We start from the raw sequence: 72,089 nt of genomic DNA, 5'->3' as shown, positions 1-72,089 counted from the left end.
TTATTTATAAAAACCTAAAAATATATATATATTATAAATATAAAAATTAATATATTTTCTTAGAATTATAATATATATATTTGAATTCTTAAATTTCTAATAATAGAGACAATTTATAATTAATGGGTACCAATTTTGGACGTTATAGGGGTGCTAATCCTTCCTTAAACGTAACCAACCACGAATCCCTTTTATTACTAAAAAAAATGAATTTTTGGTTATACGCAAACATGCTTATCTTTTAAATTATGTTTTCCTAAAAACTCTTTTAAAAGATTATTTTTAGATATTCAACATACCTAACCCAAAAAGGTCGATGGCGACTCCCAAAACATTTTTAAAATAAAAATAATTTATTTATTCACTTTACTTTTCCCGCCAAGTAAAATTTCGTACCCGGGCGAAAACTGGTTAGTACAGCTTGGTGACTCCGCTGGCGATTCTAGTCAAACCTAAATCAATTATAATTGTCTCTATCAATTATAAATTGAGAATGCATATATATTTAATTTATAATTATTTTCTTTCAAATTATTTATTCTTTATTATTTTTAAATTATTTTTATATATCCTGATATGCTAACATTATTGTTTTAATTTTCAGATATTAAACTTCATTTTTTATTTGTTTGTCAAAGGTTTGAAAATTTCTCCTCGCATGCAACACGTTCATTGCATAAACATAAGCTCTATACTTGAGCTCTTTTCTCTTTTAAGTGGGAGTGAAAGTGACGTCTCCGTGAGAATTTATTCTCCGTGTCAGGCATAGAGAAATGTGTCCCCTCGAATTGAACTCGATTCGCTTAAGTCTGTAATGGACTAGGATTGAAGGTTTGGCAGCCTAAGAGGGCACCAACAAGGACAATTCAAGTACCTTTACTCATAGAACTGAAACTCCGCATATAATAAAACATAGAAAACCTCCCGATCTGAAACCATGCCGAAATGTTTTCCAAAATAGGTGTACACAAAGGAGAAATAAACACTAACTTTTGCCTTTTAATTAATTAATTAATTAATTTCTCTTCTGAATAAATGCATGTGAATTAGAAATTATGTGAATTAGGGATTATAGTATTATTTAAAGTATGTTATATATAAATCATGTTTAAATAGAAATGTTTGGGTAGACATTATTATTAAATTAAAATTTTCCTTCCTTATTATTTCAACTAATTCATTTCATTTTATGTTTTTTCTTTTATTTTCGATATTTGCATGGCATCATACAGGATTGAAGGTATTGAATTTCGAGTTAATCGTCTCATTGGAAAACATTCATCAATGGATAAAAAGTATTTGAATCAAAACGTTCCAAACTCATAAGTAAGACAATGTTCTGAAGAATTGTAAAGACAGGTGGGAGACAGTTTGCAAGATGATTATATACCATATTTAGCAGGTTATGCTCCAATTTTTCTCAAAAGGAATGATATTCAAGACCTGCGAGGCATTTGGGAGAGTTGGGATTCAAATAAAAAGCTGCAGTTTTACCAGTATTACAGGGACATTCTGTATTTGCTTTATGTTGAAGTGGATGATGAATTGATCTGAGCCTTGATTCAATTCTAGAATCCATGATATAATTTCTTCACTTTCAATAAAGAGGACATGGTTCCTACTATTGCAGAATATACCACCTTGCTACATATAAAGGGGGCTCAGGAGAATCGAATTTATTCGAGGTCAATCAAAACTCAACCTTTAAGAGTTAAATTGGCAAAGATTGCAAGAGTACGTGAAGAATTGGTGGTGTCTCGTACAAAACAAAAAGGCGAGGGTGAAGACATTTCTTGGAACAATATCAAAGAAATCATTCAAAGTCATCCAGATGATAAAGTACGATTTAATCTATTTGCTTTGGGTATATATGGGCTAGTCATCTTCCCGAAAGCTTTGGGATATATCGAAGCTGCAGTAGTAGATTTATTCGAGTAGCTACAAAAAAGGGTCAATCCTGCTTCTGCAATTCTAGCAGAGACTTTTCGATCATTAAGCACTTGTAGAAGGCTCAGAGGTGGACGATTTTTCAGATGCGCAGAATTGTTATATGTCTGGATTTGTACCCATTTTTGAAGGATAAACAAGGTCTCATACCATCGTTTTAGTACGAACTACTTTCCTTTGAAAGAATTTCTTGAGCAAGAATGGTTGAAAGAAGTCACGAAAGATATGTGGATGAATGCCCTTCGAAATCTGCAAAGAAATGACATTGTTTGGCGTGCCCCTTGGCAAATACAAAGGGAGTTCCTTTATAAATGTGCTGACTACAACTGGGTGATACTGCTAGGCTTATGGGGAGGAATTTGATATGCACCACTTCTAGCTATAAGGTAGTACAAGGGTCGTCAATTTATTCTGGTTACTGCTGGGTTATAGTCGTTTGAGTTTGCATTTCATGGAAAAAATTACAAAAGAAACATCCTGGATGCAGTTAAAGCATGGAAAACAAGTTTCTGTATTCGAGCCAAAGCAACAAAAGTCATGTTAACGCCTGATTACGAGGAATGGAGGTCTATTAGAAAAATGAAAATATTCCTCTACCAGACCCACATGAGGATATCTCTATGGAATATCAAATTCTGGTAGTTCTATCAGAGATAGAAATCTTAAGAGCTGAGTTTTAAGCAGAAAGAGAGGGTTGGTCGAAAGAATTAGAGCAAATGTGACGAGATAAAGCTATGTGGGGTGTCGACGTTGACTTTCATGTTGCATAGTGTGCAATGCTGAGGGAAAACAAAGAAAAAGTAGATGGTGAGTTAAAAACGTTAAAGAAGAATTACTATGAGCTGCAAAAATCCCAGAGAGCATCAAGGTCAAGCAGAGCAACAACACAGATGACTAAAGAGTTGAACATTGAGAAATGTCGAGTCGAAGATTTGAAAGCAAAGAATGGTCGTTTACTCAAGAGTATAGAGAAAGGGAAGCAGAAAATGGAAGATTTTGAGGTCGACAAAAGGGAGAGAATTATAAAGTATAAAGCTGAAAGTCATGAGATTATGAATGAAATGAAGAAAGAAAGTGATCGAGTCAACGAATGAGAAGAAATGAAGAATGACATTCTCGAAGGATTTGAGGATGATAAGAACATCATGTTCAAATGATTTGAAACCGAAATGAACAATATGATTGCCGAACTTGAAGTTAGGGGACAAAGAATTGAAGAGTTCGATGTTGAAAAGAAAAAATGGGATTTGGAGAGAAAAAACTTCAATACCAGACTCGAAGCAGGACAAGAGATAACCAATAATTGGGTGTAACGATGTAGAAACAAGAATGTGCAAATCCAGAAGCTTAATCAAAGGACACAAGAGACACGCACAAAACTTGATGAAGATTTGGATCAGTTTTGAAACAAAAACATAGAATTTAATGCTTACATCTTGTAAATTGAAGAAACATTATTCCAATAGAAGGTTCGTCTAGGACCTAGTGATCTTAAGGAGAGTTATGAGGAGAATGCTTCACTACGAAGGCGAATCCGAGATCTAGAAAGTACTCTGCACAGTTGTCAAGTACGAATTACTAAGTTAGAGCAAACTCTCCAAGGAACTAATGAACAATGGCAAAATTTGACTGATTTCTATGAAGGGGGAAGTGAAGACAGAAGCAGCATGGTAGTCGAGGCCATGATACAAATGAGCGAAGTTGCCAGGTATATTGGGGAGCTAGCTGTTGAAGCAAAGGTTATCAAGCATCACGTCGATCCAGTTTCTAAATTTGGAAAGAAGATGTCATGGTTGATCAATGAAATCATACAGCTTAATAGGAAAGCTATGCCGTATCTATAGTTATGAACTATTATATAGAAAACTTTTGTATGCCGATAGAAGTTGTTCTATGACAATTAACTTTTTGGGACCAATACCTTTTGCATACATTCATTTTGCATACATTCATTACTCATTGCATTTATTTTATTTATTTATGATTTTAATATTTCACATTAAAATAAGTATTCATTAAGTAAAATTAAAAAAATATATATGAAAAAGATTTTCAATCGCAGCTATCCTGGCCAAATTAGAAATTCAACACCATTACGGTACTAGGAAAGCGACTAAGAGAATTGAAGATAAAATAGACCGTCTCAAGGAATAACATAATAAAGAATAAGTAGAAATGAGAATGAAATTAGAGAAGATTGAGGCCAGTATTGCAAATTCACAAGAAAATATGATATAGAAAATAGAGGATATGCTCAAGAAGCAAGCTACTATTCGAAAAAGTCATGAAAAGGCGAGGGTGAAGACATTTCTTGGAACAATATCAAAGAAATCATTCAAAGTCATCCAGATGATAAAGTACGATTTAATCTATTTGCTTTGGGTATAGATGGGCTAGTCATCTTCCCGAAAGCTTTGGGATATATCGAAGCTACAATAGTAGATTTATTCGAGCAACTACAAAAAAGGGTCAATCCTGCTTCTACAATTCTTGCAGAGACTTTTCGATCATTAAGCGCTTGTATAAGGCTCGGAGGTGGACTATTTTTCAGATGCGCACAATTGTTATATGTCTGGATCCGTAGCCATTTTTGAAAGATAAATAAGGTCTCATACCATCGCTTTAGTACGAACTACTTGCCTTTGAAAGAATTTCTTGAGCAAGAATTGTCGAAAGAAGTCACGAAAGATATGTGGATGAATGCCCTTCGAAATCTATAATGAAACGACATCGTTTGGTGCGCCCCTTGGAAAATACAAAGGGAGTTCCTTTATAAATGTGGTGACTATAACTGGGTGATGCTGCTAGGCTTATGGGGAGGAATTGGATATGCACCACTTCTAGCTATAAGGTAGTACAAGGGTCGTCAATTTATTCTGGTTACTGCTGGGTTACAGTCGTCTGAGTTTGCATTTCATGACAAAAATTACAAAAGAAACATCCTAGATGTAGTTAAAGCATGGAAAAAAAGTTTCTATATTCGAGCCAAAGCAGCAAAAGTAATGTTAACCCCTGATTACGAGGAATGGAGGTCTATTAGAAAAAAATGAAAATATTCTTCTACCAGACCCACATGAGGATATCTCTATGGAAGATCGAATTCGGGTAGTTCTATCAGAGATAGAAATCTTAAGAGCTGAGTTTGAAGCATAAAGAGAGGGTTGGTCGAAAGAATTAGAGCAAATAAGACGAGATAAAGCTATGTGGGGTGTCGACGTTGACTTTCATGCCGCACAGTGTGCAATGTTGAGAGAAAACAAAGAAAAAGTAGATGGTGAGTTAAAAAACTTTAAAGAAGAATTACTATGAGCTGCAAAAATCCCGGAGAGCATCAAAGTCAAGCAGGGCAACAACACAAATGACTAAAGAGTTGAACATTGAGAAATGTAGAGTCGAAGATTTGAAAGCAAAGAATGGTCGTTTACTCAAGAGTATAGAGAAAGGGAAGCAGAAAATGGAAGATTTTGAGGTCGACAAAAGGGAGAGAATTATAAAGCATAAAGCTGAAAGTCACGAGATTATGAATGAAATGAAGAAAGAAAATGATCGAGTCAAAGAATGAGAAGAAATGAAGAATGACATTCTCGAAGGATTTGAGGATGATAAAAACATCATGTTCAAAGGATTTGAAACCGAAATGACCAATATGATTGCCGAACTTGAAGTTAGGGGACAAAGAATTGAAGAGTTCGATGTTGAAAAGAAAAAATGGGATTTGGAGGGAAAAAACTTCAATACCAGACTCGAAGCAGGACAAGAGATAACAAACAATTGGGTGCAACGATGTAGAAACAAGAATGTATAAATCCAGAAGCTTAATCAAAGGACACAAGAATCACAAACAAAACTTGAAGAAGATTTGGATCAGTGTTGAAACAAAAACATAGAATTTAATGCTTACATCTTGCAACTTGAAGAATCATTATTCCAATAGAAGGTTCGTCTAGGACCTAGTGATCTTAAGGAGAGTTATGAGGAGAATGCTTCACTACGAAGGCGAATCCGAGATCTGGAAAGTACTCTGCATAGTTGTCAAGTACGAATTACTGAGTTAGAGCAAACTCTCCAAGGAACTGATGAACAATGGCAAAATTTGACAGATTTCTTTGAAGGGAGAAGTAAAGACAGAAGCAGCATGGTAGTCGAGGCCATGATACAAATGAGCGAAATTGCCAGGTATATTGGGGAGTTAGTTGTTGAAGCAAAGGTTATCAAGCATCACGTCGATCCAGTTTCTAAATTTGGAAAGAAGATGTCATGGCTGATCAATGAAATCATACAGCTTAATAGGAAAGATATGTCGTATCTATAGTTATGAACTATTATATGGAAAACTTTTGTATGCCGATGGAAGTTGTTCTATGACAATTAACTTTTTGGGATCAATACCTTTTGCATACATTCATTTTGCATACATTCATTACTCATTGCATTTATTTTATTTATGTATGATTTTAATATTTCACATTAAAATAAATATTCATTAAGTAAAATTCAAAAAAAATATATGAAAAAGATTTTCAATCACAACTATCCTAGCCAAATAAGAAATTCAACACCATTACGGTACTAGGAAAGCGACTAAGAGAATGGAAGATAAAATAGACCATTTCAAGGAACAATATAATAAAGAACAAGCAGAAATGAGAATGAAATTAGAGAAGATTGAGGCCAGTATTGCAAATTCACAAGAAAATACGATGTAGAAAATAGAGGATATGCTCAAGAAGCAAGCTACTATTCGAAAAGGTCATGAAAATCATGTATCTTCTGACCAGGAACCTATATATCCTCTAGGTTTCACACCAGAATCAGTTTATCATCCTGGTTTCACACCTGTGCACATCCATGCTCGCACTTCAGCACTTCAAGAAGACAAACCTAATAAAAATCAACAAATGGATCCTATGTCTTCAAACAAAAATCCGCTTATGTCAGATGTGAAGATAAGAGAATTTAATGTTGAGCATCTAACTCCAGATTTGAATAAGTTAGCTGAGAAAGAAAAAGCCAATGAAGAATCGACTCGACAGATCAAGAGCTTGGAAGAAAGAATAAAATCCGTAGAGGTAAATGAATCATTCTATGGGTTTTACGCATCGAGTTGAGTTTAGTCCCGGACTTAATCTTCCATATTAAGTTCAAAATTCCTGAATTTAAATGAAATGATGGTACTACATGTCCTTCGTCCCATATTACCATGTTTTGTCGCGGAATAGTTACTCATATGAAAGACAAGAAATTATTGATTCACTGTTTTCAAGACAGTTTGACAAGACCAACCCTCAAGTGGTATACTCAATTGACTAAAGCTCATATTAGTTTGTCTCCATGTTACTGATATGGTTCCTGATAGATGGACTCTCCAAAATATGGAGAAAAAGAATAATGAGACATTCAGTCAGTACGCCCAAAGATGGTGTGATACAGCGGCACAAGTTCAGCCACCACTGTCAAAAAAGGAAGCCACTGTGATGTTTGAACACACCTTAAAGGCCCCATACTTAGGCCATTTAATAGGAAATGCAACCAGAATTTTTGCTGATTTGGTCATTTCTAGAGAACTCATTGAGAATGTCATAAAAAGTGGTAAGATCGAAGCAGGTGAGGGGTCTAGTTCCAAAAAGCCCATTTATCGAAAGAAGGAGAGCGAAGTAAACAATGCAAATACTTACAACAAGAATACTGCGAAAAGAGTCACAATAACCCAGCCAAGGGTTAAGAAAGAGGAGATAAACACTAATCGAAATGAATCCAGAGGACCTCGCAAGGAAAATGAGAGGCTTTCCTTTACACCATTACCAGTACCTTATGCTGAGATCTATGATTCATTGTTAAAGGCAGATGTAATACGACCTTATCATTTGATTCCTATGCAACCACCATTCCCTCCCTGGTATGAAGTAAAAGCACATTGTGATTACCATGATGGAATTACAGGTCATTCGATTGAAAATTGTTTAGCATTTAAAAGGGTAGTGCAAAATTTGATTAATACTAGGAAATTATAATTTAATTCACCAGTTACGTCAAATCATCCACTGCCAAATCATGAAGATAAAAGGGTGAATGCAATCCATGAACTTCGGTTGGGTATTTTAACAACTCCCCAAATCTGGTATGATTCAGCAAGAATTTAAGCCAAAGCCTAACGAGTGTGGAGATTATTACGAACATCATCAAGAAAAGATACATGGAACTCAACTATGCCTTGAATTTAGGGGATTAGTACAAAATCTTATGGACAATAAAGAGATAGAATTCTTTGAAGAAGAACCAGGAAAAAGAGAAGATGATGTATTCACATCAGAAGATTCCAAACCCAGGCATAGAACAAGTGAGCCTGTGGTTATCACCGTGAAACCATCTACAATGAATCCTGCACCAGCAAAACCAAAAGTGGTTATCACAACCCCTTTACCATTTCTATATAAGGATACCTGCAAGGTACCTTGGAATTATACTACCAATATTTCAATGGTAGGAGGATATGTTTCTTTGGAAAAAGCAGAAGAAAAAGAGAAATCACAGGGAATGGATTTGACATCTGAAACAGTGAGTGAAGTAGGTTTTTTCACAAGAAGTGAGAGGTGTTACTCTCCCAAGACATCAAATGCAACAGACAAAGTAAAAGCAAAGGGAAAAGCTACAGCGGTACCACATAAGGTATTTAATGATAAGCCCCCACCAACAATTAATGAGCCAGTAACGGAAGCACAAGAACAAGAGTTTTTGAAATTCTTGAAACATAGCGAGTATAGTGTAGTTGAGCATCTACATAAGCAACAAGCATGAATTTCAATTCTAGATTTGTTGATGAATTCAGAAATATACCGAAATGCATTGATGAAAGTTCTTAATCAGACATTTATCCCTGAGGATATATGTCTAAACAAGCTTGACAGGATTGTGGGGCATATAGCTGCTGATAACTACATAACATTCACTGATGAAGAAACACCTGAAGGTGGAATGAGATCAGTGAAAGCTTTGAATATTACTACGTATTATCATGGCCATGTTTTGCCAGGGATATTGATTGATAATGGATATGCTATCAACTTGATGCCATTAGTCACACTTCAAAGGATTCCTATGGATAAATCACATATGAAAAATTATTAGAACGTAGTGAGAGCATTTGATGGCACTCAAAAGGAGGTACTGGGAAAAATGAAAATACCACTGTTGATAGGACCAGTAGTGTACAATATTGACTTTGTGGTAATAGATATCCACCCTACATATAATTGTTTATTGGGGAGGTCGTGGATTCATTCAGTAGGAGCTGTTCATTCTTTGTTACATCAAAAACTGAAGTTTGATGTTGACATTCAATTAATATGTGTGGGAGCCGAGGAAAAAATCATTTCTTTTGTGACAAGTGATGCTCTGTATATTGAAACAAATGATGATGCTCTCGAGTAATCTTTTCAATCTTTGGAGTTTATCAATGCAACCTTTATTGTTGAAGGAAACAAAATTCCGCACCCTAGATTATCTGATTGCACTAAAATGATTGTACGATAGACTTTAGGCATAGGAGATAAAATTAGAAGAGGTTTGGGTAAGAATCTTCAGGGAAGTTCAGTTCCTGTAGCGGTAAAGATGAAAAAAAAATTGTTTTGGGCTTGGATTTAAGCCTAATTTTTAGCAAATGAGTAAAGAGATAAAAAGAAGAGGTAAAGATAAAAGAGCAAGACTAAAAGGAGAAGAAATTCCATGGGGACGTATGTCTTTCCCTTATTTGGACTTTCAAATCTAGAGGAACAATTAATGTGGAACAACAACTGGTTGATGCTCTTAAAGAAGAAAAGTTGATGAGAGATCAAATCATGGTTGAGGAAGCTATGGAAGGATTGTTCATCAATATGATCATAAAACTGGCAAATACTTGGCTGGAATTCGCCCTTGTTTTCCTAGGAAACACTCAACAATTGGACTACTGAGGATCTCCCTATAGTTTTTAGTATTAACTCAGAGTAATATACAGAACCAACTTTTATGCTTTGGCCCAAGAATATGAAAAGTTTTTGTTATCTTGTAAGGGCAGTTATATTAAGTTTACTTAATATCAAATATAAGAAGTTTTCTTAAAATTCTCAAATGACAATCATTCTTTACACTTTACATTTTTTACATTCATTATTTCTCATTCTTTATATTTATTTCATAAATTTACTATATCCTTTCGGAAATATGTCCAACTTAAATTTGCAGGTGTCAGAATGTTAATAGTATGATTATTCCTGAATTTAATCCTGAGATAAATTTAGAGCTGCCCATGTGTTTGGAAGAAATCAATAAGTGTGAGGATGAAATAGAATGTAATGTCCCTACTGAACTGTTACGATTGGTAGAAAAATAAGATAAACAAATCTTACCTCACAAAGAAGAGATTGAGACTATAAATCTGGGAACCAATGAAGAAATGAAAGAGGTAAAAATTGGTACTACTTTGTCAGACCAGATAAAACAAGAATTGATAAGTCTCCTTCAAGAGTTGAAAGATATCTTCCGCTGGTCTTACAAGGATATGCCTGGTTTGAGTACAGATATAATGGTGCACAAACTTCCAATCAGTCCAGAACATAAACCTGTTCAACAAAAGCTCAGACGAATGAGGCCAGAAATGTTGTTGAAGATTAAAGAGGAAGTGATGAAACATATTAATGCAGGTTTCCTACAGGCAGCCAAATATCCAGAATGGGTAGCCAACATAGTTCCAGTACCAAATAAGAATGGGAAAGTTTGAATGTGTGTAGATTACAGAGATCTAAACAGAGCTAGCCCAAAAGATAGCTTTTCGTTACTTCATATAGACATATTAATGGGCAATACTGCAGGACATGCATGATTTTTCTTCATGAATGGCTTTTCAGGGTATAATCAGATAAAAATGAACCCTGAGGATATGGAAAAAACAACATTTGTAACCATATGAGGCACTTTCTAATACAAAGTAATGTCATTTAGATTGAAAAATGCAAGGGCAACGTATCAGAGAGCAATGGTAACTCTGTTCCATGACATGATGCATAAAGAGATTGAAATATATGTGGATGACATGATTGCCAAATCCTAAACTAAAGAAGAATATATTCAAAATTTAATAAAGCTTCTAGAGATTGAGAAGGTGTCAATTAAAGCTCAACCCCGCTAAATGCACTTTTAGGGTAACATCAGGGAAGCTTTTGGGATTTGTAGTTAGTCAAAAAGGAATCGAGATTGATCCAGATAAAGTAAAAGCAATTCAAGATCTTCCACAATCTAATACAAAGAAAGAGGTTCGAGGCTTTCTAGGAAGATTAAATTACATATCTCGATTCATTTCACAATTAACTGACTAATGTGATCCAGTGTTCAAGTTACTTCGAAAGAACAATCCTGAAGTCTGGAATGATGAATGTCAAGAAACTTTAGATATTATTAAGAAATATTTATCAAATGCCCCCATTTTAGTATCACCAGTGTCTGATAGACCGTTAATTCTTTACTTAACAATCTTTTAAAATTCAATGGGATGTGTACTGGGACAACATGATGAGTCTGGAAGGAAAGAAAAAGCCATTTATTATCTGTGTAAGAAGTTTACTGATTGTGAAATTCGATACCCACCAATACAAAAATTATGTTGTGCCTTGGTGTGGGCTATTCGAAGACTCATGCAATACATGTTATATCATACCACTTGGTTGATATCCAGACTTGATCCCTTAAAATTCTTAATGGAATCACCAGTTTTGACAGGCAAAATAGTTAGATGGTAAATGTTATTATCTGAGTTTGTTATTGTATATGTCAATTTTTTGGCTAGTCATGTATCAAATTATTATCAATCCCTGAGTTTTAATTTTCCAGATGAGGATTTGTTGTGCATATCCATGAATGAAGAAGTTAAAATAAATGATGAATCCTGGAAGCTTTATTTTGATGGAGCATCCAACACCTTGGGACGAGGAATTGGGGCAGTGATAATTTCTCCAGAAAATATATATTATCCTTTTACAAGCATATTGGAGTTCTTTTACACCAATAATATGGCAGAATATGAAGCTTGTGTCATGGGATTGAAGGCATCCATAGAAAGAAAAATTAAATTTCTCAAGATATACGGAGATTCATCGTTACTGGTGTATCAACTACGAGGAGAGTGGGAAACGAAAGATCCCAAATTGCTGGAATACCGAGATTTTATCCTCGAATTAGTGAAAGAATTTGAAAGAGTCACCTTTAATTATCTCCCTCGAGAGGAAAATCAAATGACAGATGCTTTGGCTACATTAGCTGTTATGTTTCAAGCAAATAAGAAAGTTGATATGATGCCAATTAAAATGCAAGTATATGAAATTCATGTACATTGCTACAGGGTGGAAGAAGAGGCAGATGGCAAGCCATGGTATTATGATATCTTGCAATATATCAAGTATTAAAGTTATCCACAAAATGCATCTGAGATTGATAAAAGAACATTAAGAATAATGGTTGATGGAAACTTTCTTGATGGTGAGACTTTGTATTGAAAAGGCAAAGATCAAATGCTATTGAGATGTGTAAATACTAGAGAACCAAGAAGCATCGTTGAGGAGGCACATAATGGGATATGTGGAACACATGCAAACAGTCTTTCTATGGCTAGAAAAATAATGAGATATGGGTATTATTAGGCTATCATGCACACATATTACATTGATTATGCAAGAAGATGTCATAAATGCCAATAAGCAGATAAGATTCATGCACCTCCATCGCCCTTACATGTAATGACTGAACCTTGGCCATTTTCTGTGTGGGGAATAGAAGTCATTGGGGAAATTGCACCAAAAGCATCAAATGGACATTGTTTTATCCTAGTGGTAATCAACTATTTCACTAAGTGGGTTGAAGCTACTTCATATGCCAATATTAAGAGGTCTAAAGTTTGTAAATTTATAAAGAAAGAAATAGTCTGTCGGTATAGGCTACCAGAGAGAATCATTACAAATAATGCTCTGAATTTGAACAACAAAATGATGACTGAACTTTGTGAACAGTTCAAGATCAAGCACACAAACTCAGTGACATATTGCCCAAAGATGAATGGGGCAGTTGAAGACGCAATTAAGAACATCAAGATGATCATTAAAAAGACTACTGCAACTTACAAGGATTGGCACAAAAAGTTATCTTTTGCCTTATATGCATACTGAACTACTTTACGAACATCTACTGGAGCAACGTCTTTTTCTTTAGTCTATGGGATGGAAGCAGTCTTACCAATTGAAGTTGAGATCCCATCACTTCGAATCTTGAGAGAGGTAAAATTCGATGAGGCTGAATGTGTACAAGCTCAGTTTGATCAATTGAATCTCACTGAGGAGAAGAGATTGAAAGCTATTTCCCATGGACAGATGTATCAGAAACGGATGAGGAAAGCTCATGATAGGAAAGTACATCTGAGAGAATTCCAAGAGGGTGATCTAGTGCTTAAGAAGATCTTGCCTATACATAAATATTTCTGTGGGAAATGGATGCCTAATTGGGAAGGGCCCTATGTTGTAAAAAATGCATTTTTCGAAGGAGCATTGATTTTGGCAGAAATAGATGGAAAAGTTCTGAGAAACCCAATAAACTCAGATTCTGTCAAGAAATATTATGCTTAAAGAAGAAAACAAAAGAGAAAAAAAAAAGAGAAAAAAGGAGAATAAAAAGAAAAAAGAAAAAATAGAAAAAGGGGAGGGTTAAGATAAAAACTTGAAAAGGGCGTCTTGCAACCAAAGGAAGGATTTGAGTTGAAAATCTGAAAGGGTGGCTCAAATGCATATTAATGTTAGGCATATGGCAATTAAACCCTCTCAAGAGTTTGATATTTTGGAAGGAACTTTACATCTACAAACATTCTGGCAACATTTGAGATCTTCCAGACATAAGCTTACCATAGTGCTCTAAATTATATCAAGTTGATTAGTTTAGAAATATTTATGCTAATGATTTTTTGAGTCATTTGAATATGTTATTTCTATATTTTTATCATTCCTATGGTTGCCATAATTTTGAACAAATTTCCATATATTCATTAATAAATTCCAAGTTTATCTTTTCAAAATTTAATTTATTCTTTTATAAACATATTATAAGTGAATTAACATAATTTTGAAATAAGCAAAAGATTTCTGACTATCACTTTATGTTAATACTTTTGAGTGCACGAAATCCAAAGTAAGTCTTGTCAACATTCGTAATCGTTGTTGAAAAGTAAACAAGTTTTTACCATCATATAGTCATTTGGAAGTAAGTAAAGCAGAAAAAGAAAAAAATGGACAGGGTGCTTTGAGTAAATATTTCTAATAAAACAGAAAGGTATGAAGAATGAAAATGGTGAAACAGTGACAATGAAGCTTTAATGCTAACAGTTAAAGCATCTCACTTATATTCCCACTGAGCTTTATTCTTTAATGTCCCTATAACATCATATAAAAGCTCTGAACACTATGCAAAGACTTCATTGATTGAGAAATCTGGGCAGAAGCTACAGTAAATTATGAATGTATTGTCAAATTTTTACGAACATCCGTGTAGAAACCATAGGAAAGGATGAATGTGTTGTTAAATGTTTTAAGAACATCCGTGTAAAAACCACAAGAAAGGATGAATGTGTTGTCAAATGTGTTACGAACCAGTTATTATGGTGCTAAACCAATGTTGCGATCATATGGTGTTTCTATTTGTAAACCCAAGATTAAGTCATTTATCTTTTTCAACACCAATGTTAGAAGTAACAAATGATGAAGATTTATTTCCATAAGAAGGGGAACTGAAATTTCAACAACAAGAAACTAGTGGAGCCAATTATGGTTGATCGATAAGTTGTTGTTAAACATCTCGACATGATATGGTTTGAATGGCTTTGTTCAAGATTCAATTAGATGTGGAGACATGAAAGGAATTAGGATAAAACCTCCTAATGATGTGTTTCAAGAGTCAAATCAGAACAGACGGTGTTATCCTAATTAATCTCTGCTGAGTTTGGCATATCTACATCTACATTCTCCAAAGATGATAGATTATCTTTTCAAAGATGAAGGCTTTATTGGATTTTTACACAAGTCCAAGCAAAGAAAACTGGTGTTATCCACGATAAAATGTGGAAACAAGGTCATAATTCTGACTACAGCAAGAACTCCGTGAATGAAACATTTTCTCTGAGACTTTAATGCAAATGAAGCAAAGAGGATATAAAATTTTCTCTTCCAAAAAAGAGAATGCCATCTTGAAATGATTTTGACTAAGTGAAGGAAGACTGAGTTTGCCATGTTGAAGTTAAATAAAGATGAACTTAACATTCATGCATAATATTTAGACATTTACAAAAATAGGGGTATTTTCATTTATTTTATCAATGTTGAATATTTGACTGGAATTTCAAAGATTAACAAATATTCAAATCAATCACTCGATGGATCAACATTTCCAGGAAGAGTTCATAATGAGAAAAACTCATCTGAAGAGGAATAAGAAGTTCATAATGAGAAAAACTTGTTCAACCTTTTGATTGATTCTATCAAAAAAGGAGATAGATCAGCATCAACATTTCCAGAAATAGTTCATAATGAGAAAAACTCATCTGAAGAGGAAGAAGAAGTTCATAATGAGAAGAACTTGTTCAAACCTTTTGCTTGACTCTATCACAGAAGGAGATAGATCAACATCAATATTTCCAGATAGAGTTCATAATGAGAAGAACTTATCTGAAGAGGAAGAAGAAGTTCATAATGAGAAGAACTTGTTCGACCTTAGATTGATTCAGCATCTATGGAAATGAATAAAAGAAGAACCTCACTTGAGGATCAACATTTTCAGAGGAATTTCATAATGAGAAGAACTTATCTGAAGAGAAAGAAGAAGTTCATAATGAGAAGAACTTGTTCAACCTTGCCTTAATTCATTACATATGAAGCTGAACCAACGACATGTCTTTTGAGGATCAACATTTCCAGAAAAAGTTCATAATGAGAAGAACTCATCTGAATAAGAAGAAGAAGTTCATAATGAGAAGAACTTGTTCAACTTTTTGCTAGATTTCATCATAGAAGGAGATTGATTGTCATTCCCAGTGAAGAAGTTCACAATGAGAAGAATTAATCCCAAAGAAGAAGAAGAAGTTAATAATGAGAAGAATTTGTTCAACATTTCCATCATGCTGAAAACATTTTGATATTTCGATATAACAAATTAAGTTTAAATGAATTTTAAGATTTTACAAATGATTTTCTAAGTATATTCAATTCAATTAATCGAATATCAAATTATTAATCCAAGTCTTTTAAGATCAATTTCAAACCTTACTAAATGTGTAAAATTTGTGTTTTATACTTAAACTATTTTTAACAAATTTTCACAAAGTATTTTCAACTGAAATCAAGTCTAAAATCAATTTTTCAAAGTGATGCACCGATGCACCAATCCATGCATCGATGCACCAATTAATTTTTCAAACATCAAATGCATTTTATGGAACGATGCGCATACCATGCATCGATGCACTCAATGCATTTGATGCATCGATGCACAGGACCATGCATCGATGCACTCAGGCTTTTTAAAAACATCGAATGCATTTCATGCATCGGTGCACTCTTAGTGCACCGATGCACTGAGAGTCCAACGGTCAAAATATTTGAATTTTACACTGATACACCGATGCATCTAGGGTATGCATAGATGCACTGACGCTCCCAACTGCTTTAATTAATTATTTTCACACTTAAACAGTTTTATTGACTCCATTAATCATCCCCAACGTTCAGAATCATTTGAAGGTGTATTTAAACAAGCTTAGAAGCCATTGATCAAGAACAAGAAACAACAAGCAACTAGAATCAAGAGAGAATCAAGAGAAAAAGCATCAAACCTCAAGTTTGAGCATTTCAAGCCTATTTTCATTCAATATTCATTTTGCTTTCAAGAACACTACTTGTACTCAATTGTATTCATTTTTTAGTATTCTTTTCTTTGTTCTAGAATTGTGCAAACAATCTACCTTGTGAGGATTTCCTTTTAAGTTTGCAAATTTGTAATCTTCTCTTTGAGAAAGAGTGTTCTCAAGAATTGGGGTATATTCTTGAGGGTGTTGTAAGGTTATCTCTTTGGCCTCAAAAGAAAGAACAAATTAGTTAATTTGTTGGAAAATCCTTAGTGTGGATAGCTAAGGTAGTGGACGTAGACTTTGGTTGAGAAAGTCGAACCACTCTAAATCGCTGTGCAAATTTATTCAATTTTCTGGAAAAGCTTCCACAAGATTTTTTTAATTGCCAATTCACCCCCCTCTTGGCCAATTTCATCGATCGATTAACTCAACAATTGGTATCAGAGCCTAACTCATTTAAAGGTTTAATCACCTCTTGAGTCGATTCGGGAAGAGTTACATCGATAATCAAAGTCATCAATGGCCTCCACTTTAAACGACGACTCCGGTCTCGATTCAATGCCCGTCAACAAGCCTCCTTTCTTTAATGGGGCTAACTATGCCTATTGGAAAAATAGGATGATGTATTTCATTCAAGCTAGTGACATGGGAGCATGGAATGTTGTAGAAGACGGATATATCAAGCCTCTCACTCATCCAAGATTGTGGAGTGAAGGAGAGACAAGAATGTTCCAGCTCAACTCCAAAGCCATCCATATCATATTTTGTGCTCTTGGACCAGATGAATATGGAAGAGTTTCATCTTGTACAACCGAAAAAGAAATACGGGATAAACTACAAGTCACTCATGAAGGCACCGACGAGGTAAAATAATCTAAAATTAGTCTTCTAACACATAGCTATGAAAATTTCAGGATGAAACCAAATGAAGATATCAAAGCTATGACGGATAGATTCTCAACGATTGTCAATGGTCTCAAATCATATGGAGAGATCATACCAAATGAAAAGCTTGTGAGGAAGTTAGTTTACTCACTTCCAAAATCATGGCAATCCAAGAAGACTGCAATCATCGAGGCTAAGAACCTAAAATCCTTAACTCTTGAAGAGCTAATCGGTTCCCTCCTCACTCATGAAATGATGCTTGAAGATGAGGTGGACCTCGATAAGATCGACGAGACACCAAAGGAGAAGGAGAAGAAAAAAAACATTGGAGTTGTTCTCAAATCCACAAAAGATGAGAGTGATTCGGATGAAAATGGCGATGATGAGGAAATGACATTGTTTGCCAAACGGTTCAGAAAAATGATGAGACCTTACCGAGGAAGAAAATTCAAACGAAATGAAGGCCTCAAAAATGAACCAAAAGAGAATGACCCTATCATTTGCTATGAATGCAAAAAGCTTGGGCATGTCAAATATGATTGCCCACAATTGAAAAGAAATGGTCAATCAAAAGTTAAGCACAAGGCTCATGTGGCTACATGGAGCGATGAAGAGGGTTCGATGAGGATTAACAAGAAGTAGCAAACTTGTGCTTGATGGCATTCGGGGAAGATTCCAAGGTAACCTCTAACTCATCTGAATTTGATGATTTATCTTATGATGAGCTATTAGAGGAATATAATGGGTTGGCTTCGGATTATGAGAAATTGTTTTTAAAATATAAAAATGATGTTTCAAAATTGAAAAATGAAAATAAACTCATATCCAAAACCAACAACGATCTTGAAAGTAAAATCAAATATTTGCAAATCAGACTGAAAGAGTTTGAAAAGAAAATTTTGGATTTTCAAAATTTACTTTCAAAGGTCAATGATGATCATCAAAAGAAAATTGATGATCTTAAAAGTTCTTTTGATAAAGTTGGAACAAAACGTTTTGAAAATGGAGAAAATTCAAAATCCAACTTTGTTAGAACAAGTTTTAAAAACTACAATCATAGAGGTCCCCGAAAAACCTCTAATGAAAAAATCATTAGAAGTATATGGGTTCCTAAAGAGCTCATTACTACTAAAGATAAGGATATCCTACACAAATGGATACCTAAGAGGACTAGGATTTTGGAAACTAATGAATATGGACCCAAAAGAATTTGGTTACCAAAAATTAGAAATTAATCTATGTTTGTAGGAAAAGGAGCATTGTTACAAGGCACAGGAAACAAATTCAAATTCATGGTACCTTGATAGTGGATGCTCGAGACACATGACCGGAGACAAAAGCCGATTCATTGAGCTTAACGCCAAAAATGGAGGAGAAGTGACTTTTGGTGATGATTCAAAAGGTCACATTGAAGGTATAGGTACTATAGGTAATACCTCTTCCATACAAATTAAAAATGTTTTATATGTGAATGGATTAAATCACAATCTCTTGAGTATTAGTTAATTTTGTGATAAGGGATTCAATGTCATGTTTGAAACTAATGGTTGTAAAGTTATTGACATTGCATCTAATCGGATTATGCTTGTTGGTCATAGAATAGGAAATATTTACATGGTGCATTTAGACTCTATCGTTATGACTAATTTATGCCTAGTTGCTAAGGATGAGCATGATAGTTGGTTATTGCATCTAATCGGATTATGCTTGTTGGTCATAGAATAGGAAATATTTTTGGGCAGAAGCCACAAATACCGCTTGTTATATTATTAATCGAGTAATGATTAGGCCTATTTTAAAGAAAACTCCATATGAACTTTTCAAAAATAAAAAGCCTAACATTAGTTATTTTCATCCTTTTGGATGTAAATGTTTTGTTTTAAACAACGATAAAGACAATCTTGGCAAATTTAATGCTAAAAGTGATGAAGAAATTTTTTTGTGTTATTCCTTAAATTCTAAAGCTTATCGAGTATTTAATAAAAGAACTTTAGTTGTAGAAGAGTCTATACATGTTGTTTTCGATGATAACCTCCTTCCGAGGAAGAATTCTTGTGTGAATGATGATGTAGGTGTTATAAATACAAATGACGTTAGACATGATGTTGGAAAACCATCATCAAAGGAAGAAACGAAAAATGAGGAAACTCATGATCCTCTCGAGAATCCAACCATTGAAGAAAGAGAAGTATCTTATCCAAGAGAGTATAACTATGTCAAGGATGGTGAAATCATAGGTGATCCATCCAAAGGGGTAACAACTTGATCTTCTCTTAGAAATATATGTAATTATGTTGCATTTATCTCATACATTGAGTCTAAGAATATTAAAGAAGCATTAAATGATGAACATTGGATTATGGCTATGCAAGAAGAGTTAAATCAATTTAAGAGAAGTAAAGTATGGACATTAGTTGAAAGGCCTAGTAATAAATCTACTGTAGGTACTAGATGTGTGTTTAGAAATAAGCTTGATGAAAGTGGTAATATAGTGAGAAACAAGGCTAGACTTAGCTAGGATGGGAGGAATTAGAATTTTATTAGCATTTGCATGTTTTCATGAATTTAAATTATATCAAATGGATGTTAAAAGTGCATTTTTAAATGGTTTTATAAAGGAAGAAGTGTAAGTGGAACAACCTCCATGTTTTGAAGATTTATAATTTCCAAATCATGTTCTTAAATTGACAAAAGCACTTTATGGTTTAAAACAAGCTCCTAGAGCTTGGTATGAAAGATTGTCAAATTTTTTAATTGAAAAAGGTTTTTCAAAAGGGAAGGTTGACACTACATTGTTTTTAAAGCATAAAAGTAAAGATTTATTAGTAGTTCAAATTTATGTTAATGATATAATATTTGGTTCTACTAATGATGTTCTTTGCCAAGAATTTTCTAAGCTAATGCAAAGTGAATTCGAGATGAGCATGTTGGGGGAGCTCTCATTTTTCTTGGGACTCCAAATCAAGCAAAAAAAAGATGAAATCTTCATCAATCAAGCTAAGTACGTTAAAGATATGCTCAAGAAGTTTGGACTGGAAAATGGGAAGCCACATAACACTCCAATGAGCTCATCAACAAAGCTTGACTTAGATGACGGAGGTAAATGTGTGGATATTAAATTATATAGGTCAATGATTGGTTCTTTGCTTTATCTAACTGCAAGTAGACCGGACATTATGTTTAGTGTTTGCTTATGTGCTAGATTTTAATCTTGTCCTAAGGAATCACATTTACTAGTTGTTAAGAAAATCTTTAGATACCTTAAGGACACTCCTAGTTTATGACTTTGGTATCCTAGAGACTCTGGCTTTAGCTTGCATGCCTTTTTTGATGCGAATTATGGAGGATGCAAATTAGATAAGAAAAGCACCTCCGGTACTTGCCAATTCATTGGAAATATGCTGATTTCCTGGTTTTCAAAGAAACAAAATTGTGTTGCATTATCTACCACTGAAGCGGAATATATTTCAGCTGGTAGTTGTTGTGCACAAGTTTTATGGATGAAACAACAACTTTTTGATTATGGAATTGAAGTAGGTACCATTCCTATCAAGTGTTACAATACTAGTGCTATTTGTCTCACTAAAAATCCAATCCAACACTCTAGAACTAAGCACATTGAAATAAGACATCACTTCATTAGAGACCATGTCAGTAAGGAAGATGTAGTTCTAGAATTTGTTGACACTTTGCATCAATTAGCGGATATCTTTGCAAAACCTTTAAAAAAGGAAAGATTTTGGACACTTAGGAGAGAATTAGGTTTAACTGACCTATCTTCACTTAGTGTTTAAAATAATTTTAGCACTTTTAAGAATAAATGAAAAATGCTTATAATGGTAATTTTTGATTGTATTCATTGCTATTAGTTAGGGGGAGTTTATGTTATTTGGTGAAAATTAATTTTATGTTCAAATGTTGTTTAAAGATTAATTTGATTGATTGAACATGATTAATTTTCAATATATGAGTTGCCAATACCACTACAGCTAATTAATTTAGCATTTTAAGTGTTTAAAACGGATTTTTGACATTTTTGTGCTTCATGCATCGATACACTTAACAGTGCATCGATGCATCCCTTTGAATGTGCTTCGACTTATCACGTTGATGCACCGATGCACGCCTTGAATGTGCATCGATGCACAGGGTCATGCATCGATGCATCCGTCAGGTTTTGGGTTTAAAAGGCATATTTTCTCATTTACTTTAAACCCTAAAACTAAACCCTCTCTAGCTATACACCTCTCTTCTTCTCTAAACTCTTCTCTTGCTCTAAATCAACGAAAATTTGTCGGAATCTTCGAGTTTGTCAACTCCTAATCCTGCATTTATCATCAAATCATGCAAAACAACATCACATTCCTCTCAAATCTGAAATTTTCAAGGTAATATTTCAAAAACTTCTATTTTATTGATTTTTGATCTTAGGACTAGTTTTAATTAGTTCAAGGATGAAAATTATATCGAGCATTGATTTTTTGATGATTACAAACTAGTTTTTACAACTAATTTCATCAAAAACTCACAAATTTTCAATGTATTTGTGAATTTTTGAAATAAAAAAATTGAAAATCTGAAATCAATTTTAAATTTGATGTTTTTGATTTAATTATGTTGTTTTCATGAAAAACTATACATATTATAATTTTCAAACATTGTTTCCTAAATAGTTTTTCAAAACTATGCCCATTAGGATTAATTTAGAGAACCTTGAGATATTGAGGACTCAATTGAGTTTTGGGATTGATTATTTTTGCATACATGTGTTTCAATTTGCAGGTTATATTCTTTTTCTAATTCCTAAACCATGTCTAATCCCAAACGCCCTGGACTTCGTCGAGTCGTTCTCGTTCAAACCAACCTCCTAATCCCGTTCCTCCTCCACCTTCATCTCTATTAGGATCTTCTTTTAACATGCCTGAGCGTCGTAGAGACGAATTGTACTCTAGGTACAGAAATTCTTTTCAAACTTATAGAATCCAGGAAGAGCGTATTCCTTCTCTTCAAGCTATGATAGATATTAACTTTGAATACCTTCCGATTCTTAAAGCTTGGAAGTTTGATAAAATGTTTCAGCTCAAACCTATCGTTTATCAACAATTAGTCCGCATTTTCTATTCCAATGCGGTATGTATTCAAAACGAAACTCAATGTGGGACTATAGCCATTAGATCATATCTTTTAGGCCAATATATTAATATTGACCCCACGATTATAGCTTCACGTTTTGGATTAGATGATGATGGGTTATATAATGAAAATGAAACTGTAGATTATCCCTATGTTCCAAATACTAGTATTAGTACTCTACGATTTCATCACGATTCTCTTCATCTGATGATCTCTTGGTGGTTTAGACCATCCGGAGGTAGGTACTCCACTCTTCGTATTAGGGATTTGTGGTGGATGCACTGTCTCAAGAATAAGATCAAAATCAATCTACCCCATATTATCTTCAGTCAACTAGTTGATGTCATAAACATTGTTCCTTCAAAACATGTCGAAACATTAGTTTATGGATGTCTTCTTAGTAACCTCTTTATCAAACTTGGTCTAGACGTCTCTCTCGACAATCCTATCCCACTCCAAAACCAAATCAATCTTACTTCCTTGAAGAAAACGGATTGGAAACAAGACAAGGAAACCGGTCTTTGGGTATTTCAACCCGGTAAGCAAACCCCGGGAGCTAGCTCTTCACGAGCTGCTCCTAGCTCTTCTCGTGCTCCTCCTCCTCCTCACTGGCTGCTGACGATGATCCTGAGTTTCAACAACTTATGCAAGATATCGACGATCACATTCTAGACGATGAGCCTGCACCAGAACCAGCTCCACAAGAGGATCAAAAGCCTCCATATTTTCGTTCGTTTTTGGAGATATTTGATCTACGGTATGCTTCCTTCGAATCCCACTTGACTGCTACTCATGAAGCAGTAAATCAACACTTAGACACTTTGGAAGCTCGACAGATGGAGCTTCAAAGGGAGATGTTTGCACGCATAGATGCTCTCTCTCTTGAGATGCAAGCCCGATTTCCTCCTCCACCTCCCGATCCCTCTATGGACGAGTATATCTTATTTTGTTTTTGGAACATCTTTGAACTTTTCTTGTTAAAACATTTTGAATGTTTAGGGATTATGGTTGTCTTTTGGATTGTTTATTTTGGATGATTGAATGTTTGAATTAATGGTTTGGTTTGGTTTGAATTTTATTTTGAACTAAATGATTATTTACTTTTGCATCATTAGAAACATATGACCAATTATGCCATTTCACATTTGTTTATGAATATTGATTATGGAACTAATGGCTAATCTCTCTTTTGATTGTGATCATAGCAGCTTAATCTTATTTACTTATAATCAATTGGCTATATTTTTCAAAATCTTGTTTCAATTAATTTTTGGGTCTTTTTGATTTAACAAAAAGGGGGAGAAATATTAAGTGCTAAAAAGGGGGAAGTGTTAAAGTAAGGGGGAGTAACTTCAAACTTGGTTTTCAAACTTTATTTTCAAAGAAAATCTTAAAATTACTCAAGTTTTTTGTTATATCAAAAAGGAGGAGATTGTTGAAAACATTTTGATATTTCGATATAACAAAATAAGTTTAAATGAATTTTAAGATTTTACAAATGATTTTCCAAGTATATTCGATTCAATTAATCGAATGTCAAATTATTACTGCAAGTCTTTTAAGATCAATTTCAAACCTTACTAAATGTGTAAAATTTGTGTTTTATACTTAAACTATTTTTAACAAATTTTCACAAAGTATTTTGAACCGAAATCAAGTCTAAAATCAATTTTTCAAAGTGATGCACCGATGCACCAATCCATGCATCGATGTACCAATTAATTTTTCAAACATCGAATGCATTTTATGCATCGATGCACTCAATGCATTTGATGCATCGATGCACAAGACCATGCATCGATGGACTCAGGCTTTTTCAAAACATCGAATGCATTTCATGCATCAGTGCACTAAGTGCACCGATGCACTGAGAGTCCAACAGTCAAAATATTTGAATTTTACACTGATGCACCGATGCACCTAGGGTATGCATCGATGCACTGACGCTCCAAACTGCTTTAATTAATTATTTTCACACTTAAACGGCTCTATTGACTCCACTAATCATCCCCAACGTTCAGAATCATTTGAATGTGTATTTAAACAAGCTTAGAAGCCATTGATCAAGAACAAGAAACAACAAGCAACTAGAATCAAGAGAAAATCAAAGAGAAATCATCAAACCTCAAGTTTGAGCATTTCAAGCCTATTTTTCATTCAATATTCATTTTGCTTTCAAGAACACTACTTGTACTCAATTGTATTCATTTTTTAGTGTTCTTTTCTTTGTTCTAGAATGTGCAAACAATCTACCTTGTGAGGATTTCCTTGTAAGTTTGCAAATTTGTAATCTTCTCTTTGAGAAAGAGTGTTCTCAAGAATTGGGGTATATTCTTGAGGGTGCTGTAAGGTTATCTCTTTGGCCTCAAAAGAAAGAACAAATTAGTGAATTTGTTGGAAAATCCTTAGTGTGGATAGCTAAGGTAGTGGACGTAGACTTTGGTTGAGAAAGTCGAACCACTCTAAATCGATGTACAAATCTTTTCAATTTTCTGGAAAAGCTTCCACCAGATTTTTTAATTGCCAATTCACCCCCCTCTTGGCCAATTCCGTCGATCGATTAACTCAACACATCATAATCAAGAAAAGTCAAATGGACAAAAAACTTATTGTCTTTTTCATCTTTGCCCTATTCTTGTTAATACAAGAATGAGCAGAGAGGGGCAGCTGTAGACATTAGTTTTTTCCCATTTTATTTATTTATTATTATTACTTATTATTATTTTATTTTATTTTTTATTATTATTATTAATTATATTATTATTATTATTATTAAATAAATTATTAATATTATTACAAGTCCAAACCGGAGCCCAATTACAAATGGGTACCCAGAAGCCCAATTACAAATGGATGCCCAGAAGCCCAATTACAAATGGGTACCCAAAAGCCCAACCTAAATCGGCCCAACAGTAACCCTAAAACCCAACTAGGGTTTCATCATCTCAGCAACAGCCTCCATCAACCATCCACCGTTGGATCTGGCAAGATCTAACGATCCACAGATGCGTCAAAAGGAACCCTTAAGGTTATGATACCCTAGGGATTACGCCAGTCACCGCCACTCCACGTCTCAGCCAGCTTCCGTTCCACGCCCAGCCGTTTCAACAGGAATCAAGGGAGACCGTCCATATTATGGCTTTAGGGTGAGTCACCACCTTATGTTTGGTGACTCACCGAATGATACTCTATTACCCGGTCCGAGGAAAGCATCATGGTGGCCTATAAAGCCACCACCGAATCTGTAAAATAGAGAACAAAGAGCAAGACAACAAGCAACAGCAACCAAAACCGCTAAATAATCAAACCAAAAAATAGAGAAAGGCTTAACGAGGAAGCAACACCGCCACCAGAGTCTCCACGCGCCGTCAAAAGGGTCGAAATACCGAAGGTTAGATTTATGAAAATCTAAGGCTTTTTTTAGAGAAACAGGGTCGAATTTGGTTTTTGATCGGTCAGAACTATCATTTAGGGGAGTTTGTAATTTCTGGCCACCACCACGGCTGAGTTGACGGCGGTGTGTGATTACCGGCCGACGACCGGATTCCCTCCGATGAGGGAATCCTAGAGAGAAATGAGATAAAGATATCTCTCTCGTCTTAGAGAGGGAAGAAGAAAGGAAAAAAATGAGAAAAATGGCCCTTAGGGTTTACCATTTGGGGTTTATATACCCCTTCCCAAAACCCTTCCCAAATGACGTCGTTTTGGGGAGGGGTATATGCGTAATTTTGGACGATGGGTAAATTATACCCGCAACCATTACAGATTTGTATCTTTGCATCTTAGTCACTAAATCAAATTATGAGCATTTTAATTCGGTTTCTTAATTTTATTTGCTTTATAATTTAATCCCTACTATGCTTTTATATATTTTAGGTAAAATAACTGATTTAGCCACTGTAAATTTAATAATTAATATTTTAATCCTGAATAATTAATTAGGTTAAATTACACTATTAACCATTATCTCTCATAATATTTCGAATTAGTATCTCTAATTTCAATATTTTATATTTTAATCCTATAATTTTAATTTTATTTGTTTTGATCATTATTCAATTGTAATTTATTTATTTTATTACCTTTTATGTTCAATGTATTTAATTTAATAATTTAATTATTTTTTTTATTTTAGTCATAAATATATATATTATTAAATAATAATATTTTTTTAATATTAAGAAAGGGGTTGTCTTAAAGTAACTAGATATCATTTTTTGATATTTTTAAATAAATAAATATCCTACTTTTATAAATTATATATATTTAATTTAATTTAAATTATTTTTAAATTATTTTTAGGAAAATATTTTATTAATATTTATTTATTTTTTAATATTAAGAAAGGGGATGTCTTAAAGCAATTAGATGTTATTTTCTGATATTTTTAAGTAAATAAATATCTTATTTATAAAAACCTAAAAAATATATATATTAAAAATATAAAAATTAATATATTTTCTTAGAATTATACTAATAAATTTGAAATAACAGGATTATAAATTAAATATATATTCAAATTCTTAAATTTCCAATAATAGAGATAATTTATAATTAATGGGTACCAATTTTGGACGTTATTGGGGGTATTAATCCTTCCCTAAACGTAACCGACCACGAATCTCTTTTATTACTAAAAAAATAAATTTTTGGTTATACGCATACATTTTTTCTTTTAAATTATGTTTTCCTAAAAACTCTTTTAAAAGATCTTTTAAAAGATTATTTTTAGGTATTCGACCTACCTAACCCAAAAATGTCGATGACGACTTAGAAAACATTTTTAAAATAAAAACCATTTATTTATTCACTTTACTTTTCCCGCCAAGTAAAATTTCGTATCCGGACGAAAATCGATTACGACAAATAGTTTAATTAATTAGTGTGTCAGGTTATTACTTAGGTCGTATACAATACTTTTTCCGTGTGATTTTGATCCTCGGATACATTTGTTATAACTATTATTTGACACAAAATAATATACACTTACAATTATCGATAAAATGAGACGATGATAAGTGATAAAAATAATTACCTCATTTTCTATGGTCAAGTTTTTGCCATCGTTGCACAAACAACCGTCACTTCAGTATCTAAGTAGTCTTGAGGCATTATTTTACTAGCGTCTAATCGAGTCTCGTATATTAGTGTAGAAGTAGTTTTGCATAATATATGTAAACAATATACCAACATATATTTAGCACAAATTAACAAGTGACATTTATCTAAGCATGTTTGAAAACATGTAAAAATAAATTCAACAAACAACACGAGGCACAAATGAGACTACATTTGTAATACAATAGCAAACGGCAAGGGAAACATCATACGCTAAAATAACAGTAAAAAAAACACACACTTGTGATACAATAATATTTTTAGCCTCTTTTCTTCCACTTTTTGCTTGGTTCAGTAAGATCAACTTGCAATGAACAGAAAAGCAAAACCAAAAGTATGTCATATAACATACAGCAAAATTCATCCTCAATTCGGACTTCTTCTCAATTGGAAGCATGCCCCAAAGCATAGATCAATTAAACAGGCTGAATTGTTTGATTATATGTACCGGGAAGTAACACAGATTCCTGGGTCTTTCTTTCTTTTTTTGGTACATGGAGAAACAAAGAGATCAAAGAACAAGAAAATTCTGCAATTCTACTAAAGCAAGCGGGACAACGAGGCTAGAACTAAAATGATGATCAAAAGGTCATTTTTTGTATCCGACACACGGATAAAGTCCCATTAATCAAACAGCATCCCTTCAACGGAGTTTGATAAGAAAGGATAATGAAGATGAACCCAAGGAAACGGAGTTTGATAAAGTCCCATTAATCAAAAGCATCCCTTCAACGGAGTTTGATAAGGGGCATTCCCCAGTATTTTCTTTAGATCAACAAGGATTACAAACTATATATTGCGTACCAGAAATGCAATTAGATCCAGGACATCTGAAATCTCGAGAGCTAGAAGTAGGTGCCCTCCAGAGGTTGGACAAGCTTTCGGTTATGTGGGGTTGCCATCTCCTTTTTCAGGTGCGTCAGTAAATCCTCCATGGTATACTCCCTCTGCCAATTTGCAAGAAGTCCAAACTTCTTCGGTTTCACCTGTTGCCATCAGATGCCATCAAATTGTTTTTTTTTTTTTTTTTTTTGATTAATTTCTATTTTTTTTTTTTTTGATTAAGCAGTTTACAAATTGAAACAAACCGGATTGCACCATTCTCAAACCACTGAATTGTTTGCAGAACCAATAAATAAAAGCAGCATAGGATCAACAAGAAGATACAGATATGAAACAAATTATTAGCATACCACTCCAGTTTCGTGGTTAACACAAGTCATGTTGATCCTTGAATGGAAATGAACACTTGGTGGCTTCTCAGGATAATCTTTATCACAGAACAGCTTCAGCTGATAAATTCGACCTTCATGTATGGTCTGACAACAGGAAAAACAAGAGTCACCACAAGGAAAGAAATAGAAATCCATGTACAAATAATCTATACCAAAATCAAGCAGTAAAACATCCATTGTTCAAGAGTAGAATAATCCAAAAGACAAGTGCCACTATACCAGAATTCTAACTATTTGTGAAAAGAATCATGAGCAATGATAAGATACTAGGGTAATGGCATATCAGCCCAATGTTTCAGAGTATTCACAGATGGTTGGCAATACAAATCCAAAGTTTCATCCAAAGGTACAACATCAAAATATATGATTTCTTGATTGTAAAATAAGCAAATTACATTATGTGGACCAATAATGGTGCCAGTCCAAGAGCGCATGTAAATGTCATCTCCATCATCAATTCCATAGCTGACAGTACCATCTCCAGTACCTTTTTCTCCAACAATCTGAAGTTCCGAGGCACTGCAAAAAGAATTTATAATACTCACGACATGTAAAGCTAATACTATAACAAGTCCGAGCATTGCACTTGATGCCAAAGAACAACAATCTAGAAGTGCGAAAAGTAATCTCTCATTTTTCCAGGTTAATCATGTTAAAACGACTAACAATCACATTGCCCGAGTATAATCAGATTAAACCTTCCATTTATTAATTATTTGTCTCAGTTAGTTTCAATGATCACCGATGAGTCACCTCTCAAAGCTTCTTTCATATCAGATATATAAGTACACATTAATTATTCGTTTCACCTTCTTGACATAAATCAACCTGCCACTACTTAATTGCTTCAAAGCCATTAGTGGTTCTTACAGTCTCCTCCGATTTGAGGTGTGAACCCCTTGAAGTTGGACGGTCCAGGTAGTTTAAAAGGGCAAAAGAGGTAACATCAACAATGATAATAATAATTTGTCTCTAATAATAATCTAAATTAGACCTCCAATGTGGTAACTGTTCAAAGAATGTACAATTTCAAGCCTAATATAGCAACAATTTTGCACACCGAAAGAATTTTATAATCATCGATGGAACTTATACCAGTACTTTAATTATGACAAATACACAACAAAATATGAATTTTCATCATGTTCTTGATTCAAAAGTTTACATGTAAAACAAATTCAGGACACTACTGGAACACAAACTATCAGCACTCATAAAATTTTAAGATATCAGTATTTAGATGACCTTGAATTTGTCGTTGTAAAGCTTCTCAGCAGAAACATAAATGTAATTTAGCAAATTTGTCAATAAAAAAATCAGATCATACGGTACATACTTTAAATTGCTAAATAGACACTCAAGCTAGGCCATTAAAAAACATATTTTACATCGAATATAACAGAAATGAAACCACAACAAAGACAAATAAGAAAATTTAAAGCTACCCAAAACTTCAAATGAATAACAGCCCCATAGAACAATAGAAAAACAAAGGAACCCCTTTTCAATTTAAGATAAACTAACCAAACCTCTTATTACATATGAATGAAACGAAGAAATCAATGAAACTCGAGAATGGAATCTAGGAATGATTAATAAAAACGCAAGATCGACAAGGAAAATAAAGAATGGAGAAAAGGGGATTGAAGGGCTAACCCACGACACTCGATCCTCCTGAGGCAAGCGCCATGGGTGGTTCTGTAGAGGGTTTTGTTTGATGGGTTTGAAGAGATCTAATAAATTAGTATACAGAGAGAGCGATGATAAAAGCAAGCCGAGTACTCATAGAGTAGAGAATCTTGTCGAAAGAAGGCGACGAAATGAAAGGCAAAGCTGGGAATAAATTGGACACTTCTATTTGTTAAGCTCATGAATACGGCGCACCTATTATAATTGGAAATTAAACTCGCTTAAAATATAAAATAAATGCATAAACTATATTCAAAATGAATATTTTGAATCTAAAAATTTTTTCATTAAAAATAAGTACTTTAAGTTTTTTTCGTATTTTTAAGTACATATCTTTAAAAAAAATCGTTAAGTGACACATGTCACGTTTATATTTTTAAATTATTTTAAATTATATTTTATTTTATTTTTTTAAAATTTAGATTTAATATGTATCATTTTTTTAACAGTAAGCACCTAAAAATGCAATAGAGAAAAATTTAGGCACTTATTTTGAATAAAAAAAATTCTTTAAACACTAAAATATTTTTTAAGATTCTTTAGGTACTAAAACATTTTTCAAACATTATTTAGGCACTTATTTTTGTATTAAGGCAATTAAATTTAGGGTAAACTATATAAATGGTTTTTAAAGTATGAGCCAGTTTATGTATTGAGCATTAAAATTTTAAAAATAAAAAAAAAGTTATTAATATTAGTACGACTATTTTATAATAAGTCGATTATTCAATCGTTAATAGTAGTTACAACAGCTAGTAAAGTTTATTGTGTGTGTTTGAGTGATTTAAGTTGCACCTTTTAATCATATTAGCACCTTTTAATCATATTGGCACCTATTAATCAACCATTTTGATTCTTCATACAAAAAGTATAAATCTCTTTATCACGGTCGTCTTTCGGGCGAATTCGAAATTGGGTTTCGACTTGAAAAAATGGGTTAAAGTCGCCACCCAGCATTTAAAAAAATTTTAGGCTGATCAGACACCATCTTACCTGATCTGCGTTTTACCAGAAATGACTCGGGTTCGGGAGTCGGTTACAGTCAAGCAATGATTAACACCCTTGAACTGCCCTTTCGGTACCAATTAATTTGCCGGTTGTCTTAATTGCGAAAAATTAAAAATTAAAATTAAAATTTAAAAACACGATTCAAATTACTTACATTCGATTGGTTAGAATTTCTCAAAAAAATCGAAAATGATAGACAAAAAATAATAAATAAATGTTAAATAAATCAAAGGAAAAAATAAAATAAAAAACATAAAAAATAATAATAAATCTAAGGAAAAATAAAATAGAAATAGAAAAAATAAATAAAAATAAATCAAAGAAAAAAGATAAAATAAAAAATAAAATATATTAAATAAATCAAAGGTCAAAAAAATAAAATAAATAAATAATAAAAAGTTAAATTTTAAAAGTAATAAAATAAAAAAATATGAAATAAAAAGAAATCATAATAATTTTAAAAAAATAAAAATAATAAAATAAAAATTTAGATGATCAAATTGAAACAAATTGAAATTAGTAGATTAAATTGGTACTAAAAATGTGATGCAAGACAAAAAAAAAGTTGGAGGGGTTAAATTGCAAAAAAAAATTAAATTATAAAAAGGGATCGAATTGAATAAATTGAAGATTCAGAGGTCAAATTTAACACAATGACAAAAATGAATTACACTTCAAAGATCCACGGACTGCGGAAATAATTTAAAAATCTCTTAATTGCAAGAAGGTCCCTCCCCTATAAATAGGCCAAAAAACAAAAAAATCATTTTAACCAAACACCAAAAAAAAACCTCAAAAAACTCTCCCAAATCCTCTCCCATAAAACATTTCGGATGAAGGCCCGGCAACCTCCGACGACCGCTTCTGCCGTGCGACTGCTCCTCCTCAAAGTGATCTTCACAATCTCGTGAACACAAATCCAAGGTCCGATTCCTAAAAAGAAGGCCCAATCGTCGTAGATCTAAAGGCAAAGCTCTCGGTTTTTTACCTTTTTCGGGTGGCCTTTCGTTTTTTCGATGACCCTTTCCCTTCTAACGCTCACCGAGGGCTCCTTTAGATCTTGCTTTGTGTTTCGATTCTTCACTGGTTTTGCTTGTTTTTGACGTTTCGACAATATATCTTTGTATTTCCCTTGTTGGTTGTGTTTTTGTTCTCGGTTACTTGTGTTTCGTTGTGTTTTCGATATTGGTTCTTGGGTTCTGTTTTTCCTCCGTTGGTTCGATGTTGTGTTTTCTGTGTTTGGTTGCTCTCCGATCCTCGTATGATGTTGTCTTTTCCATGACAGAATTGGTGGAGTATTTATACCCCACCGCTAGTGTTTCATTTCCGGTGATCTCGGGATCGTTCCCGATTATCTCGAGACGTTGGTCGACTGTTTCGCGGTCGTGGGTTTGACTGAACACCCCGGGATGGTTCAGTCCCAGGGATCTCGGCCGGTTGGTAGATCGTTTTCTGGTCGTTGGATTGGGTCAGATCCAACGGTTCATATTTGGTTGCGCAAGTGATATCTTAGGGTTTAGTAAACCCTTATTTCCTGATCCATTGTGGGCCATTGAATCAACTGATCTGATCCAACGACTATCATGCTTGCGGTGTTGTGACAAATATTGAAACCCTAATTCGGTTGGGCTTGCTGGGTCAGGCCTGCCTACCCGGTTGGGCAACTCACACCCTTATTGGACCTGGATTGGACTTATTGGACCATGGACCAAAAAATAAAAATAAAATAAAGTTAATAAAATAAAATAAAATAAATAATAATAATATATTTTTAAAAAATATTTTAAAACTATATTATATATATATATATATATATATATATTTAAAAAGTTTTCAAAACTTTATATTGTATAGTTTTCAAAATGATTTTAAAAATCATATATTATATATGTATATTCAAAATATTTTTAAAAACCATATATTATATATATTTTCAAAATATTTTTTAAAAAACTATATATTATATATATGCTTTCAAAATGTTTTAAAAACTATTTATTATATATGTTTTCAAAATGTTTTAAAAACTATATAATATATATGCTTTCAAAATGTTTTAAAACTATATAATATATATATATATTTAAAAACCGGTTTTTTTAAAAATATATATATTATATGTTTTTCAAACCGTTTACTAAACGAGTCCCGGACGAAAATGAGTGTCTACACTCTTTTTAGTTTATTAATAGAAATTCTTAATTTTCAAACTCCAATTTTTAAAGAATCAAAGATTGGATCCCTGAGACATTGTTGGTATCGATGTTTCTAAGTATGCACATAGCCATGTGCACAAATTTGTTGCCTCTCGGGATTATGAGCCTTTAGGAGGAAGTCGAGGCCCAGTTCCCACAGCTTGATAAATCGAACGAGATTCAATCAGAAGCAGTCTTAGGGGAAAATGTTAATCATATATGTTCCCTGTTGTTAGGAAATAAACGAGAACGAGTAATTTCCCTATAACCAGATTAGTGAGAATGCGAAATAAAAGTGGAAAAATAATACCCGAAATTGATAACGGAATTCAGCCAATTATGCTTACGTCTTCGGACTGTTGTAGATCTTTTACTAAAGAGAGAAAATTTACAGGTGTTTACAAAACACTCACAACTCACAAGAAAACTCTCTAGTATTGGGAGAAATAAATGAGCTAGGGTATTTATAGTTGAAGCTTATGGACTAATCTTATAAATATCCTAAAGTATGCAGGGACTAAAATATAATTAACCCGTTTTAAAAAATTCAACAAAAATAAATGCATCGAATTCGGTGCCAACCCACTGAATTCGGCGCCCCCTTAATTTACTTTTGTTCCCCCCATTATTGACTTTTCAACAATCTCTCACTTGAAGACTGATTTTAATCTATCATCACACCTCGATCGATGCAGCAACATTTATGGTCTTGTTATCTAGCATGCCAACTGAAGCTGAACACAACTTCAGTTTTTCTGTGGTCACCATCTTTGTTAATATGTCTGCTGGATTTTGAGCTCCACTAATCTTTTCAAGTTTCAAAATCCCATTTTCCAGAAGAGACCGGATAAAATGATATCGCAATTGTATGTGCTTCGTTCTGGAATGAAAAGATGGATTCTTCGCTAGATGGATATCACTTTGACTATCATAATACAAGACATTGTTTTCTTATTTTTTTTGCCTAACTCTTCCAAGAAACTTTGAAGCCAAACCATCTCCTTGTTGGCTTCCATAACAGCGACATATTCTGCTTCAGTTATAGAGAGAGCAACTATCTTCTGTAGTTGAGAAACCCAACTCACTGCAGTACCTCCTAGAGTATAGACATACCCTGTAGTGCTCCTTCTGATGTCAATATTTCCGGCTAAATTACCATCTACATAACCTGTCAGTATTGTATCTCTACCTTTGAAACAAAATGCTTTGCTTGTGGTACCCCGTAGATATATGAGGATTCATTTGACTGCTTCCCAGTGTACCTTGCCTAGATTATTCATGTACCTGCTAATAACTCCCACTACATGAGCAATATCTGGTCTAGTACAAACCATGACATACATCAGACTTCCAATTGTTGAGGCATACAACACCTTCACCATGTGTGCACGTTCTTCCTCCTTCTTTGGTAACTGTTCTTTTGAGAGTCTAAACTGAACACTTAAAGGTGTACTTACTGGTTTAGCATCTTACATGTTGAATCTGGAGAGCACTTTGTTGATGTACTCAGCCTGTGATAACATCAAAGTCCTCGATTTTGTGTCTCTCTTAATCCTCATCCCAAGAATCTGCTTTGCAGCTCCCAGATCTTTCATTGCAAACTGCTTCGACAATTTTTGCTTCAAGTTTATAATCTCTTGCATGTCTGAGCCTGCAACAAGCATGTCATCAACGTACAACAATAAAATAATGAAGATGTTGTTGAACTTCTTGATGTAGCAACAATGATCTGCTTGACATCTAGTAAAACCACTACTACCCATGAAACTATCAAACTTTTTGTACCACTGTCTAGGAGCTTGTTTTAAACCATACAAGCTCTTTTTCAACCTGTATACCAGGTTTTTCTTGTTTTCCTTTGTGAAACCTTTTGGCTGCCTCATATAGATTTCTTCCTCCAAATCACCATGAAGGAAAGCTATCTTTACATCTAACTGCTCAAGATGTAGATTGTCTGCAGCAACAATTTTCAACACCAGTCTGATTATAGACAGTTTCACGACTGGAGAGAAAATGTTATTGTAGTCAATACCTTTTTTTTGCTGAAAACCTTTGACAACCAATCTTTCTTTGTAGCATTTTCTCCCATCGTGCTCTTCTTTGATCCTGTAAATCCACTTGACAGATTTGACATAAGCGAGTCCATCTCATCTTTCATGGAAGACTCCCACTTGACTGAATCCTCTACCTGCATTGCTTCATCATAGCACTCTGGTTCACCATTGTCAGTCAGCAACAAGTAGTGCAAAGAAGGTGAATAATGATGGGTTATTTTAGGAATTCTGGAGGAGCATCTCAATTCTGGTGTGCCTGGTTCTTCTTGGACATATTCAGGACTAATCTGAGCATCATTTCCAGAAATCTCCTCAAACTCAACAAATTCCTTTGTTTCAGCTTCGGTATTGGAGCTACTTGATTCTATGGTTGACCTGTCTTTGTACATCACATTTTTATTGAAAATGACGTCACTGCTTCTGATGATCTTTCGACTTTCATAGTCCCAAAACCGATAACCGCGAACTCATCACCACCATAACCAACAAAGACACATTTGTTGGACTTGGCATCAAGTTTACTTCTTTCAGCAGAATTTATGTGTACATAATAAATACAACCAAACACTCTTAAGTGTGAAAGGTTTATTTCTTTCTTGCTCCAAACTTCCTCTGGTATACCACCATCCAAGGGAACTGAGGGCCCACAGTTGATCAGGTAAGATGCAGTGTTGATAGCTTCTTCCCATAACAATTTGGGTAATCCGACATTTATCCTCATGCTTCTGGCACGTTCATTCAAAGTTCTATTCATGTGCTCTGCTACGCCATTCTGCTGCGGTGCCATAGGAACTGTTGTCTCCATCTTGATCCCATTGTTTGCGCAGAAATCTCTAAATCTACTATTTCTGTACTCTCCTCAATTGTCAAACCTCAACCGCTTGACTTTCAAACCAGTCTCATTTTCCACCATGGCCTTCCATTTTCTGAAGGTATCAAAGACTTCTGATTTATTCTTCAGAAAATAGACCCACACCTTCATTGTAGAATCATTGATGAGTGTGACATAATATAGTGAGCCTGCAAGAGATGGAACTAGAGATGGTCCCCATACATCAGTATGAACCAACTCTAACCTTTATGCCTTGGGTGTCTTGCCAAGCTTTACAAAACTGACTTTCTTTTGTTTGCCAAAGATGCAATCTTCACATAGTACGGCATTTATATTCTTTAGATCCGACAACTTCCCTTTTGACAAAAGTATCTTCATCCCTTTCTCGCTCATATGGCCAAGCCTTTGGTGTCATAGGTTTGATTCTCTAAATTTGAGGTTACATAGAGAGTACCAGTCTTCTTACCACGAGAAATGACGAGTGCTCCTTTGGTAATCTTCTATTCACATCCTGAAAAGGTTGTACTATATCCTTCTCCATTAAGCTGTCCTACAGAAATCAAATTTGTTTTGAGGCCAGGAATATGTCTCACTCCTTTTAGCGTCCAGGTGGTTTTTCAACTTTAATCGGATGTCTCCTTTTCCGACGATCTTCAAGGTTTCATCATCAGCTAGATGAACCTTCCCAAAATCACCACTGACATAGTTCTCCATGATTTCTTAACATTGGGTGGATTGGAAAGATGCCCCTGAATCCAAGATCCATGATTCAATTAGACTGTTGACGCTTAGAATCATGACATCACCTGTCTCCTTTGTCCTATTTGCAGATTCCTGTGCGTCGGTATCTTTCTTCGGTGCTCGACAATCTCTTTTAAAGTGATCATTCTTGCCACAATTATAACAGTTATAATCTTCCTTTCCCGTTCTTAATTTTTCCCTTATGGATTTGGATCAGCCACGATTTGAATTTCTTTATGAAGTTCTCCATCTAGACTCCGTGTGCAAGGCTGAGGAGGTTGATGCTTCACCCGATTCTCTCCGTCGAATTTCTTTGCTCAATACCAGATCCCAAACATTGTCGAATTTCAATTTACTGTTTCCCGACGAGCTACTAACTGCTGTAACAGTAGCATTCCAACTATCTGGTAGATATGATAAGAGAATTAAATGTCGAACTTCATCATCGAATTCAATTTCCACGGAACTCAACTGGGTTGTGATTGTGTTGAGTTCATTCAGGTGTTGAGCCATTGATGCCCCTTCTGCCATCCGCAAATTGAATAATTGTCTCATCAAATGAACTTTGTTTGAGGCCGATGGCTTCTCATACATACTTGAGAGAGCTGCCATAAGACCCGCCGTGGTCTTTTGGAGAATGTGATGCAGGCGAGCACGAGACTGGTTTTGGAGGCTGTTCGAGCATCAGAGACAAGAAATTTGGGAAACTTGCTCACACTGTTCGAGTTAACAGAAACATTCACTAACAACGCGCACCTAAGGGTTGGGTGAAATTGAATACGGATGGAGCAAAGAAAGATGGCAATGGTTTTATTTCCTGTGGTGGCCTTATCCGCTCTGATATAGGTACTTGGATAACCAGGTTCTCTAAAAATATTGATATTTGTTCGGTGATTGATGTCGAGCTTTGAGATATTTTTGTAGTTCTTTGTCTTGTATGGAATATGTATGGCTGTAAGATTATAATTGAACCGGATATCAAGGAGGCCATGGCCCATTGATGTACTTGGAGGTGCTTCCGGTTTGAGGGGTATATCGCAAATGATTCCACACAATGCTGCTCTCCTTGACCGTAACTGGCGTTTATCCTTGCGTTTCACTCCCGAGGAGGCAACCAAGTGGCTGATAGATAAACCTGGTTGACATGAAATTTCCCCTGGGTGTTCAATTATTCAACACGCCTCCTGCTGCCATTGATGATGATCGTTCGTTTATTTCCTCACAAACTGCAGCGTACTGAGGTAACTTTGAACTAGTTACTGGTTTTTTTTTAAAAAAAAAAACCGATCCCATAAGCCAATGGGATTAAAGTTTGGGTTCAGCGAAGTTCTTAAATTCATGTAAGACATCTTGTCTTATATATGCCATATAATTTAGAGTAATTGAATAATTTCTTTCAGAATGTCATGGAAGCAATCTTTTAAGTACATGGTATGTAGTTTTTATTTATAGTCATTGGTGTCTAAACTTGCATAACACTCAAATTTGATCCTTCTCAAATTTAAAAGATTTGAGTAGTATATAGAATTTTCTAAGTGATTAATTATTTTTTTAAAAATCATTTACTTAAAATCCATCAAATCATAATCATCATGTGAGCATGACAACACGTATAGTTAGGAACCATAGCAAATGCATTATAAATCCCAACACGAGTATAAACATGGTATAGTCCGAAATCACCATAACACCACGAGATCGGGTCACACATGCATCAAGAATGTACATTCAATTGGCCAACAATAGTCAGTAATTCGGATGAGATCTGAGTCGCACATGCATTCGTACATCTGGTTAATTTACTCCTCTTTGAGTATATGGATGTATCTAGGTGACCATAACATTAGAGTAACATCCAACTAGCAACTTTAAGTGCCACGATACAATAATTAGGATAATCAAATATTCCTCTCACAAATTAGGCAATCGTCGTACATAAGTAACTCGAGTGCCTCGATATTTCTCGAGTATTGTATAAAGATATAAATATCATGAAATTTTATCTCATAATTTTTTTATGCTTAACACATACATTTAATTTAGTTATGGCTTTCAAATTTTTATTAACAGATTACAATATATATTCTTATGAAATTTTCCTTCTTATTCGAAGAGTTCAGTTAACACCATATTCTGTTAATCAACATTATTTTAGTCTCGTCGTGGGTCATCATACGTCTGGCAGGTATTCTTTTTTCAGTCTGACGATTGTTGCTTCTCAATAGTTAGCTGCTACATGAAATTTTTTGTGGTGAGATCAAAACTTTTCAGTGTGATGTGTATGTTTGCTGATGTTAACTATTATGAAAATTCTATTCAAATTCTTAATGTTGTTGATCTTATCATTTCAATCAGTGAAAATTCTTGGTCATTTGTTGCTTCTTCTTCATGTTGCAAGTGGACCTTGACAATCAAGTTTTTTTGGAAGAGTGTAGAGTTCAATGGTCTTTCTCTCCGTTAATCATATAAAATAGGATACCTTATTGTTCAAGAAGAATTTCAGATTGCATCAAAAACTTGTGATTTAATGAAAAGAGAAAATCTAGATAAGTGGGAAAAAAGAAAGTTGTAATGAAGAAAGAAGAGGTGGCGTTCAATGTTGAAAAAATACAGAGGAATTAAATTAGCATTTCTCATAATTTACGTTGAAGACACCCGTTTTTGTTCGGGTCTTTTATTATTATTATTATTATTATTATTATTATTATATTTATATTTATATTACTTATTATTATTATTATTAAATTATATATTACAATTTTTATAGGCCCAACACTCAAGGCCCAAAGATATTACAAAGCAACCCAACCAGCCCCAAGCCCAATTACAAACCCGAAGCCCAGTAGTACAAGACCCGACCCAAGAGGGTCCAATAACCCAACCTAGATCCAGACCCAATGACTGACCCGAACCGGTCCAGTACAATTAGGGTTTTAAAACCCTAAATGCCATCAATCGAAGCCAGCCAGTCGCCTCGTGGACTCCACTTCTCTCTCCCTACGCTCGTGAGCTGGCCGCCACACTCCTGAGCCGCCATCGGAGCCGATTGTCACCGTTGTCATCCATAGTGACCGGAGATTGCAACCATCAATCAGTAACAGTGAAAAAAATAGAAAATCTCATCCAAAGTCAGAAAAGCACAATAAAAAAAGAAGAACAAATCTAAACACCATCCCGAGAGGCACGACTCTGTCAGAAAGTTATCTTCTCGGTAGCAACACATGTCTATTAATCCCATGCAAATGGGAGATAAAAAGAATGAAAAAAGGGGCAGTTTCCATAGAGAGGGAAGCCATTCGAAAAGGGAAAAATAGAGAGAAAAAAGAGGGAGAGGATTCGGGTTTTCAAAAGAAAAATGATAGAGAAGGAAAGAATGGTGAAGCCCTTACCTCGGTTCAAGGTCGAAAATGAACGACCGCCAGATTCTAAGAAACTGAAGGTTTCATTGTAGATCTACGACCTTTGGACTATTTCCAGGGAAAACTAACCCTGGATTCATGCTCAGGGTGTTGAGACACTTCGGATGGTGCCCTCCTCTCTCTCTCTTCTGATGCCGACGTACGACGGCGGCCGCTAACCGGTGTCGACCGGCACAGCGGTTCCTCGCCGATTTTCTGAGAGCTCCCTAGAACCCCCCTCTCTCTCTCTCTCTTTCAAATCAGAAATGAAACAAAATGGGGAAGGGGGCCTATTTTGGCTGTGAGATTTTATATATATATGGCTCGGAACGATATCGTTTTGAGGAAGACCCAGAGGGTATTTTCATGCGTGGTTTGTTAGGATTTTCGGAAGCTCGAATCGACAACCGGAACGGTTTTGTGTTTAGGGAGTAAGGAGATTGAAAGATAGAAAATTGCACAGCGATTTAGAGTGGTTCGACTTTCTCAACCAAAGTCTACATCCACTACCTTAGCTCCTCACCAAGGATTTGCAACAAATTCACTAATTTGTTCTTTCTTTTGAGGACAAAGAGATAACCTTACAACTCCCTAGTTTTTCCGGGCTAAACTAGAACCTTTCCCTAGCTTTTACACGGGGCTAAGCTAGAACATTTCCCCTTTACAAAAGGATAAAAGATGTAAACAATAAAACCTCTCTAAGGTAGGTGTTTACAAGAATTAAGCTCACAAGAAAAAAATATTTACAAGAGAAAGATGAAATAAGAATGAAAAACTCTTCTCTTGTTTTGATTGCTTGGATAGTTGTTCTCTTGCTTCTTCAAGTGTCCTTAGGTTGTATTTATAGCTTGAAATGTGTTTGAAGTCGTATATAGCCGTTAGGGATGTTTTAGAGCCGTTTGGAGATGAGAAACAATTAATAAAATAGCTTGGAGCGTGGGGGGAATCGGTACCCCCCTCATGGGGAATCGGTTCCCTAAGTGCAATCTGTTTTTGACCGTTAGACAGGGGGAATCGGTACCCCTGGGTGGAATCTGTTCCCCCTAGGGGGGAATCTGTACCCCTGGACAATCTGATTTTTCTTGAAACCCTTTAAAAATAAAATATTTTTGGCTCGATTAAGGCTCGAAATACTTTGTAAAATTGTTTTTAAAATAGTTTAAGTATAAAACACAATTTTACACTTTAGTAAGGATTAAAATGAACTTTTAAAGACTTGGAGTAATATTTTGATATTCGAATAATTACATCGAATATACTTAGAAAATCTTTTGTAAAATCTTAAAATTCATTTAACTTAATGTGTTATATCGAAACATCAAAATGTTTTCAACAGGTTTATTACCCGAAATGCCCTTTCTATTTTGTAACCGTCTATTTTAGTCATCAATACAACTTTATTTCCTTTTAATTTGAGCTCTTGTTTTGAAAATGTTTCGATTTCGTCCTTATTAGCTTGTAAATATTTTATGCATTTATTTAAGCTGAGGCCATGGTACTTTCATTTATTTATACTTAAGATGTATATGTTTTTATTAGTGTATTTTAGTCACTAATTTAATGTGTTGTATATTTTATGGATATTTGATTTTGGCTATGCATTTGTTAATCTATCATTTTAGTCATTGTTTTTAGCATTTGGTTTAATTATAGTTCAGCCCTTTATGTTTTTGTTTATTTCTTTTACGCCCTAAATCTGATTTATGGGTTATTTACATTTCTGGTCCTTATATTATTTAATAATTGTTGTCTGGGCTCTAGTTTATCTATTTTTTTATTTTAGTCCTTTAATTGTCTGTATTTGCTATTTAGACCCTAAAGTTTCTATTTTTATTATTTTAGCCCTTTAAGTTTCTATTTTTACCATTTTAGTCCTTAAGTTTCTATTTTTGTTATTTTAGTCCTTGAATTGTATGTTTTTGCTATTTATTCCCTTAAGTTTCTGTTTTTACTATTTTAGTCCTTTAAATATATGTTTTTGCTATTTTAACACTTTAACTTTCTATTATTGCTATTTTAGTCCTTTGAGTTTGTGTTTTTCTCCATTTTGGTCCTTGTAAGTTCAAATAGTTACTTTTTGTTCATTTGTATTTCGGTTTGTAATATTTATTTATTTTCATTTCAGTATCTTATGTATGTATATGTTGTAAATGTTATTATTTTATGTTGTAAATATTTTTATTTTTCATTTGTAATTATGTTTGTTTTTACCTTATTCCTTATCTCAATGTGTTATTCGAATATTTTAAGAACTCGTATTTGTAGAATGGCGTGAAAAGTATCACTTGATCGAAGTGGTACAATCTGATATGACGCTCGAACGAAATGAGACTTGAAATAAATATAGTTTATGTTATTAATTAAATCTTTGGCAATTCAATGTGTTTTTATATAGCAATTTAATTTCACGCAAATGTTGATTGTCAATTATTTTTTTATAACCGAGTAAGAATATTCTTTACGAATGAGAAATAGTCGAGTTAGCTTTCCCGACGGAGGATTGCTAATTTTGAGATTTATTTTCGAGTTAAAGAATTTTCTCTAATTAATTCGAAGCAAATTAATCAAAGTTCAATAAATGGATCATATTTTAATTTCATATTTTATTTATAAGTTCTACCATCTATGACAACGTGTAAACGATTCGATACCGGTTTTTGGGCGCTGTGGGGGTGCTTATCCTTCCCCACGCGTAATCAACTCCCGAACCCGTTTTAATCGAATCTTTAGCAAACACATACCAAATTTTGTCTTAAAATGATTTTTCTTAAAATTGTTTTAAAATACGTTTTTCGGTATTCGACCTACCTTACCCAAAGGTCGATGACGATTTCTTTCAGTTTTATACAAATCAATTCAAAACATATCAATCTTCCAAATTAAAGTCGTAACTATTTTTTAAAATAATATTTAATTGTTTTACCTAAAAAATGGTTATGACAGCTCGTCGACTCTGTTGGGTACTTTTTTTTAGAAAGTCAGGTTGTAGTTCGCTTACACATTATCATTTGGTGGAAATTATGAGTTCGAGTCTTTAGTTAACTTATGATATGTTTATTGAAGTTTTTAATTGCTTCATTTTTGTCATACTAACATTTGAATTTTTGCTTTAAGATCTGTCCAAATTTTTGTCAAGTTTTTTCTTCATTTTGAGTCAAAGGTAGGTAAGTTTCTTCTCACACACATCATGTGAGTTTGTATAACATGAGCTCTAGACACGAGCTTCGATCCAAATTAGTCAGGGTGAATGTTTTACTCTCGTAAGAATTTATTCTTCGTATGATAGCAAATAACTCATGGGATACATACATTTTACCTTCGTAGGGATTTATTCCTCGTATGGGTATAAGGCAGTGAATCCCCTCGAATTGAACTCGTTCCATTTGAAACCTGTAATGGGTGAGGATCGAGGGTTCAACAGTCTAAGGGAGCACTGACATCAAGGCCAATTCGATTACCCTTTTCCTGTTAGAGCCGAAATCATGCATATAGTGAACCGTAGAACAGTCACCCTAGGTAAAGTCATACTGAACCTCTGTTCGTTAGTAGGTACTCGAAATAAGTGTACACAAAGGAGGAGCGTTTCTGAACCTTTCCTTTTTGCTTTAAATTCTGTTGAATAACAGCATTTGAACTAGATATCATGTGGTTAGGATCATTTTCTTAAAATAAATCATTTTGGATAGATAACATATCCGAGTAGGAATGTTATTTAATTAAAGCATGTTCGGGTAGATATCATGATTGGGTAGGTGTTATATTTATCTATATATAACATCTTTTAACTCTATTGATTATCTTGCTTGTACTAACTTGTTTTTTCATTTGTTTGTATTACTAACTCATTTTTTCTCATTTGTTTGTGTCATTTTTCATCTTTCTTTGCATTGTATTGCATCGTCATTGCATAATGTGAAAGTATTGATCAGCAAGGGGATATTCGAGAGAAAATCTTCATAAGAAGAAATAAAAATTTCAATCAAGTAGTCACATACACAGACATACATCGAGGGCTGAAAGAAGTTCAGAGTACAAGAAGGAGACTTGCGAGGATTGTGCAGTAGTCGAGACTGAAATGATGATCCACTGATTCGATGAGTAATTCAGTAGTGGAGTCTTATCTACAATCATGGCATCGCTAGTCATCAAGGAGTGACGCAATGACTTCACCACCACAGGGCCATTAACCGAGTTAGTTTACAGAGCATTGAGGGGCATCAGTTCCAAATATGAAAATACAAGAAGAAACAGTGAGATTGAAGTTCATGCAACATTCGAGACTGAAACGATGATCCATTGAGCTAAAGAGTAATCCAGTAGTAGATTCTCATTTATAACCATTTTATTACTAGTCATCAAGCGACGCACTGACTTCAGCACCGTTGGAACATTAACGGAGATAGTTTACAGAGTGCTTGAGGGGTATCATTTTCAATGACGAAGATCCGAGACGAAGCAGTGATCCACTTCAGACTCACCATCTAAGCGAAGGCATGTCTGTAAAGTGGATTGTCTTGTAATGTGAATACTTTTATTTCTGGTGAAAATTATTCTAAGATATTCATCGTTGGGATCAACATTTTTGCATCTGCATTTGCATCTTTGCATTTTGCATCTGCATTTCATCATTCATAAAAAATATGGAATTAATTAGTGGAGGATTCGATGAGGTGGTCCTAACCACGTGACACCACATAGAAGCAAGATTCTAATAAATCAGTACAGTGAAAGCATATTCAGCTGGTTTTAGGACTGAGCCTTCCAGGATGATAAGAGAAAAGAGTCTCCGTTCCCTAAAGTCCATGATGTTGATATCACATAGGAAGCTCCAGACATTCCGCTGAAAACTATAAGGCACTGAAACGCAAGATCCAGAACCCGATGGATTCAGGGGCATGCAAAATCAAAGAATGATGGGGGCATTGCATCTACCATTTGCATCCATAAAGATTGTTTTGTTTGAACTCATTTTCGTTCTGTCTTTAATATTTGCTTAAATATTTTTAATCTTAATGTTTGAATTTATGCTAAGGTTGAATAATTGAGCGAGTTTTAATCTTTAGTTCTTTGACTATCAAATGAATTATATATTATTTTAATTCTTCATGAATTATAGATTTTTGACATATGGCAAGATATCTTTATTATCTTGTCTAAAACCCCAAAATAAAATCTCTCGATTTTTACCCAGAATAATTCCTGGTCACTACCAAATAACCAAATTTTAGCATTTCCTCTCTTTGAGACCTTAAAACATTGTCTTTATCTTTTTGAGACACAAAAAGTCATACCAATATCTTTCTTTGAGCCAATAAAATCAGCATCGTCTTCTTAGATGTAAAACTGACACTTTTTCTACCAATAAAACCAACAGACATTGAGTATAAGATGTTCACTAGAACATAAACCTTCCTACAAAGAAGACACAGTGTGGAGCATCTCGCATCAATTTTCTGAAGATGAGCATGAGCAATTGAGACATGTTGAGAGAAAGAAGCAAAAAGAAAAAATAGAATTCATTCAAAATAATTCTATCATGCATTAATTACATTGTTTTCATGTGAATAAAATTAATCCCGAAAATCTATCCCCTAGGGATATCTCTTCTGTAAAGATTTTCGTGTATGAAATGATGAATGGCATTATTTCTTTATCCCTTCACAACAGAATAAAATATATCCATTGTGTCCCCTTTGAGCCTAAATTATGTTTTCTTCTGATTCAACCCTAACCAAGGATCACCCTCCACACTGGGGGGCAAGGTGGAGGAAGTCTGCTCGCATGAGTGAAGACATCAATTCAGATGATATATCGAACGTTGAACCAAGTACATAGTGCAAAGGTCAAATCACAGCAAAGAGAAAAAGAAACAAAGAGCAAAAAGAAAAACAAACAAAAAGAAAATAAACAAAGCAAAAAATCAAACAATGAAAAAAAGAAACAAAGAGAAAAAGCAAAGCAAGAAACAAACAAACAAAGAAAAAACGAAAAGAAAAAAGACAAGAAGCACACGCAAAGAGCCCATCGACTCAAATGACACATCAAGCTTCAAACCATGCGATTGATCAAGAACAATTGTTCCAAAATCGATTCACTCGAAGATCATAGAACATCTAGAAAAATGAACACATACGAGCAAATCCAAATTAAGCAAGACAAGATTGAAGGCATCAGAATGAATTGATCATTGATTCAATTACCCTTAAAACACATGTTTGGGCATTTTATCCCTTTCTTTCATAACCCTGAGCCATTGCCTACATTATGTGCCTAAAAAGTCTTTTCTAATCATACATGGACTTCTAAACAGAGGAGAATATCTTCAGCTTTCATTCCGCCCATCATGATTAATTTTTTATTTACAAAAAAAAAAAGATTTTCTAAAATATTTAATACATGATAGAGAAAAATAATAATAACAAAGGGGTTCAAGACGTAAATTCTGAATAACATCTTGAAACCAAAGGAGGATTCGAGTTGAAAACCTGAAAAGATGGCTCGAATATGAAGACTGTATAACTTTGCATAAGAGACGGTCGCACAAATCCCTTGATGAGGCATTGCACAACCCAAATGAGATCATGAGAGCTGGGAGTCAGAGAATACTTCCAATAACTGAGTACAGAAGTTACTCCATCCGATTAGTAAACATCAAATAAATGAGAACCCCATACATTTGACCAAAAAATAACAACTTCAGACATTTTTATCCTTTCCTTATTTAACCATACCTCAAAGATAGCATTGATCTTGGCACTTGTCAAATAGCTATGATTTATTGAAGAGTTAACAGTGTAATTAATTCTTTGATATCCAATGAACTCTTGTTCTATGATTTGTCAATTATGAAACCTTGAAAGGGACAATGTTTTCAAATCTTTGATTAAACATTTTTCAAAACTCTTCCAATTGATATTTTAAGACATTTGAAATTAAAAGAAGAAGAAAAAGGTTTTTCGAACAAGATAATCTCTCTTGAGTGGATCTTGGTAGCTAACATGTGGCTCTCAGACACTAAGCTCATGCTTAGAATTAGTGCTGAAACAATTAACATCGAATATTGGGGCATCTTTGAAGTAATCAACATCGAATGTTGGGGAATCTTTGGGGATTCAACACCCTTATGCGAACAATCAGATCTTCTTAAGACATTTCCTCCACCAGCAGGAACAAGCAAATTATCAGTATCCTTTGAGTTGTTTCTCTTGAAACAAATTTTATCTCTATTGAGACAACTTCTTTTGAAGAAAAACCTTTGAGTCTGTTTTTAAGAAAAAAAAGTTGTGTCTTTTGAGACAATTTCTCTTAAAACAAACATCTTTGAGATCGTTTCTATTGAAACAAATTTTTGTCTCCCTTGAGGCAGTTTCTTTGGAAACACAAAATCTTTGAGTCTATTTCTCTTGAAACAAAACCATCTTTGAGTCATTTCCATGAAACGAATTTTCTCTCTCTTGAGACAACTTCTCACAAAGCATCATCTTTAAGTCGGTTTCTCTTGAAACCAAAATCCCTTCCTAAAGATGGTTTGTTGTCCTCATCACGTAAGAACCGTGTCATCCCCCGACCAGACCTCCTCACCGCGTAGGAGTATTGCCAACCCTAGATAACCATCCGTCCTCATCACGTAGGAACTGTGTTATCGCCCTCCCTAAAGATGGCATGTCGTCCTCATCTCGTAGGAACTATCTCATCTCTCGACCAGACCTCCTCATCACGTAGGAGCCATGTTACCCCAGTTAACATGTTGTCATTATCAAGTAGGAACAGTGTTATCATTCCTAAAGATAGCCAGAACTCTTCATCACGTATGAGTCGTGTCATCCACCGACTAGATCTCCTCATCACGTAGGAGATGTGTCACCCTTAGATGACCCAAACTCTTTTTCACATATGAGCAGTGTCGTCCCCACCAACAAACCTATCCATTTTTTTTAAACAAAAAAAAGAGAACCAGACAAAAATGTGTTGTCTTGTCGCCTTTTCCCTATTCTTGTTAACACAAGAATGTGCAAAGAGGGGCAGCTGTAGACACCCATTTTTGTCCGGGTCTTTTTATTATTATTATTATTATTATATTTATATTACTTATTATTATTATTTTTAAATTATATATTACAATTTTTGTAGGCCCAACACTCAAGGCCAAAATCTATTACAAAGCAACCCAACTAGCCCCAAGCCTAATTACAAACCCGAAGCCCAGCAGTACAAGACCTGACCCAGTAGGGTCCAATAACCCGACCCAGCTCCAGACCCAAAAACTTACCCGAATCGGCCCAATGCAATTAAGGTTTTAAAACCCTAAATACCATCAACCAAAGCCAGACAATCGTCGCCTCGTGGACTCCACTGCTCTCTCCCCACGCGTGTGAGCCGGCCGCCATCAGAGTTGATCGTCACTATTGTCATCCACAGTGACTGGAGACTATAGTCATCAATCAGTAACAGTGAAAAAATAGAAAATCTCATCCAAAGTCAGAAAAGCACAATAAAAAATAAAGAACAAATCTAAACACTATCCCTAGAGGCATGGCTCTGTCAGAAATTTATCTTCTCGATAGCAACACATGTCTATCAATCACATGGAAAGGGAGATAAATAGAACAAAAAGAAAAAAAAAAGAAATGGTGCAGTTTCCAGAGAGAGGGAAGCCATTCGAAAAGGGAGAAATAGAGAGAAAAATGAGGGAAAGGATTCGGGTTTTCAAATGAAAAACAAGAGAGAATGAAAGAAGGGTGAAGTATCTCGGTTCAAGGTCGAAAACAACAGCTGTCGTATTCTAAGAAATCGAAGGTTTCATTGTAGATCTACGACCATTGGGCTATTTCCAGGGGAAACTAACCCTGGATTTGTGCTCAGGATGTTGATGTGCTTTGGATAGTGCCCTCCTCTCTCTCTTCCGATGTCGACGTACGGCGGCGACCGACACGACGGTTCCTCGTTGATTTTTTGAAAGCTCCCTAGAGCTCTCTCTCGCTAAATCTCTCTTTCAAAGCAGAAATGAAACAAAATGGAGAAGAGTGCTTATTTTGGTCGTGAGATTATATATATATATATATATATAGCTCGGAACGACATCCTTTTGAGGATGACCCAAAGGGCATTTTTGCGTGTGGGTTTATTACCCGAAAGGTCTTTCTATTTTGTAACCATTTATTTTAGTCATCAATACAACTTTATTTCCTTTTAATTTGAGCTCTTGTTTTGTAAATGTTTTGATTTCGTCCTTATTAGCTTGTAAATGTTTTATGCTTTTATTTAAGCTGAGGCCATGGTACTCTCATTCATTTATACTTAAGATGTATATGTTTTTATTAGTATATTTTAGTCACTAATTTCATGTGATGCATATTTTATGGATATTTGATTTTGGCTATAACATTTGTAAATCTATCATTTTAGTCACTGTTTTTAACATTTGGTTTAGTTATAGTTCAACCTTTTATGTTTTTGTTTATTTCTTTTAAGTCCTAAATATGATTTATGGGTTATTTACATTTCTGGTCCTTGTATTATTTAATAATTGTTGTCTGGGCTCTGGTTTATCTATTTTTTGTTATTTTAGTCCTTTGATTATCTGTATTTGCTATTTAGACTCTTAAGTTTCTATTTTTACTATTTTAGCCCTTTAATTTTTTGTTTTTACCATTTTAGTCCTTAAGTTTCTAGTTTTGTTATTTTAGTCCTTTAAATGTATGTTTTTGCTATTTATTCCCTTAAGTTTTTGTTTTTACTATTTTAGTCCTTTAAATGTCTATTTTTGCTATTTTAGAACTTTAACTTTATGTTATTGCTATTTTAATCCTTTGAGTTTGTGTTTTTCTCCAGTTTGGTCCTTGTAAGTTCAAATACTTACTTTTTGTTCATTTGTATTTTGGTTTGTAATATTTATTTGTTTCATTTCAGTACCTTTTGTATGTACATGTTGTAAATATTATTATTTTATGTTGTAAATATTTTTATTTTTCATTTATAATTGTGTTTGTTTTTACCTTATTTCCTTATCTCGATGTGTTATTCGAATATTTCAAGAACCTGAATTTGTAGAATGGTCGTGGAAAGTATCACTTGATCGAAGTGGTACAATCTGATACGACGTTCAAACGAAATGAGACTTGAAATAAATATAGTTTATGTTACTAATTAAATCTTTGGCTATTCAATGTGTTTTTATATAGCAATTTAATTTCACGCAAATGTTAATTGTAATTTTATATTCGATTCGTATTTTTTATAACCGAGTAGGAATATTCTTTACGAATGAGAAATAGTCGAGTTAGCTTTCCTGATGGAGGATTGCTAATTTTGAGATTTCTTTCACTAATTAATTAATTCGAAGCAGATCAATAAATGAATCATATTTTAATTTCATATTTGATTTATAAGTTGTACCATCTATGACAACGTGTAAGCGATTCTGTACTATTTTTTGGGCGTTGTGGGGGTGATTATCATTCTCCACGCATAACCGACTCCCGAACCTGTTTTAATCGAATCTTTGGCAAACACATACCAAATTTTTTCTTAAAACGATTTTTGTTAAAATTGTTTTAAAATACGCTTTTAGGTATTCGACCTATGTAACCCAAAGGTCGATGGCAACTCCTTTCAGTTTTATATAAATCAATTCAAAACCGACCAATCTTCCAAATTAAAGTCATAAATGTTTTTTAAAATAATATTTAATTTTTTAACCTAAAAAATGGTTATGATAGACGTCATACATTCTTCCCTCAACTGTCTCAATTACTTTTGCATTGATGTGTTTTAATGGCCTTTCAATCTAATTTAGTTCCCTTTGTTTTAAATGCTCCAACTAACCCACCTCACTCTCCTCCCCTTTCGGCCCTCCATCTTCCTTGTTACCCTTTCAAATCTGTAATCACGAATAAAACTAAAACCAAATTTTCTAAATTTACTGATAATTAATTTTTTTATTTAAGATAAATTTAAAATGTTAATATTATTATTTATGGTAATATTAAGTAACGTTTTTTTTGTTTAACTATATATATATATATATATATATATAATCTATTGATAATAATAATTCAAAGATCTCTATCTCATTATGGATTGGTCAGGTTGTTTGTGATTCATTCATGCAAGCTATTAAACTTTGGTAGATGAATATATTAATTAGGACCCCATTCCTCTATTCAATTGCAACATAGGTTGTTTGTGAAGATTTAAAATTGCACCATATTGGGAGAACTAAACCAATTGGACTCCACCAGCCTTACTAGTAGGGACAGGTATCTGTTGGGTACGAGGGGTTGTGATCCCTCAAATTTTTTTTGATAAAATAATATTTTAGATTTGTCCTAAAGATGTTATGGCAAAGGTCCATGTTCCTGATGGTGGTTTGAGTTTGCTGATATGATGTATCGTTGTGGCTTCTTTATTGGCTATTGAGCTGTGTAGTTTGACCGATCAGCTTAGTGGTGTTGGTTGCTGCAGTAGGCTTGGTGATCTGTGTTCTTAATTTTCATTATGGTATGGGGTGGTTTTCGTTGCTTTTGGACGTGCTATACTCAGAGTATTGCTAGTTCCATATTTCTTTTGTGCATCAGGTTTGATTGTTTGGTGAGATGCAGCCTCTTGGCCGCTTTTTATAGCTTAGTGGCGCTGGTTGCTGCGGTTAGCTTGGTGACTTTTATTTTTAATGTTCATGATGCATGTTTCTCTTATGCATCAGGTAGATTTTTTGTTGTGAGGCAACCTTGTGGCCGCTTGATCGTCTCATTGTTTGGGAGTTATTTTTTGTTTGGTTTTGAATTACTTATCCGACAATTCATAGTGTACTCTTTTTCCTCCATTTAAGTGTAGGGAGATTTTTTTAATGAGGCTCATGTTTGTCCCATTTTGTATGTATTTTCACCTAATACCATACAAAATCCTTTAAAAAATGAAGAGTTTACAATGCATGTCGTATACTGCAATGTACTACTAAAACGATGTACCGAAACACACTACAAATAAATTTGTTCTTATTGTGTAAATATTAAAAAAAATATAAGTATTTATTTAAAAGTAACCATTAATTAAAATTTAATTTTACTTTTAATAGAATTATAATTAATTTATAATTCTTTTATTAAAAATCATAATTAATTTAAGTAATTTAACTTTTTTAGAATTAAGATTTGTAAAGAGACTTTAACTAGCTGAAAAATTCGTTGGAAAATTCTCTGAAAAATATTATATTACAAATCCAATGACGTCGTTTGCCATCGCCCAATTCATCGTCACCCACAACTGGTTGTCGCCCATGAAAGCCCTGCATAAAGGTTGACCGGCGCCCGTCTGTGTTTCCTTTGATTTGCACAAAGAAGGTGAGTTTTAATTTTGATGGTAAAATTACATTCCAACCCCTTCTGTTTGTGTCTTATTTAGAATGGTTAAATTCATGAAAAACCCACACAATTTCTCCTATTTATATTTTAGACAGACATGTTTTTGTTTTAATAGACGTGGATAAATTACAATATCACATACTTTTTTTTTGGATAATTTTTTAAACATAATCCCAACACCCAAAGCCCACATAGGCCTGCAGCCCCAATATCACATACTTTTGTTTTAATTTAAATGGCCAAAATTCATGTAAACCCTCTCATTTTCCCATGTCTAGATTTTACTCTTCTAAGTTTTAAATCTTCTATAATTTGTCCTTTATTTTTATTTTAATAATTAACTTTGAATTTAATCTTTGATTTTAATTAACAATTAATTCTTTATTTTATTCGTTATTTTTATTAGTATTAATTTCATATCATTTTATATTATTTTTTATCCTTAATCTTAACAATTTGATATTTAATTTTACTTGATATTAATTGTGATTATTTGAAACATAATAATAAGAATTTTGATACGTAAATTTTAATTTTGATCATTACTTTTAATTTTGATGCTTAATTTTAACATGATATCCATTTTTATCATTGGTTTTGATTTAATATTAATTTTGATACGTAAGTTTGACCTTGGATCTTATAACTATTTGAACTAGTTAATGAATCACAATTTGACTCCTTTAAAACAATAAATAAAATAGAGTGTAAGCGACATCTCGATATGAATTCAGAAAATATTAATGTTAAGGTACATTCATTGTGATTGTATATTTAGTGTTGCGGTTAAAATGTTAAACTCCTTATCATGAAAGAAAATTTAATTTTTATTTATTAATTATAACAAGTTTTTTTATACTTTATATATGGTTTATGTAACAATAATAATTGAGAAATTTATTGTAAATCTACGAATAAACCCACAAAAGCAATAAATAAAAGTTCAAATTTATTAAATCAATATGAATGATCAATATTAATAACAAGTCAAACTTACGTATCAAAATTAATATTAAATCAAAAGCAATGATAAAAATGAATATCAAGTTAAAATTAAGCATCAAAATTAAAGTTCATAACCACTATTAACATTTACGGATCAAAATTAATATTATCATGATTCAAATAATCACAATTAATATCAAGTAAAACTAATTATCAAATTGTTAAGATTAACGATAACAAATGATATAAAATTAATGCCAATAAAAATAATGAATGAAATAAAAGTATTAATTATTAATTAAAATCAAAGAGTAAATTCAAAATTAATCATCAAAATAAAAATAAAGTACGAATTATATAAGATTTGAAACTTAGAAGTGTAAAATCTAAACAGGGAAAGTGAGAGAGTTTACATGCAATTTGACCATTTAAATTAAAGCAAAAGTATGAGGAATTGTATTTTTGCCATGTCTATTAAAACAAAAGGGTGAGTGTAAATTTCCCCTAAATTGTTTTAAAAGGCTGAATCCTTTTAAATGAAGGCTGGGAAACAATCACAAAAGAAGCAGAAACTCTTCCATATCTTCTTCCTCACCATTCTCTTTGTCTTCTTCTTTCTCTTTTTTTCTCTTTTTCTTTAGTTAGTAGAAAGCTTAAAGGTAGGAGCTTTCTTGTTCTCTAGTTCTAGTTCAATTCCCTCAAGTTAAGAAAGTTAAATTCCACATCTAGAGCTTCAATTCAAGCTCCTTTTCTCATGATTTGGTCATGGTGACCAAGGTTGAGGTTTTAAAGGTGTTTTAGAATCTAGGGCTCTTGGGTGCTCCAAATCCGTCCCAAAGAGTTTAGAATCACGTTTTTACTTCCATTAAGACTTCAAATGAATTAGTAATCATTTTGTTTGCTTTTGATTAGTGATGGAAGTTGGTGAAAGATCACAAGTGAAGAACAAGGAGAAGATGAACTTTGGTTGAACTTGAGGTCATTTTGCAACCCTTAGGTGAAAGGTAACATATGTCTAACCTTTCTCTACTGCTTGTATATCATTATGTATAGTTTGATGCATATTTGAGCGTATGAGCATTTTTTGCAATTGGGTAGGGGTTTAAAGCATGAAAACGAGATTTGTTGTTATTTATGCTTAAAGTGATGACCTTTTATGTTCCTCACCTATTAAATAAATCTTAAACACCAAGAGGGGACGTTCGGGGTACCTTGGGAATGTTTTGGAAGTGTCTTCACAAGAGAAAATTTAGTTTCAGGGTCGAGGTACTGATACTGTAAGAACAATATCGATAATATTGTAGGTTAAAATTTGAATGAATGTGAGGAGGGTATCGATACTCAACAGAGGGTATCGATACTCAACAGAGAGTATCGATACTGTTTGTGTGGTATAGATACTTAGGGGCGAGTATCGATACTCGGGATTCTATTTTAGATTCTAGAATGCTATTTTAGTACCAATACTCAGGGGTATCAATATCAAGGGGTAGTAGCGATACTCCTCACAAGGGTATTGATATTAGAGTATTTTATGAAACAATGAATGCAATTATGGTATCGATACTAAAGGGAGTATCGATAGGTGAGTACCGATAATCTCCACAGGGGATTTGCAGCACTTGCTGGTTTATTGAGAAAGTGCAACGAATCCCAATTTCCATGATTGATTATTGAGACAATAGCCTCCATCGATGGGCAAGTTAACACCACTCACATATTTAGCCTCGTCGCTAACCAAATACATTGCTGCATTTGCGAAATCCTCAGGCTCCAATACAGTGCCTTTCAACACCGCTGAAGCCGCAATCATCTCCTCTCCCTTCTTCTTATCGAGTAGCCCCAGTGTTTTCTGGAACAATGTGATCGCAATTGCGTGAGGTGAAATGCAGTTCACTCTGATTCCATGCTCGCTTAATTCGACGCTCAAGCTCTTGGTCAACCCTGTGACAGCATGCTTCGATGCCTTGTAGGCATGGAGGTTGCCGTAGTTGATTTTGGAAGAATGACTCGATGTGCAGAGAATGCAGCCTTTCTTGGCAGGAACCATGACCCTAGCAGCATGCTTGGCACCCAAGAAACCACACAACATATTGATGTCGAACACTCTCTTGAAGGTCTCAGTGCTGGTGTCTGTCACTCTTACTTCATTGTCACCAATAATCCCTGCGTTGTTGAACATGATGTCCAGCTTTCCGTACTTGGAAACCACCAAGTTCACGACATTTTCGACATCAGATTCACATGTGACATCGCAGTGGTCATAAGAGATGTTTTCGGGTCCGAGGTCTTGGCAAAGGGAGTGGCCCAAATCGTCTTGAATATCAGCAATGAGAACCTTGGCTCCATGTTTGACGAACAGCCTGGTTGTACACTCCCCTAACCCACTGGCTCCACCAGTTATCAGTGCCACCTTACCATATAGCCTGTACCCAACAAAGAACAAATAATGTTTAGATACTATAAGATTCGGACCAGAATTGAACATAAAATTTTATTTTAGAAATCGAATTTATAAAAATAAGTTCATCTGGCTCCACATTTTTTGTCGCCTTTAATATAGAAAACTATATTTATTTCTTTTATTTCTAGACATATCTAAATTATTTAAATTCATATTTTATCTATAAAATAAAAAAAAATCAAGTTTAAATTCACATCTTATTATATATTAAAGTAATAATATTAAACAAATAATATCAAATAAATTAAAATTCAGTTTATACCTGCAATAAAAAACCTTAACCATTTATCAATTTACTTATAAATTTATTCTTTTAACATTGATAGCTATTATTAATTTTATAATTGCGATTATAGGTTACGTGCACTATATATTCTATTATTTTCCTTTATTAAATCTCAAAGTTGAACTTTAGGTTGTCTATTCATGTATTCAATTAACATTTTAAACATATTTCAGTAGTTGCACGGGGCTGCTATATTTGTATTTGCTGAAAGATATTGCATTCATGCAGGTATTCAAAAGGGGTTGCGTTGCTTCGTAAATTAGTAACCACTTGATGTGACACATTCGCTGGTTGGATGCTTGCACCTAAAATTAAGTTATCCTATCGGTCAATAAACTATAGAGACAATTTTATTTTGACCATTCAACTATGGGTTTTATTAATTAAATTATTAAAATGATTTCAATTAAGTCATTCATCATTAATTGTTAATGAATTTATTAATATAGAAATTGAATAAATTTGTATAGGATAAATCACTAATTTGATAACTAAACATTTATGTGATTCATATTTTACTCACCGTACTTTTAAAATTTTTAATTTGCTCACTCAACTATATACATTGAACTTTTTTTGTCATTCTGCAGTTATATCACTAATAGCTCATTAACATTGCTTAGTTTAATATTGAAACTCAACCACATAATAATAATAATAATAATGTTATATTCCATCCATCTTCTTCTAAATGTAATTAAATTTTGGGTAAACTACAGAGTTGGTCATTTTTGTTTTATTTTTTAACCCTATGGTCACTCGATCTAGAAACATCAATACATGGTCACTTTTTTTGAATTTTAATTAAGACGTGGACATTAAGATGTTAGTTGCCGTGAGTTTGATGATGTTAGTTGCCGTGAGTTGGATGATGTGACACATTAGTAAAAAGGTTTAATTTTTATTTTAACACTTAAACTTGAGATAAATTACTAATTATAGGTCTTTTTGTAAACCCAAAATAGTTCAGGGATAAAATATCAATTTACTATTTCTTTCCATATGTTTATCAACAAACCTGAAACCTCCACGATTCACCCCTTCCACGACGGGGACGGGGATGTTCACACCGGTTGGGTTTGGCTCGCAAAACGTCGGGGAGCACATGGATGGTGTGAGGCCTAACGGTGACTGTATCGAACGAAATTTGTTGATAACAGTGTGGTGGTTTTGAGTTCTCCGACAGAACTTCGACGAGCTTTCCATGTCGAACGGTAGTGGCTCACGGGACACTCTCAACGGGGCTTTGATTGCTGTGATCTGGCGCTCACGATGACATCGGCGGTGACAGTCACTGGCGACTGATCGATGACGAGGAATCAATGGAATGTTGATGGGTTAAAATGGAATTTGGGGTTTGATTTTAGGGATTTTCCATTTTTGATTTGGGAATAATACATATAGGAAAAGAGGGTTAATTGATTTTTTATCCTGCATTATTTTGGATTTATAAAAAGACCCATAACTAGTAATTTATCTCAAGTTTAAGGGTTAAAATAAAAATTAACCTTTTTACTAACATGTCACATCATTCAACTCACGGCAACTAACGCTGAGTGACCAAGTCTTAATTAAAATGAAACAAAAGTGAAAATGTATTGACGTTTCTGGATCTAGTGACCATAGGTTTAAAAAATGAAACAAAAGGGACCAACTTTATAGTTTACCCTTAAAGTTTTTAAAACTTCCTACCACCCACTCCGATTCCTTCCCTAACTAGTTCAGCAGATCCACCCAAAAACAAATAATTTGAAAAGTTATGTCGAAATCGGTGCTTTACTTTCTTCCCCTCCTGGTGACGTCGCTGCTGGTGGAATCAAGCGACGACACGAACCGCGCCTACTTGTCTTGCTCGGACACGAGAGTCCAAGTATAGGATGGGTTCACTTTTGGGACCGCTTTCGCACCAAGGACATCGTTCTTCTTCAACAGAATGTTTCAGTTGTCGCCTTGCGATCGCCGGCTCTCGCATTCGAGCTCCGGATCTTGTCTGGCACTCTTTAGACCTAGAGTTGATGAGATCTCTCTCCTCACCATCAACATATCATCTTTTTCTCCGGTCAACTCTCTCTATTATTCTATCTTTTTCTAAGATAATTTCTTTATTTTTTTATTTTGAAATTTCAGGGATGATGGAATCCGAGTATTCATGGTTATAATTAATGTAATTTGTGAGTTTAATTCTGTTGGAAATATGGGCTGCAAAAACTCACCGTTAGCACTGACAGGAAAAGTAAATAATAATTTGAAAATAAATAGATTCGTAAACCGTGTCGTGGTAAAACCACTGCCTTAGAAACGAATTCGTTTCGATGTGTGTAATCGTTGCAGTAGGCAGACCATCTCTCGAGGTTAACATGGTCGTTCCAAATTTCGTATACCGAAAATCGAAGTGGACTGCTGGTGGTATTGCACTTCTGATCGGAAAGCACAGAGAATAACTTTAGAAACACTTGGAGAATGAATTTTGAATGTAGAGAGTGAGTTGAGAAACTGAATGCAGGTCTCTTTTTATAGGCTAGATATAAGGTTAAAATCGTCCATAAAAAATCATAATAAAAACTCTTCATTGTAACAGCTAAAACGTCCAGATAAACCTGATTAAAAATAGTCTAGGTTCATTGCATCATTATTCAATTGTTACAACTCTTGAAATTAAATTATGTAACTCTTGTAACTCCTAACATTAGCAACTTGCCTCCTTTGTACGAAGTTGGAAATCAGTTCAGATACATCTTAGATTTAACTTAGAAAATCAGTCAAAAATCATTACACCGTGTGTTTTGTCTTTCCATCTAAAAATTGCCAAAGTTAAATTATCGAGTTTCACCTCCCCCGGGGTCTTCATATATGTAATTCAAGGTAAGTGGTAATAAATACTAATAGCACCAAAAGTATTGTATGTTCTGGGAGAATACAAGCAGTAGTATTTTACATCCCAGGACAATTCAAAAACCTTTAGTTTACATTGTACCAGAATACAAGCACAACTGGTATTTTACATTCTTAGGAATGCAAAAGTTAGTATTTTTCAGGGCCGGAGAACAGAAGCAATGGTGGTATTTTACATCTTAGGAGAAGAGAACAAAAGGGAACTTTGCATAATTACTCATTCATCTCACCTGGTTAAAGCTTTGTCTCTCTCCTCTTTAGTTTTGTTTTGCAAAAATCTCAAGAAATGTATGGCTGTGGGTTCTCTCTCTTGCATTGAAGTTGGTTCCAAAGTCAATCCCAAGTTCAAGTCTAGACTGGGTGTTTCAATATTATAGCTCCGTATATCTTGAGTATTGCTGTGGAAAGTTGGTGTTCGCTTCTTGTCTATGCTGGAGCTAGTTACAGCAGTCGAACCCCTTGTCACATTTGGTTCCAGGGTCAATTCTAAACTCAAACTCAGTCTTGGCCTTTTTGTCATGTATCCTGTTGTATCTTGGGAAATGCTATCGGTGGTTGTTATCTGCTCCTCCTCGATCCTGGACGTTTTAGTTGTAGTGGTTTGACCTAGTTCATGGTTTACGACATCTGCGGAATGATCCTCAAAAGGATAGAAGATAGTTGGTGATTCACTGGAATTGTTGTGGCTGGTTGAATCCTTGTTTCCATCAAGGTTTTGGTCCATAAAAGGAGACCAATGAGCTTCATAAGGAATGGAACATTTCTTCACTTTAATTCTATGCAGCGTCGAACCTGTTTCATCTTGCTCTATGTAGATGATCACTCTGTCACCCACACAAAGCTCCTTGCTTCGAGCAAATAGAATCCATTCTTTGATGAGAACATGCTTAGGATGTTTTGGCCGATCCGGGTTATCACCGATATTACGAATAGAGAAGCAAAGACTCCAACGGCATCCACTCTCATCTTTGACATCAAAATCCACCCGAGGATTGACTTCTAAACTTGGCCTTGGCCTCGGGAAACCTTCCATTTTATAGTACTTCATCGGAACTGCACATCTCCTGCAAATATCCATCTCGCTGAGCGTCTTCGAGAATATTATCATTTCTAAAGAGCTATCATAGAATTCACTGTAAGGCTGCTTCTTAATTAGAAAGAACCCGAAATTGATAACGGAGTTCAGCCAATTATGCCTACGTTTCCAGAATGTTGCAGATCTTTTACTAAGAGAGAAAATTTACAGGTGTTTACAAAACACTCACTACTCACAAGAAAGCTCTCTAGTATTGGGAGAAAGAAATGATTTGGGATGATTTTGAATAAGATAATCTAACAATGCTTTATGTTGTGGCTTTGACCTTTATATTGCTCACAAAACTTTGGTTGATCTTCCTCTCTTCGAGGATCATCCATATCAGTATGAATTAGAGTATATTTAAATCGACCTTTCAACTTCCTACGTAATTCTAGATTTCATAACCATTCTTCAAAAATTGGGTATTTATGCTAATAAGCATCGTTTGAGATATACTTAAACTCACAATTGTATATGTTACACATAGTATGTAAGGTAGTCATCAACATAAGAGTATATGCTAATATTAATGTGCACACATGTAACAACAATGTAAGTGTATGAGAATCTTAAAGCTTGAAATTGACCATAATCACATTGTCTTCTATTAAGACAACTAGTATAGATTCGGGTAGATTCAGGTTGACCCTTCAACTTTTTATGTAATTCCGAATTTGATAATAATTATTTAGAAATAAGGTTTGTAGGATAATAAGCATCGTTTGAGAGATACTTAAACTCACAACTATATACGTTACACATAGTGTGCAAGCTATAACAGTCATAAAAAAGAGTATGAACCAATATTAATGTACATACATGCAACAACAATGTGAGTATAATTCCCCGAATCCCGGGTTGGGAGTTTTGTGCTAACCCGAGATGGGTTTTGGATAAATTCCTTGGGTTATAGGAAGCCTTAACCCAATATGAGAAGATACTGGGCTTGGATTGAGCCCAATAGTGGATAAAAAGGGTATTTTTATTTGTAACCAAAATTAGGAGGACCAAGGAAGTAATTTAACCTTTTTTATTTTGAAAGGTTGAATACCCATTAATTTGGGTGATCTCACGTCTAACTCTCCATTTTTTCTCAACTTTTCTTTGTCTCTTCTCCTCCTCTTCCACCTTCATATTTCTCTAAACCTATAACCATCAAAGGTGATAACACGGTGGCTTTACAACTCTAGTTTGTCAACTTGAAGGTAAGATTCATAATCTTCATCTTTAAAACTTCAAATTAAGCCCACAATTCCTTCATTCCACCTTATTTCCAAAATGTGGGTTTAGTGGGGGTTTTAGAAACCCAAGTGATTTCAGTTCATTTTGGGAAGATTTAGACCTCTATAAACGTTTTAAATTATTCTATAATCTTCCCAACAACACTAGTAACATGCATGCTTGGTTTTATTTAGTGAGAGAAGTTGGAGAAAGCTCCAAAGCTAAGGGGAGGACAATGTTGAACCTATTTTGATAAAACGAATTTAAGGGCAAAATAATTTTGGACTAAATCAAATTTATTCAAAGTTTTCAAAAATAATTCAAAGTCCATAAAACTTGAATTTAAACAAAAAATAGTTTTCTAAGCAAGAAGTATCGATAATGTGCTTACAGTATCGATACCACACAAATAATATCGATATTTTTATTGTAGTATCGATACTCAAGGTAAGGAAAGTATCGATATTTGTATGGCAGTACCGATACTGCACTTTATTTTTAAATGTGTTTAGATTCTAGTATGCAAAATTAATATCGATACAACTGTCAATATTGCAAACCCTGGTATCGATACTACCTATCTAATGGTCATATAATGGCTAGTTCTTATTAGAGCAGTATCGATATTCATAGCTGAGTACCGATACTCCCTAGTAAGGATATTTTTATTTTGTCGATTTTTAATCCCCAAAGGCTCCAAAACATCCCAAATGGCTAGAAACATCCACAAACACATTCCAATATATAAAAATAAGTTGAGGACACTTGAAGAAGGTTATAACACCTATCCAAGCAATCCACATCAAAAGAAAAGCTCTTTCATTCTTATTTTTCCTTTTCTCTTGTACATAAGTGTTTTTGTGAGCTTAAATTGTAAACTCCTACCTTTAAGAGGTTTTCTTGTTTACATTTCTTTATCCTTTTGTAAAATGGGTTGTGGTTCTTGTTTAGCCATTAAAAACTAGGGAGCTGTAAAAGGTTACTCTTGAGCGTAGAAAAAGAAAGAACAAATTTGTGAATTTGTTAGAAAATCCTTAGTGTGGAGCCAAGGTAGTGGATGTAGAGTTTGGTTTAGAAATTCAAACCACTATAAATAGCTGTGCAAATTTCCTATCATTTCTCTCCATTCTCCCAAAATTTTTATTTGGCCAATTTACCCCCTCTTGGCACTTTTTTGGGTTAATCAATTGAGCTTCATAAATATCAACAATTGGTATCAAAGTGGGTCACAAATCGATGGTCTAACAACATTGTGAAGATCCTTGAAGCTCTACATCACTTTCCCGAAGCAATCGAGAAGATGACTTCCACTTCTGGCCAGTACTACCTTAAGGATTCTCACTCCATCCATAGACCACCTTACTTTAATAAAGTAAATTATTCTTATTGGAAGAATATGATGATGTTCATCCAAACCATCGACATTGATGTTTGTCATGCCATCGTCGACGGTTCTCCTGTTCCACCAAGAAATCAAAGGGAGTGGACAAGTGAAGATATAAAACTTGCCCAACTAAATGCCAAAACCATGTACATTCTCTTTTGTGCGTTTGGCCCAGATGAGTATAATAGATTATCTTCATGCTCTAATGCTAAGGAGAATTAGGACAAATTGGAGGTGACTCATGAAGGAACAAGCCAAGTGAAGAAGTGTAACACCCTAGACCAGTATGATACACAGTCGACCGATTTAAGGTACTACATGGAACCACATAAGTGTCTAACCAACTTATTCTTACTTTCTTGTACTTTAAAATGACTGTATACATCTAAGAGCCCTTATATATTAACTCTTAACTAACTTTACAACTCAATACAATTGAATTTATGAATATACATGCTATTTAAGAAACTTGTGACGTACTTTGCTCTGCACTGGGTATATACCTTGATCTCTCTAAAGCTTTTCAACTATTGGATCTACTAACCTGCCCACAAAAACATCCAAAGGATGAGCCAACTAGCTCAACACCACATTAACAACTATAACATACTAAAAGTTTATCACTGAAATACTCAAGCTATCAAGTTTGCTACTACATAGTCTACTACTATCTGGTATACTGGTCTGTTAAGTTCTGCTTTGCTTTAGTGATTATACTCGTATACTCACTCTCTACTCTATGGTAGACATCATGGTGCTGTTGAGGGTTCTGCATCTAAGAGCTCACACACCCCTCTAGCCTACCGAGAATATAGCCCCTGAAATCTCTACATCAGACACCACACTCTCGAATAGCCCACTCCTTGAGTGTCAGACCTTGTGTCCAAACTAGTCAGCTTAAAGTGACTTGCTCCCTCCCTAAGTATATCCATACTAAATCTATACTTTTGACACTACTATCTTTTCTAAAAGAACTCGGGTCTCCTGGTTGTTTTCCCGAGCATTCAAACAAGGCTAGTCTTATTTCACCTTACTTTATTCATGTTTCTACTTTTAAATTAAACATTAATAAATGTTCTCACTTTTAGTCTTATTTGAGAGAAATTATAAGCTTTTGGGAAACCTCGCTTACCTATGTACTTTTTCTTGACTGAAAGCCCATTTATCAACCTTGGTATCGATACTGCCTTACAATATCGATACCCTCGCTTGCCTCTGCACTTACTCATGCTTTAAAGCTCAAACCATACCCTTGGTATTGATACTAGCCTTACAGTATCAATACCCTCTCTACAGTATCGATACCTCTACAATTATTTCATCCATTTTAACCCAACTTTAAACACCTTCTATAGAACTTATTCTAGTGTTTTACACCTATTTGATCCCATTTATTGTCATACTATGGGTTTAGGGCCTCTCGGTCAACATTTTGGCCAAAACATACTGAAAGTATCAATACTAGCCCAAGAGTATCGATACTCCTACAAAAGTTTCGATACTTTATATAAGTACCGATACTTTATATAAGTACCGATACTTTTAAACATTCTATTCTGTCCAGTTCCGAAACTCTTTGGGAGTTTCGAAACTACGACCCAAAGTTTTGATACTCTTAAAATAGTATCAATACTTTTGCCCAGAAACTCAAGAATTTGCTCAAAACGAAGAACAAATATCGATATTATCCCTATACTATCGATAGTCTACCTGAAGAAGTCATAAAACACAAACGAAAATGCTATATTTCAATCCCAAAATCCCTAGTGAGGTCCTCAAACATTCTTTAAAGTCTTATGTGATTACAAGGATTATAAATAAGGCTTTATATCATGCTTATAACATAAATAATGAAATCTACCATTAACATATAACACTAAGCTTCATAACTTACTCTCAAGCTATAACTCATTTCTAATGATCACTAGGAGTATGAATGAGTTGTGAGTATGTTACTGGCCTCATTGATTGCTAAAATCTCCCTCAACTCAACTAGGAGTCACCTTACTATTAGGTATGGCTCATAAATATATCGGTAATTACAAAGAAAGTCTTGTAGTGGGAGTTATGATTATGTGGGTTGGGGGTGTGAGGGTTGTGCCCCCGCGGTATGGTACAAGATTATTTTTATAAATATGTAACAGGGTTTATTTATTATAAAAGGAGATGTACCTAAACCTATGAGACATTTAATTGAATAAAAATTCTAGCGCCGCCTAAGGCACCAATGACGTAAGCATATTGCTAAACATCGTTAAAATTCTTGTGTTCTTTCGTTTTCTTTACCCGATTATTCAACAATTGGTATCAGAGCTCAAGATCCAAATTTGAAGTTGCGAAATTTGATGGTCAGGGTAACTTCAGATTATGGAAAACAAGGGTGAAGGATCTATTGGCGCAGCAAGGGATCCTGAAGTCTTTGCGACATACAAAGCCGACGTCGATAGGGGAGGAAGATTGAGAAGAATTGTAGCAGCGAGCGACAGGTACCATACGATTATGTTTGGAAAACGAGGTCATGTATCACGTCATGCATCTGTTGTCTCCAGATGAAATTTGGAAGAAGTTGAAAAGTCATTTTATGTCCAAATCCTTAAATACTAAATTGTATCTAAAGCAATGGTTATATGGGCTGAAGATGTAGGACGATCATGATTTGGCGCAACACGTGAATATCTTCAATCAAATCATTTCTGATTTGGCTCAGCTTGATGTGAAAATTGAGGCTGAAGACAAAGTGTTGATTCTGTTGTGTTCGTTGCCTCCCTCTTATGAACACATGGTGACTACTCTTACATATGTAAAATAGACTATAAAAGTTGAGGAGATTACTGTAGCCTTGTTGGCTCATAACCAGCAGAAGCAGAATGCAGGGGAAAGCTCTCAAGCTGATAGCTTATATATCAAGGGTAATCGAGACCGTGGATGAAAGCCAGAGAAGACAAGGTCTGTGAAACAAAATTTCAGATCCAAATCTAGGGATAAGAAGACAATTCACTGTTACAAGTGCAAGGAGGCGAGACATATGAAGTGAGACTGTCTGAAGTTGAAAAAGTAGACTTATTAGAAGTGTGGTGACTCTTCCAAGTTTGTGAATGTGGTCGAGGATGACAATTCTGATTGCAGCGAGGGTGATATGCTCTCTATTTCAACGACTCAATTGACGGATGCTTGGATTCTTGATTCTGGATGTTCTTATCACATCACACCAAATAGGGAATGGTTTTCGACATACAGGTCGGTTAATTCTGGTTCTTTTTATTTGGGTGATGATCGATGTTGCAATATTGTTGGTATTGGTGATGTCAAAATTAAGATGTATGATGGTTCTATTCAGACGTTGTGTGGTGTTCAGCATATCCTAGATTTGAAGAAGAATTTGATTTCTTTGGGAACTTTGCACAAGAATGATTTTATTAGGTTAATGAGGATAGGGAAACTATTCGGATTGCTAAAGGAGCTTTTACTGTGATGAAAGGAAAGATGACTGCAGGGAATATTTACAAATTGTTAGGGAGTACCATTATAGGTGGCGTTCATTCTATTGAGTCATGTGATGATACTACCAAGCTGTGGCATATGCGTCTTGATCATCTTAGTGAATGTGTTATGGCTGAATTATATAAAAGAAATTTGTTGCATGGTGTTAAAATTTGTAAGCTCGATTTTTGCAAGTATTGTGTTCTTGGCAAATAGACCAAAGTTTGTTTTACGACTGAGAAGCACACAACTGAAGGGATTCTTGATTATGTGCATTCTAATGTATGGGGGCCTTTCACGACATCATATTTGGGTGGATCTAGGTATTACATTACTTTTATTGACGATTTTCACGAAAAGTTTGAGTGTATTTTTTGAAACATAAGTCTGACGTTTTTGAGAAGTTCAAGCTATGGAAAGCTGAGGTAGAAAACAAAACAGGACGAAAAATCAAGTGTTTGCAGTATGAAAATGGTACGGAGTACACATATTCATAGTTTATAAACTTCTGTAAGGAGCATGGGATTAAGAGGCATTTTTACAGTGTGCAAGACACCACAACAAAATGGTGTTGCGGAACGGATGAACATGTCGTTGAATGAAAGAGCTAGATGTTTACGGTTGAATGCAGGGCTTCCCAAACACTTCTGGGCTGAGGCTGTTAACATGACGTGTTATCTTATCAATAGATCGCCAAGGGCATCATTGGCTGGGAAAGTTGAAGAAGAGGTATGGACTGGTCATGATGTTACTTTTGATCACTTACGAATTTTTGGTTGTCCTGCTTATGTGCATATACATACTGATGAGAGATCCAAACTTGATGCAAAATCGAAGGAGTGCATTTTTCTGGGTTACAAGAAAGGTGTCAAAAGATTCAAGTTATGGGATCCAGTTGCGAAGAAAATTGTGATCAGTAGAGATATTGTTTTTGATGAACAACCCATGTTACAGCAGAAGAAAGACACGACAGTGGTGGATTTCGAGCAGTTTCCAGTTGAGAAAACAAAAACTTCTCAACCAACTTATGGTTGATTTACAGAATTATAGTCTCGCCAGAGACAGGGTGAGACGGACGAATATAAAACCACCAAACAAATTGGGTTTTGAAGACTTGGTCTCTTTTGCACTTACTGTTAGCAGTGATGATCCGATTACTTTTCATGATGCTGTGACAAGTCAGGAAAATGACAAGTGGATGGCTGCCATGGTTGAGGAGATGAAGTCTTTGAATCACAATAACACATGGGAGTTAGTTCGCCTTATCGAGGGTAAGAAGCCTATTAGTTGCAAATGGGTGTATAAGAAGAAACCAGCAGTAACAGAAAAAGAGGGGGAGAAGTTCAAGGCTCGTTTGGTAGCAAAGGGTTTTTCACAGTAGAAAGGAGTTGATTATGATGAAATTTTTTCTCCTGTGGTCATGCACACTTCAATCCGAGCAGTACTTGCATTGGTGGCTAGTTAGGATTTGTATTTAGAGCAGATGGATATTAAAACTACTTTTTTGCATGGTTATTTAGAGGAACATATCTACATCTAGTAGCCTGAAGGTTTCACTCAACCTGAAAACGAGCATTTTGTTTGCAGATTGAAGAAATATTTGTACGGGTTGAAACAGTCTCCGAGAAATGGTACAAACGATTTGGCTCCTATTTGATCAAGATTGGCTACAAGCGATGTGAGTATGATTGTGGTGTCTATGTTAAGAGCCTTGATGATGGTCTTTTTTTTTTCTGTTACTATATATTGATGATATGTTAATTACTGTGAAGAACATGGATGAAGTTATCGGTTTGAAAACGTTATTGAGTCAGGAATTTGATATGAAAGATTTAGGTGCTGTAAAGAAAATTCTTGGAATGGAAATTTGCAGGGACAGAGACTCAAGGAAACTATGGCTATCTCAACGGGGTTATGTTGAGAAAATGCTAGAAAGGTTTGTGATGAGCAGCGCAAAATTAGTGAGCACTACATTGGCGAATCACTTTAAGCTCTCATCAGAACAGTGCCATAAGATATATAAGGAAGTTGAAGATATGGCAAAGGTTCCGTATTCTAATGTTGTTGGCTGCTTGATGTATACAATTGTATGTACTCGTCCTAATTTAGCTCATGATGTTAGTCAAATTTGTAAGTACATGTCTAAACCTAGTAAGCAATATTGGGAAGCAGTCAAGTAGATCTTTAGGTACTTAAAAGGTACTGTAGGGCATGGAATTATTTTTGGTAGTCAACGGGATAATCCTTTGGTTGTAGGATATGTGGATTCAGATTATACGGGTGACTTGGATAATAGAAGATCTACGACAGGATATGTCTTTACTCTTGGTGAAGGGCCTATTTTTTATAAGTCTACTGTTCAATCTGTTGTGGCATTATCTACAACTGAAGATGAATACATGGCAGCGGCTGAAGCTGTAAAAGAAGCTTTATTGCTTACTGGTTTAGTGAAGGAGTTGGGTGTTCAAGGTGGAGGTCAGTTGCTTTGTGAAAATCAAAGTACTATTCACTTGGCTAAGAATCAAGTATATCGTGCTAGAACTAAGCATATTGATGTAAGGTTTCACAAGATCATAGAGTTGGTTGCATCAGGAGAGATATTGTTTCAGAAGGTACATACTGATGAGAATACCGTTGATATGTTCACCAAGCCAGTTACAACAGATAAGTTCATGCATTACTTGGACTTATTGAATGTTTCGAGTTGTTAAAGAAGTAATATAATCCAACCCACATTGAATGTTTCCTAAGGGGCAGGATATTCGCCAAGGTGGAGAATTGTTAAGTATGGCTCATAAATATACCGGTAATTACAAAGAAAGTCTCGTAGTGGGGGTTACGATTATGTGGGTTGGGGGTGCAGGGGTTGTGCCCTGCGGTATGGTATAGGGTTATTTTTATAAATATGTACCAGTGTTTATTTATTATAAAAGGAGACATAACCTAAACCTATGAGACATTGAATAGAATAAAAATTCTAGTGCTGCCTAAGGCACCGAGGACGTAAGCACATTGCTGAACCTTGTTAAAATTCTTGTTTTCTTTCATTTTCTTTACCCGATTATTCAACACTTACCTTTATCCTTTACTTTAGAACTTCACCCACCTCATTTGCTATTCAAAACAAAACTAGGGGTTAAAAATTTGTCTTTGAGTTGGAAACTAAGTTAAAACACTCTATAATACTTAATATTACTCAAAACAAGCTTAAATCTTTAGGTTCCTTTTAAACTCCCAAAAACCCATTTTGGAAACAAATTCTAAAACTCACAAAATGGAGCTTGAGACAAAGCTTGAAGGATGGAGAGAAACATTCTTACCTTGGCTAAACAAATCTAAGATTGAAATGCCTGAAAACTTGACTCTTGAAAGGAAGAAGAAATGGAAACTAATGGAAGGAAGAATAAGAAAAAGAAGAGTGGGTGAGATATTATGGGGGTTGGTTTACGTGAATTGATATAAAAAGAAGGGGAAAGATATCAGCTTCAACAAAATGGGTAAACTACACTTTAGGTTATTCACATATTAACTCACTTTAAAACTATCTCTTAGCTTTAACTCTTGGGCCTACCTTAGGTCCAACACCTGTATAACTTGGTCCAACTATCTTGGGATGTCTAATTGGCATGACTTAAAGGTTTCGGGTTGAACCAAACTACTAACCCAGGTTTCTAGGTATTACAAGAAGTATAAGATTGGCATTCTCACCCTCAACTATGAAAACTTCAAGATGAAGCTCGATGAAGACATCAAGATAATGTCTGATCGGTTTACAACAATCATAAATGACTTGAAGAATTTTGGGAAGGTCTATCCCAATGAAGGGATGGTGAGAAAGATGTTTGGCTCATTGCCTACATCTTGGGAAGGAAAAGCCAATGCCATTGAAGAAGCCAAGGACTTGGAGTTATACACCCTTGATGAGAGCTCATCGATTCTTTACTCACTCATGAGGTGAAGCTCCAAAGAAAGAAGAAAGAAGAAGAAAAAGAAAAAAAAGAGGTTGGAATTGCCTTCAAATCCACCAATGAGAGTAATCAAGACTCAAGTGGAGATATGGATGAAGAGGAAGATGAAGAAATAACCAATTTCTTCAAAAGATTCACAAAACTTTTTACTTCTAAAGGAAAAGAAGTGAAGCATAAATCAAGCAAGAAGAAGAGTCCCCCGATGTACTTTGAATGCCAAAAATGGGACATGCCAAATATGAATGTCCTCTTCTAAAGAAAAATGGGTCAAGCAAAAGAAGGTATTTGTGGCGGCTTTGAGTAAAGATGACAACTTCAATGGTGAAGTATCTAATTTATGCCTCATGGTCATTCAAAAAGATTTAATGGCAACTTCTAACTCTTGTGATTCAAATTCTTATTCATTTAAAGAGTTACAAGATTCCTATGATAAGTTGTATTTGGAATTTGAGACCATGAATTCCAAATATAAGAAATTAATTTCAAAATTCAAAGTAGAAAATGATTTGATTTTAAAAAGCAAAATGAAATTTTTGAAAAATGATTTTGAGCTTTCAAAATCAAAATCAATTATTTAGAAAAAGAAAACTTTGATTTGAAAGTTAAGCTTGAAAGCTTAACAAAAGAGAAAGAATTAATTTCTCAAAACAATTCATCATGTTTAAAAATGAAAAAATGCTCACATTGTCATTTTCATGGTCACAAGAACATACTTGTCCTTTAAAGCATAGAAAAATTTTAGAATTAGACAAGCATGGGTTTCGAAGGGAACAAGGGGCATTGAAACTAATGTTCAAGGATCCAAAGCAATTTGGAAACCAAAATCCAAATAAATGTCTCTTGTAGGTGTGTGGGAGTAATGGTGACAAAAG

General features: G+C 34.4%; 1 protein-coding gene, 1 long non-coding RNA gene and 1 pseudogene across 2 annotated transcripts; 1 reads left to right on the top strand and 2 right to left on the bottom strand.

The window, feature by feature from the left end:
- The first annotated feature begins 28,104 nt into the window (after window positions 1–28,104).
- LOC120153212 lies at window positions 28,105–30,231 on the top strand. Its single transcript, XR_005518771.1, has 3 exons — window positions 28,105–28,115; window positions 29,510–29,515; window positions 30,096–30,231. It is a non-coding gene; the product is annotated as an uncharacterized LOC120153212 (long non-coding RNA).
- LOC120153203 lies at window positions 28,569–31,013 on the bottom strand (annotated as a pseudogene).
- Window positions 31,014–56,073: 25,060 nt separating this feature from the next.
- On the bottom strand, window positions 56,074–56,932 carry LOC120154425 (secoisolariciresinol dehydrogenase-like). The gene has a single exon (XM_039166185.1). The coding sequence runs from the start codon at window positions 56,930–56,932 to the stop codon at window positions 56,075–56,077; it is 858 nt and encodes a 285-aa protein (XP_039022116.1). The 3' UTR covers window position 56,074.
- Window positions 56,933–72,089: the final 15,157 nt, after the last annotated feature.

The sequence above is a fragment of the Hibiscus syriacus genome, unplaced genomic scaffold, assembly GCF_006381635.1.
Source record: "Hibiscus syriacus cultivar Baekdansim isolate YM2019G1 unplaced genomic scaffold, ASM638163v2 tig00002840_pilon, whole genome shotgun sequence".
Classification (NCBI taxonomy): Eukaryota; Viridiplantae; Streptophyta; class Magnoliopsida; order Malvales; family Malvaceae; genus Hibiscus; species Hibiscus syriacus.
The sequence above is the reverse complement of the archived record's forward strand: the minus strand, read 5'-3'. Positions and strand labels throughout refer to the sequence as shown.

What these genes read in the sequence shown, in the direction of transcription:
- LOC120154425 (XM_039166185.1), bottom strand. Translation starts at nt 56,932, where the DNA reads ATGTTCAATTCTGGTCCGAATCTTATAGTATCTAAACATTATTTGTTC.